The sequence below is a fragment of the Papaver somniferum genome, chromosome 11 (genome assembly GCF_003573695.1).
Source record: "Papaver somniferum cultivar HN1 chromosome 11, ASM357369v1, whole genome shotgun sequence".
Lineage (NCBI taxonomy): Eukaryota > Viridiplantae > Streptophyta > Magnoliopsida > Ranunculales > Papaveraceae > Papaver > Papaver somniferum.
In genome coordinates, this window is record NC_039368.1 from 11,314,066 (window position 1) to 11,386,154 (window position 72,089).

The following is a 72,089-nucleotide window of genomic DNA, read 5'->3' on the forward strand; positions in this document are numbered from 1 at the left end:
ATTTACACTTCCCATGCTGAATTAACTTAGCAAGGAGCCATGGGAAAGCCATAGACACTCCCTGCGGGGATACTAGGTATCACATATCAAAACACATACCCACTCAATCACACACAAATATGCTCACAAGAATTAAAGGCACATCATGCTCGTTGTTGAAAAGAATCTTAATTATTACAAGAAGGTTACAAGAGTTCCCACCTGATTTGATGACAGCCCATGCCTACCTCAAAATCTACCAATCCACTGGTTCGTCCGTTGAGTCAATCGTTGTTAATAAAGAGTAATTGTTGATCACACAAGCACTCTAAGAGATTAGACATAAGGTTCACACAACGCTCATAACATAATCTCATACAATTCTCTAGCCAAAGACTAAGTGAACTATTTAATGGTTTTAAGCCCATTTATGGTTTTACACATTTTCATTATCTAACTTTAGCATATCTAAAGGTTTACTAATTCAATTAGATTGGTTTTTATAGTCTATTTAATATGGCTTAAGAATATCTACAACTTTTTGGAAGGAACCAAAGTCTAATTCGGACCATAAGGGGTACAAACATCAAACTAAGAATACATTGCACTAAGCCCAGGTCCACTGAACTCAGCCCATTACACAAGGCCCAGTCCTCTCGGGTCAACTAACGGTCTCTAACAGTCAACGTCCATTAAGTCAAAATCCTGGGTCAATGGTCAAGGAAACCAACTCAGTCAAGGTTCACTAAGTCAGGACTGGTTAATGAGTCAACTCATGGTTAACCAGGTGTTCGTGAAAGCAGGATGATGACATCGTGAGACGAGCTTCGTGAAAGCGTGACCCTTTCATCCTGGTAAAGCAAGATGTGCATTAGTGTGTGCTTTTAGTGTCCCTGGTCATTGGCCTAGAGGCACTTGTAAGCCTAGTTCATTAGTATGCTTCCTTGACTATGATAAGTTATGGGAAAGAGTATATTACAGCATCCCTCATTCTAGAATTTCTAATGATCGCCGTCTTCTGCATGCTCGATCCTCTACTATTCTATGTTCTTTCCGAAAGCGTGTCAATCCCTATGTTGTGCGGAGCTGAGTATCTTCTATTCGCAGGGAGAATTTCCTCTGCAGGGGCCTTGTGCAGTAAACCCCCTCCGGTCGGTCGTCCGTCGTCGTAAAGTAGTCCCCGCGAAGCTTTCGGGAAGAGGAGGAGAATTATCAAACTACGCGAGCCTCCGGATGAAGCCAACAGAAATCCTATCCGAATACAAAAGATAAAAGGCAGTTCCATTAGGGTCGTATACCAGCCGCATGTTCTGGAACTTCCTGTTCCAATCGAAGCATATAGATCCGTAAATAGATTTGTATGTATAGCCACTTCAGTCGTGCTCGTCGTTTCTCGAATAGAAAAGAAGTATCTTTTTTCTGGGAACATGGTCAACCAGAAATTCTTCTGTTCGCTATTTTTCATCCACCGATGCAGAAATTGCTCCAGTTTTCCATTCTCATATGAGGCAAAGGAATTGACGGGGGCCTGCACAAGCGGTGGAGCATGTGGTTTAATTCGATACAACGCGCAAAACCTTACCAGCCCTTAACATATGAACTAGACCGTCATTAATGGGATGGTACTGACTCGGGTGTAACAAAGCCTCCCCCCTACTGACCTCAGGCGTTGAAATCGGGGTAGCGGGCCTCTGCGTCAACCCAAGTTGCATCTTCTGTTGGAAGGCCCACCCACTTGACAGGCCACCTAGTCACTGGTCTGTTCTTGCGTTTGAAAAGGCCTCTGTCCAGAATCTTCTCCGGAGTCCAAAGCATCAGACAGTCCTAATTTGTTCTTCAGGGAGAGGTTCTGAAAGAATGATTCCCCCGCATGAGATGAGGCCCATGTGAAGACGACTGACCGCCCGTTAGTCCTTATTCAGTTACTCGCGGCATGGTAGCACCTAAGCGACAGACGTAACGTTACCGGTGAATTCGATAATAGACGTCTGTTGGCATTCCAGCCTTCCTTCCCCTTTCAGGGAAAGAAAATCCAGTACCTCTTGGTCTTTGGCTGCTTCTGTATGAATATCCTCGAATCCAATCCTTTCAATCTCTCCAGCTGTAACATCTTCAGGTTCTGACTTAAGGTACAAGGAACTACTGAGTGTTATAGCCCCAAATCTCGAACAAGCTGCCAGTACTAATGAAACTCAGCCACAGGAGCAGTTCTCTTCACAAATGAGGAGTTTACTTATTGTTAGTTGTAGGCTTCTTTCTCTCTTTTATCACCAGATTCTTTTACAGGGAGTATTGGACCACGCCTACCTTACTTCGGGAGTAAACCCGATGAACATAGCTATAATCGAAGAAACAAGATTACAGTTGTTGGTCCGTGGCCGATATCAAGAAGGGCTCTTCAATCTTTTAAACAAATCGAGACCAAAATGGGAAAAAGAGAGACGAAGAGAAAGGAATAACCAATCGATGAAGGAACATGAAACCATTCTGTTTCAATAGAGGTACGGGAAACGGTTAGGGGTAATGAAGTAGGTGAAGTCGTTAAATTTTGCGAGTTGTTCCAACCACTGCTAGATGTAATTCCAAGAGCCGAACGAGAATGAATACCACACAAAAGAGTCAAGTCGTGTAAACCAGAAATGAATTAACAAATATGAAGCAAGACCTACTCCCTCCCATCCCAGGCCAATCACCAACATTGGCATAAAAAAAGTAGGAATGGATAAATAACACATAAATCGAGGGCTATGCAGATCCTCGGACATATATGAAATGGAATAAAGATGGACCAAGCTACTTATGAATGTAACCACAATTAACATTACGACGGTCAGGCTATCGAACACAGAGTCAGAAGTTAATTACGAGTCAGACCAATCTGCGAATCGAGCGAGTTCCGTGGCTCTCATTCTAATTCAGTGCTCTCCAAACTGTGCGGGAAGGTTGACCTTCACACGGCTCACAAATTTGATCTAGTCAGATAAGTCAGATGGTCCGAGTCAGATAAGTCAGCTACACCGACAGGGATGACTAATAGGCCACATGCCTACGCCAAACTTCTACTGCACAATCAAAATGCAATCACAAAACATGCCAAGACCAAAAGATCCATTTCTAACTGAAATAATCCTTTCACTTGAAATAACAATTCTATCATCTCATTACTTCTACAACAGCTCAATCATTTCTTGATTCATTTCCTTAAATTTCAACCACAGTCCCAACTGCATCAACACTGACAAATCTTTATTCTGAGCTGAATATACAAATCTAAGTCTTAATCCAATTCATAATCAATCTCCAACAGCCTTTGGCATCATTAACGCTGAACCTTAACGATTTCATCTTCAATAACAATTTCATCACTAGGCTTCCTCCCTGTATCTTTACAACATCCCAATTATAGTTCCAAACATATCTTCATTCTCTTCATAATCAGTTCAACTAAACCTAGCTTCACATATGCCATTAACACCTGCAACATTCATATCCTTATAGCTCCAATTTAAGCCTAATAACACCTTCATTCCTGCCATTCAATTATCTACACAACCACATGCCTATCATAATTCAACACCGACTGTCTTAGTCCATTATTGACCCTGCTCTAACTATAACATCTCCACTTACAGTACCAGTTCAGCATCCATTACATAACATTACCACCAGCACCGTTTCCTTACTCTCACCACAACCAACATAGCTTCATTTCCAAAAAAACATCGACTTCTACATCCCAGACATACCATCCCCAACTGTAATTCAATATCCAAACCTATTCTACAACAAAAGTTCCATTTCATTCATCATAACTTCAAACCACTCTTCAGCTGCACCTAACAAACTATATGCACCTCCACCAGTTCACTCCATGACTTCCCAAATACCACCACTTACAACTTCAGCTATATTCCCATTAGCCTCAATTCATCTCAGTTCAACACTTCTACCTACACCAGTCCAGTTAACTTCAACAGTAACTCAACAATCCTAGCCAATTATCTAAATCTCAGCTCAGTTCTTCTCCTTGTACTGTATAACATCACCCTAATCAAATACATCCACCAAGATGTCTATCTCATGACTCAACATCACCTCATCTTACATCTCAGATCATCTACAACTCTTCTAAACCAGCAACACCACTAACCCGCGACTGCAACTCTAGAATTCTCAGTCAATTCTTACTTCATCAATTCAAAACTCAAACCTCCAATTTATGAATACCAAGTCCATGAAGAATCTAAATCTAAACTTCAATTCAAACAAACCCAATTTCAATCACAAACACCATCTTGAAATAATAACATCTCTTCTTCGAATCTTCATTGTTCAATTCATCATCTTCATCAACAGCTCAATTCTCTAAACCCTAATTTCCAATTCCTAAAGAAACTTAAATTAGCTCCCATGCAATCGACTCCACCTCAAATTAAAGACAAACCCATTCTATAAACAATCAAATCAAAACCAAATCATAAAAAGAATCAATCAATTCGAAATCCTAAATTACTTACCCTTTTCTGCTTCTTCCAAAATTCAATCGATAGAAACTTCACCACCTTCTCTCTCAATTCAACAAACTAACAAGGTTTCAATGAAACTCTCACACAAAAGAACTCAAATCTCAGAAACTGAGATCGACAGAGAGACGGAGAAGAAGAACAGAGCAGAAGATGAAAGAAGAAGGAAAGAGAAGAAAGAAAAGATTATTTCATGTTTGGTCCTAAGCCCATAAGGTTATTTATAGTAGGGTCCAACCGGAATTTTTTTTTATCTGGAGGTCCAAAATTAATTGAAAACATTGAAATGACCATAATACCCTCTACTACCGAACGTGTGCGTGTCTACACCTTTATTATATTGAGTACATATCCGCTGCACTGCTTACAAATTTGAGTACACATAGCTTATATACTTATAAATTCGAGTACATATCTTCTGCACTGTTAACTATCAAAATCAACGGCAAGAATCTTCACTCTCTTAACTGGTTTTCCGTCCAAGTTTTACAAACCCAATCTTTGAATATTCGACCAATGTTTCCATGTTTATCTCAAGTTCTAAATCAAGCTTTATCTGGAGTTGCCCGTATGTAGCATTTAAGAATCCTTTATATTAACTTGTCTTCTCTTCACTGCCTTCTCTTGTCAGCAAAACGACTTCAAAATCAAACCAAACTCTCCAAAATTGAATACCCAATCTTTATTTCCTTCTCAGCTTCGAGATCCCAGTCCTGATCTCCCTTGATCTTCATTCCAATCAATGACAGACAACAACTCTTTCCAAACTGGTTTCTTGGTATTAATCTCTACTCTGTCTTGTTGTTCTGAGCTTCTGGATCACGCCTTTCCTCCTCAAACACGACCACAAGAACCGTGACTAGCTGCTGGTCGACTTTGTTGGACAACGGTGAACTCTTGGCAGCAACTCTTCGTATTTTGGTTGTAGACTGAGATGAAATGAGCGGAACTGGTCGAGTGTATTAGGACCTAGCTTTGTTGTTGCTGCGTATAAGACTGGCCCTTATCACAGTAGGTGGCTACCCCGATTAATAAGTGTGACTGCCTTGGCTTCAAATCCATTAGCACCTAGCGTAGACAAAATGATGAATTATGCCTCTTCTCCTCTTCTTTCATGTAACATGACTCCAAAATGCCTGCAAAATAAAACAAACGTAATATACAAAAATACAAGAGAAATAACTAAGAAAAGCATAAAAAATTGACATTCAAAAGATGTATTTAAGGCACTTATCACCCATTACCAATGAAAACTCTTAAGACGTGTAGGCGTTTAGCAAACCATACCAACTAACGAAGAGTAATAATCCTGTAAAATGTTTTCCAGTCTATAAATGATGTACTCAATTTCTTGACAGTACATCTGCACTCAATTTATTCGGTCCTTTCTTTTTCGAAGGCAACAAATAACTATTTCTTGACAGTACTTATACTCCCAATTTATTGACTGTATACCTACACTCAGTTCATGTTTTACATCTACAAAAATCATCCTTGAATAAACTCAATTCATACTGTATAATCCAAAAAAAAATCGTTCTCGAACCGACACATAAACTGCTTAATAAGCCAATTCCATTACCAACCCAAAAAAATCATATAACCAATGGATAATGCTAAGAAACAAAATTCTTCCTTTCACACCATGACAGTGATTGCGTTACAAAACACAACTAATTCTATCTAAACCTATGTGTAATGCTAAGAAAGGCAAGTCTTCGTTTCACAACTATCAGTACATATTGGATGCACTCATATTTTCAGTGTATTTTAAACATACTAACACAGATTTAATGTTAAGAAAAATATGTACAGGATCCTATAAATGTCCCCATAATGAACAATACTTCACTTAGTCCAACTTGGGTAATTATAGAGTGAATATACTTAAAAATTGAAACTAAAATCGTTATGGGTTGTGCAGCGGATAGATGACGGTGCTGGTATACTAAGAGAAAAAGGTATAACAAGGAGATAAACTGTTTATTAGTTTTTTTTTTGGTATTCCTCTATGCGAAAAAAGAAACTTAAGCAAGAGTCTTACGTAGTTGTGTTGATAAGGTGTACCAATCTCTGCTTGTAAAAATGACTTTATGCAACCATATCAACTAGCACGTCTTGTTGAGCCCCCTGCTAAGTGACCAACTGAGATGATCAAAAAATGTATAAAAACTCCAAGCGGATTACTTGGTTATGCTTAGTGCAGAATAATAGTTATGGAGCAAAAAACCAGCAGCTACTGTAATGTTCTATGAAGTGTAGACTGTGATTTTTACAGAGTGCAACATTTATACACTGATTTCTCGTCAGTGTAGCGTATATAAACTGAATTTTCAGCAGTGCAGCATATACGCACTGCCAAATTATACCAAATGAAGCTGCAAAAACCTTCTACAATACTTATCTGGGAATAATACAGTACATTCATTATGGACTCCATCAAACTCACTAAAAATGCATGAGAATGCAATACATGCATTACACACTCTCATCAAAACACACTAAAAATGCATGAGAATGCATTACATACATTATGCACACCCATTAAAACACACTTCATACTAAACAAGATTACATAAACAAGAATATCGAAACACTTACATGTTTGCATTATATCGTCCCAAGAACTTCACCGGAGTTTGATCCTTCAGAGAAAGGACGCAACCATCAAGAAATTCAGGAAATCCCATTATACGCCACGGCCACCACGATCCATTCCTACGCCTAACCCGAACTAAACTACCAACAGACAAACAGTGGCAAAACTTTGAATAAAATAAAATCAAATGAACTAAAAAATCAACTGCATGTAAAGAAAAAGTGACGAATCCATGAATATAGACGAATTAAAGCACATATTCAGTACTACACATACGTACTAATGGATCAACCCAAAAAAAAAACAGTTTGTATCAGTATTCCACATAATGATATAACTAAGAATAAAAACACTATGGATGAAACAACAACAAATGATATAACTAAGAATAAAACATAATCAAAAGCAGTTCGTATCAGTATGACACATATGTACTGCTGATTCATGAACTAAAAAACAAACCGCATGTAATGAATCTATCAAAAAAACATAATCGAGAGTCTTATTTTAGTATGAAAGATATGCACTTATGGATCAAACCACAACAAGTGATAAAACTAAGAATAAAACAAAATCAAAAGAAGTTCAAATTAGTATGCAACATATGTACTGCCGGATAATACCCGTGAAACAACAAACAAACATGATTTTGAGAAAATAAAGAAACGAAAATAACAAGATAATCAAATTGAAAGTTCAAATAAGCTAAAAAAAATCATAATCTAACCCAAAAAGATCGAATAATTACGATCAAGATGCATAAAAACAGTACGTCATATACGAACTGATGGTTAATAAACAACCAAAACTGAAACCAAACCTATAGATGCATAGTAAACACGGAAAAATAGTATGTCATACACGTACTGATGGTTAATACACAAAATCAAACTGAAACTAAACCAAAATCCAACAAAAACAAAACTAAAAATATCAGATTTAGTAACGAAATGAACATAAAACATGATTTTATAACTAGATCTGAACTATTTTCATCAAAAACCACCAGTACATCATATACGTACTGATGATTAATATACAAAATCAAACTAAAAACAAATCAAAGACTAACAAAATGAAAATAAAATATCAGATCTAATTAAGCACGAAGACCGGAAAACATAATCAAACATCAACTAATTAATGATTAAATCAACTTACCAGAAGCTCCATATAAACAGAATCGATCTTGGATTCGTGAATCGATCAAGACCTTATAAAAATATTCATCACCAGAACTTTTCATGATACACAAACGAGAGAGGATGAAGAAAATGAATTGGATTTCATCAAAATCCAGTAGCAGCAGTGAGAGGAAAGAGAAAAGAAAAAACAAATCTGGAAAAAATAATCAATCCCTTGTTTATATATTTATTGCACTAAAGGTTAATTTGGGTATTATAAATATGTACACCAATAGTCTCGCACGTGTCTAGGACCTGGAAATAAAATTTTGGGTCCAATTTTTTTCTTCTCTAAAACTATGGACCTCTAGTTACTGGGATTTAGTGGGTGGACCTGCCATTAACTAAGACTACCATAATAGTTCCTATTGGTAATTCCTACAAGATAAAATGATTCTCTTTGACACGTTTTGGTGGTGATAAGCCAACTAAAATTATAAAGGAACCCATTGAATTGATAAGGGCAGCCAAGTGGTTTACCTCATGCTAAACCGAAGATCTTTTCTTCATCCAGTAACCGATTGACACATTCGAGTAGTCCACTTTCGAGACCTGTCTAGTCATACTAGTTTCGTATCTAAATTATTTTTAGATTAAACTTTATTAATTAAAATCTATGTTAGCTAATCGAGTTATTAACGGTTAATTCGTCTCTTGACCGGTCTAACAGCGTTGACGAGCTTGAGAGTCGTTACACTTTAGATTGGTTTTGGTATCCCAACAACAAAGTTCATAACCCCTCTCTCTATTTTGCCATTCAAACGATTTCTTTTGAACCTAAACCTTCAATTAACCTTCAAATGCACAATTATGTCCAAACAAATCCAACAAACAATAATTTTGGATTCTTCTCACAGAAGCCATATTTACGAGAGGTTGATTGTCCGAGTTCGCTGCTTCTTCTTCTTTCTCTTGAGCAATCAAAGAAAGCCTTTGTTGTAATTTCTGTTGAGCAATCAAACTTGACTTCGATTGGGCATTTGGTTTCTTTCGTGGAGGCATTGTTATGATTCGGGTAGGTTAATCGACGAAGAAATTTTTGAATCGACGAAGAAAGGATGAAGAAAGATGAAGAATTTTTTTTTCAAAAACCTAAACCTAGAAGAGTGCCTGTACTGATTTGAGAATGGGGGATATATGAATTTGGTTTTTTGATTTTAAGTTAGTAGAAAGGGTATTATAGGTTTTTCATAATATTTTTTAATTAACCAATGGGTATTTTAGTATTTTCACCCCTTACTTGTTAGTGGGAGGTAATTTATATCCCTCAATTAGTTTCAATATCCCCAATCGCGGTGCGAGTTCAAAAAAATTTCCCACGTTTTCTTCACTTTCCTCTCTGAAGCTGTTATAAATTTACCATACGATTTTTTCTTCATCTCTTAACCCTAAACTTTCTTTCTCTGCTATTCGATCCAAACAAGTTCTTTCTAACCCCAAACCCTAATTCACCTTCAAATGCACAATTATGTCCAAAGAAATCCAAGAAACCCATTTGACACCAGAAATCGAAAACGATAAACTCTTGGATTTTAATCCTTCAGAAAACTCTCTGCAACTAAGCTGTGAAATAATTGATGAGGATAAGGAAGATGAATTTATTGTAGGAATTGATCAAGAAGAAGGAAAGAAGAAAGAAATGGTCATTTCTGAGGGTTTTCATGTTCATTCTGTCATCACTTCTAGTGATGAATCTTCTTCTGTACTAATGGTGGAAATAAACAACAAAGAAGATTTTTAAGAACCCATTTCTCAGTTACAAAATTTTGCCAAGAAGGATGAACAACCAGTGAGCAAAGGTAGAACTGAATTGGATGATTCATTCATTCAAGAAAAGATTTCTTCTAAAGAATCGGCAAAAGAGGGGGTAATTCTTTAACCCCATCCATGTCTCAATTTGAAAATGTTGTAGTTAAGACGATGAATTCAGAAATTAGTTACAAAATTTGTATAGAAAGTAAGCAAGATTAGGCCTTTCAAGTTCAAGATGTAATTACTGGTGATCAGCACCTCATTGTTGTAGTAGAGACACCGCAAGATGATTTTACCAAGTCTAATTCAATTTCTTCATCTCAAGAGTAATGGAAACTGCAAGATGAATCTTAGCTTATATAAAGACAACTCTCTTTATTGATGTTTAGAAAATCTCTCAAAACTAAACACAAGCTCTAATCTTGCTCATATGATCAACCACAACTTTGGTGATCATATATATATATATATATATATAACTATGAATTCCTTTTTCTAGTCCTATTACCTTATTACATGTCTTTCCTTTTCTTAGAACTAGATGACTTCTAATTCCCTTAAGATTACATCAATTTCCTTTTCTTATCCTAACCAACTTGTTAGAGATTATCTTAGGCTTAATGTTGAAGTTTAACCAACATTCTCCCCGTTAAGCTTCAACCTTACCCGTGACATATCTTTTACTCCAATCAGTTGTCTCATTTCTTCAAACTTGATCCGAGCTAATGCCTTTGTCAATATATCTGCTTTCTGCTCAGTTCCTGGTATGTGTTCAACGTTGATGATCTCCTTCTCGATACATTCTCGTATGAAATGATACCTTTTGTGAATGTGTTTCGTCTTCCCATGAAACACTGGATTTTTAGTGAGTGCAATTGCAGACTTATTATCAATCTTGATGAGAACTTTTTCAGGTTCTCTTCCTTTGATTTCACCCAATAGTTCTTGAAGACATATTGATTGTTTAGCTGCTTCTGTTGCGGCCATGAACTCAGCTTCACAGGATGAGAGGGCTACAAAGTCTTGCTTCTGTGAACACCATGTAATAGGTTCTTCTCCTAGATAAAATATATGACCAGTTGTAACTTTTCCATCATCTTGGTCAATATTATGACTGCTGTCACTATACCCAACAATTCCTTTTGATCCTCCTCGACCATACTTCAATCCACAGATGATTGTTCCTCTTAGATATCTCAATATCTGCTTTATTACATCACCATGAGACTTGCGTGGACTCTGCATATAACGGATTTCTACTCCCACTGAGAAAGCCAAATCTGGTCTTGTGTGTAATAAGTATCTTAGGCATCCAACATTTCTTCTATAACTCGTTGAATCAATCTCTGCTTCTTCTTGTGCCTTTGAAACTTTAAGTCCAAACTCCATTGGTATCTTAGTTGGATTACAAGTTTCAAGTCCTGCTTCTTTCAGAATTCTCCTTGCATAAGCTTCTTGTTTAATCTGAATCCCATCTATCCCTTGATGAACTTTTATGCCTAGATAATATGTGAGTTTCCCAAGATCAGACATCTCAAACTTAGATGACATATCTTTCTTGAACTCACAGATCACCTTGAGAGAATTGCCAATCACAAATAAATCATCTACATAGACTGCAATTACTAGTAGTGTCCCCTTTTCTTCTTTTCTGTATACAGATGTTTCTTTAGAGCACTTAACAAATCTGATTTCTATTAAGATTTGATCTAAATTTGTATTCCAGGCTCGAGGAGCTTGTCTTAGACCATATAGAGCTTTTGATAACTTATAAACCTTATGCTCTTGTCCTTTTACTTCAAAACCTTCTGGTTGTTCAACATACACATCTTCTCGCAATTCATCATGTAAGAACGCCGTCTTAACGTCTAAGTGGTGAAATTCCCATGAGTTTGATGCTGCCTCTGCAATTAATAAGTGTATTGTTTCAATTATAGCAACTGGTGCGAAAACTTCATCAAAGTTTATGCCTGATTCTTGAACGTATCCCTTAGCTACAAGTCTTGCCTTATATTTGTTAATAGTTCCATCAGCATTTCTTTTAACCTTGAAGATCCACTTGAGGCCAATCACTTTTACCCCACCTGGCTTATCAACTAGAAACCAAGTCTTCTTTCTGTTGATTGAAATAATTTCTTCTCTACATGCTTGTGTCCATTTAGTCGAGACCTTTGCTTCCTGAAAATTCCTTGGTTCATCATTAACATAAAGTAGCATAATCTCACATTCTTCTGCAGCTTGAAGAACATAATTCTCCAGATACTGTGGCTTTTGTATCTGTCTTGTTGATTTTCGCAGTGGAATGGGTTGAGTTATTTCATCGATCTCCTCTTCTTCTTCTTCTTCTTCTTCTTCTACTTCTTCGTTATTCTCAGTGTTTTCATTATTCTCTTCTTCTTCTTGATTAACATTATTTTTTCCATTGGTATTGATGATTATGGGTCCTTCGCCTTCATCAATTACTTGACCCCATCTCATGTGAAACATTCTTGGATCCCTACTTGGTTCATCATTAGTTTCTTTCCAGTTCCAGTTTGCTTTTTCATCGAATACCACATCTCGACTCACTATTACTCTTTTCGTTGTTGGATTGAATAATCTGTAAGCTTTGGATTCAGGCTCAATTCTTAGATGCACAAGAGTCTGAGATCGATCATCCAGTTTCTTAAGAGTTGCAGAATCATCTTGAGGCTCTGAGGCTCTGAATGTTGTTTCTTTTGGAAAACCTTGACGCGTTTGTTTCCCAACCAAACATGATTCACAGATCCTTGATTCATCGTTTATCTGTGGTATCCCTCGAACCATCTTGTTCTGAGACATAGTTTTTAAGATTCTGAAACCTATGTGTCCTAACCTTGCGTGCCACTTCCATGTCTGATCTTCCAGTCTCATATTCAGACACAATGGCCTTCCAATCATGAGACTTATCTTGTAGAGTCTATTATGTGAGCGTGAGACTCTAACTAAATGTCTTCCACTTGGGTCATGAACTGTTAGATAATCTTGTCGCATTCTAACATCATATCCCACTTCTGTAGCTTGTCCTAAACTTAGAATGTTGCTTTGTAAGTTTGGGATGAAGTAGATGTTTGTGACAAGCTTATGTTCTTCGGTCTTGCTCTGAAATAGAATTGATCCTTTCCCTTCAATTTCTATAGAAGATCCATCCCCAAACTTCACTTATCCTTTGATTTTCTCATTAAGTTCAGAGAAGTAATGTTTCTTACCAGTCATGTGATTGCTAGTTCCATTATCTAAATACCAGATTCCTTCTTCTCCATCCTTTGATTCGTAGTTCTTTGGTATTAGTTTCCCTTCGTTTAAGAATACAACTTCGTGCATGAAAAGAGTTGTATCTGCTTCCTTTGTTTCATTCTTGTTTGCTTCTTCCATCTTTTGTATTCTTTCAGGGCATACAGAGGAGAAGTGTCCTGGTTTATCACATCTGTAACAAATAATGTTTTATCTATCCTTCTTTTCTTTCCATTGGTTTTGATCATTCTGACTTGTTGTTCTATCTTGTGAGTTAAACCTTCCTCCCCTTCCTCGGCCTTTGTTTACTCTACTACCTCTTCCACGACCTCTTCCTCTTGTCGCAGAGTTTTGTTGGTAAGAGTTTGTGTACAAGAGTTTTCCTTGAGTTTCTCCATTGTTTTCTTCATCAAGGATTCTCTCTTCATATGCTTTCAATCTTCCAATTATATCTTCATAGCTAGTCTTCTTTAAATCTAAGACTTATTCGAGAGAATCTTGATATGAATATACTTGGATCTTGGTAAACTATTGAGAAACTTCTTTACCAGTTTATCTTCATCAATGGATTGTCCAAGTGACGCAGCTTTTGAGGCTATCTCTGATAGCTTTCCTGCAAAGCTATCAATAGTATTAGTGTCTTTCATCTTCACTCTTTCAAATTCAGACATTATGGTTTGCAGACGGGCTTCTTTAAAACGATCAGCTCCGAGATTACGTGCCTTTATTGCATCCCAAATTTTGTTTGAAGTTTCATGTTCACCAACTTGTAGAACAAGATATTCTGGTATTGCTTGAAAGAGTAATCCAATGGCAGTTTTTGTCTGGGTCCAATGTACCAGGATCAATTGTTTCCCAAACTTTGTAGATTTTCATCAGTACCTTCATTCTCATGGCCCATACTGTGTAATTTGTGGCGTTGAGGATTGGACATTGGATTGGAGGTGGTGTGAAATCTTTTGCACGTATGATGGTGCTCTCGTCTCTCATGGATCGGTGTAGACAAGCTCTGATACCAATTAATGGCAACTGCAAGATGAATCTTAGCTTATATAAAGACAACTCTCTTTATTGATGTTTAGAAAATCTCTCAAAACTAAACACAAGCTCTAATCTTGCTCATATGATCAACCACAACTTTGGTGATCATATATATACAGAACTATGAATTCCTTTTCCTAGTCCTATTACCTTATTACATGTCTTTCCTTTTCTTAGAACTAGATGACTTCTAATTCCCTTAGGATTACATCAATTGCCTTTTCTTATCCTAACCAACTTGTTAGAGATTATCTTAGGCTTAATGTTGAAGTTTAACCAACAAAGAGATGATTAGTTCTGATGTGATTAATTGGGGAAATGGGGAGAACCCTCATCCTTAGGTTATCGTAGTATTTAAGAAATGTCTATTAATGGAAATGGCTGTGCAAGGGAAGAAACGATAAGTTCCATTGCTTTGGGTAAGAAAAGGTCTGGAATTGGCTTTGAGAACATAAGGCAACAAATCGAGAAATGTTCCAGGAGAAAAATTACTGAAACAAACTTGAAGAATGATGTGTTGAGTATGTTTTTTGAAGCTAGATATGTCTTCTGTCATAAGAAATCGGACGGGATAAGCGTCACATATGGCGAGAGATATACACTGGGTTAGGTCCTGTTGTGGCCAAAGAAGTTAATCTTTTGGCAGAGGCTAGGCAGAATTGTAAGACTGTCATTCCTAACAAACAACAGCAGCAACATCATCACCATCCCCTGCAGCATCACCAACACCCACGACAACACCAGCAACATCACAGATACGCACAGCAGTTGCGGCAGCATCGCCAATACTCGCAGCATCACCATCACCACAACCATCATCAGCACCAACTAGCTGGTGTGCACAGAGAGAGTACCTCAATTCTAGGTATGTCTTTTGTTCTGCTCTTAGATTTTTATATATGATGTTTGAGTATAATCTACAATTCATGCTTATTGGATAATTTTTCTAATTTGTCTTTCCTTGCATGATGTTTACTTTTCGTGGTACCAAGCATATGAGCTTCTTTCTCTATTGAGTTAGAGCAGTTTAAATATCCGTAGAAATAGGTTAGATTAAGGGCATCGGCTGATAGTCCGACACGAACCGCTGCTCCTATCATTATATAATTATTACTTTAGCAAACTTTAGAATCACCTAACTCCTCCTTACAGAACTCTAATTCCATCTCTCGACATGGAGAATGAGGTCTTAGTATGTACACTGTGCCACTTTCATGTTACAACTTTTCGCAATGTCAGTTCTTTTTTGGCTTTATTTGCTTTCCGCGGGATTTCCAATTAGCTAATGATCCTCCGGGTTTCCAATTAAACTGCCTAATACTGAAGATTTATTTAGGCTACTAAGAGTTGATACAATATCCGGTTTTACGCAAAACTAACTAGGAATTACCAATAGGTACTATTATGGTAGTCTTAGTTAATGGCAGGTCCACCCACTAAAGCCCAGTAAACATAGGTCCATAATTAAAAAAAACATGAAACTGGACCTAATTTTTTAAGCCTAGGTCATGTACACGTGTGGGACACATGTGACGTATTATCATAATTCCCAAAACACCCCGCAAGTTTTTTTAAGCTAAGAAACACGTTCGTTTCTTTTTCATTCTCTCAATTTATGTTTTCAGAGAAGAGCTCTGCAAGTGAAGATTATTTGAGGTCCTTGTTCGATTCATGAGTTCGAGCTCTGCAAGTGTAATCGGTAGGTGGATTTTTTGTTCTTACGATATTAATCATCACAACGATTTTTTGTTCGAGCTCTGCAAGTTTTATTCGAAGTTTTTCCAGTTTTTTTTGTTCGATCCATGGTCTAATCGTTGTGGTGTTTGATTAAGATTTTGATCTCCATGTTTGATTTCTTGATTATTTACTAGATCTAGATGAATAATCACGTTTTTGGTTAATTTCGTTATTAGATTTGATGTAACTAGTTCCATGTTTGGTTTCTTGATTATTTACTAGATCTAGATGAATAATCACGTTTTTGGTTCATTTCGTTATTAGATTTGATCTAACTAGTTCCATTTTGTTGTTTTTAGATTTGTTTTTGTATGAAACAACAGTACGTATATCCTGTATTGACAGAAACCTAGCTTATTTTGAATGAAGAAGAAGAAGAAGAAGATGCATCGTTATGACTTACGACAAGAAGATTTGTTGTGTTTCCATGTATGTTTTCTTATCATCTTCTTTGATTATTTTTTTCGTTTTTCTTCTATTGATTGTATTATGAAAATGAAATCGATTTTCCTGACGTTTTTATGTTTTCAGGTTTTATACAGTTTGTTTTTGTGTATGAATTGACAGTACATATTTGTTGTACTAATATAAAATTCTTATGATTTACGAGGAGAATATTTGTTTTCTGTTTCCAGGTATGCTTTCTAATCATCTTGTTTGATTATTTTGTTCGGTTTTCTTCTTTTGATTTGTTTTTTTGATTGTATTCTGATAATCAAATCGATTTGATTGACGCTTTTATGGTTTTTAGGTTTGTTACAGTTGTTTTTCGTGTATGAATTGACAGTACATATATGCGTACTGATACAAAACTCTTCTAATTTTGTTTTATTTGAAGTTTTTCCAATTTTTTTGGTTCTATCCATGAGTATGTATGTATAATACTGATAGGAAGTGCTATTTGCTGTGTTTTTGCTCCTTTTTTAGTCTTACCCTTCAGTACTTATGTGAAATACTGTAATATGTCTTTCGATTCTCTTATTTTTCATAGATCTGTCACCTGTTGTTGTCATACTGTTGATTTGTAGTTCATGAATCTTCAGTACATATATCGCATACTGATAGGAAGTGCTCCTTGTTATGTTTAAGGAGAAGTGAAGAAGATGCAGGCATACAATGGAGCTGCAATAATGGGTGCTGCTGTACAACTAGAGCTGTACAACAACCCAATCTTTTTACTAAAGGTTCTTCAACTTTTTTTCCCAAGTTGGGTACTACTACTGCGGATAGATTACCTTCTCAAGTTAGGCAGACCCTGAAGTACGTTCAATAATTGATAGTGAGAAGAATCGTCAGTTTAACAGCTTAGAGCTCATTGCTTCAGAGAATTTTACATCTCGCGCAGTGATGGAAGTTGTGGGTTCTTGTCTCACAAACAAGTATTCAGAAGGGCTTTATGGTAAAAGGTAAAGATGGTGCTTAATGTTGTATTTTTTCCCTGTATTTGTATTGAAATGCATTTGATCATTTTATTCTGCAATGTAGGTACTATGGTGGCAATGAGTACATTGATGAGCTAGAGACACTTTGTCAACAAAGGGCCTTGGTTGCATTTCACTTAGACCCAAAGAAATGGGGAGTTAATGTCCAACCTCTGTCTGGTTCTCCTGCTAACTTTGAAGTTTACACTGCACTTCTCAACCCACATGACCGTATTATGGTAAGTTGAGGCCTCTTTCTCTTTCTCTCCAATTTTTTGAAATCAGTTTTGAACCCCTAAGGGATGTAATCAACTCTCCTTTCAAAATATGGGGTTGTATTAATTTGTTCATGTAACTGGCACAGGGTCTGGATCTTCCTCATGGAGGTCACTTGTCACATGGATTTATGACTCCTAAAAGACGGGTATCTGGGACTTCGATTTATTTTGAATCGATGCCCTACCGTCTTGATGAATCAACAGGTGCTGCTCTGCATTCTTATATTGTGTAATGACTATGTGGTCTATTGTTGTTCATTTATAATTCGTTGATAATTTGCATTCATTACCAAATTCACTTGCAGGCCTTATTGATTATGATATGCTTGAGAAAACTGCCACCCTCTTTCGACCAAAACTCATCATTATTGGTGCTAGTGCTTATCCTCGTGATTTCGATTATCCTCGAATGAGAAAGGTATACACATATCTTTTGATTGTCAACAGTTGTGATTCTTAGTGATCAGAGAATCAGACTAGTTAACCCATTACGCACACCTAATTCCCTTTCCTGCTATGTTTCTTGAAGATTGCAGATTCTGTTGGGGCTTTTCTCATGATGGATATGGCTCACATAAGTGGTCTCGTTGTTGCATCTGTATTTGCCGACCCATTTGAATACCGTGATGTTGTAACAACCACCACTCACAAGGTACACCTAGTCTCATTCATGAAGTCTGCAAGACTGCAACTACTGACACCAACACAAGCAGCATTTGTTTTTATTGGTTTAGGTTCAAGGGTCATGTTGTTTACTATGTCTTCTGTTTCAATTTGCAGTCATTACGAGGTCCCAGAGGTGGCATGATTTTCTTCAAGAAAGATCCTGTTCTTTGGGTTGATATGGAATCTGCGATTAACAATGCTGTTTTCCCAGGGTTACAGGTAACTAAAACTGTAGCGGTTATTTGTGATTTATCATTGGTTCAACATTATAACATTTTTTATGTTTGTTACAGTTGTTTTTCGTGTATGAATTGACAGTACATATATGGCGTACTGATACAAAACTCTTCTAATTTTGTTTTGTATGAAGTTTTTCCAATTTTTTTGGTTCGATCCATGAGTATGTATGTATGTATAATACTGATAGGAAGTGCTATTTGTTGTGTTTTTGCTCCATTTTTAGTCTTACCCTTCAGTACTTATGTGAAATACTGTAATATGTCTTTCGATTCTCTTATTTTTCATAGATCTGTCACCTGTTGTTGTCATACTGTTGATTTGTAGTTCATGAATCTTCAGTACATATATCGCATACTCATAGGAAGTGCTCCTTGTTATGTTTGATTCAGTACGTATATGAAATACTGAAATAGATGCTCTTTGTTACGTTTGATTCAGTACTGGAATTGGATATGGAGATGATCTGGAACTGCAGTTTAGAACTTATTGCAAGAAATGACAGATTTTGAATGATAGGAACATGAGTTGTTGTTGGTTCAGATTTGCAAGCTTGTGAAATCGGTGGTGGTCTTGATGAAGTTACAAATAGGTTGTGACGTGTGTTTGAAAGAAGGTGTGCTGCAAATGGATTTGGAGGAACATAGAAGGTTGGGTTGCTACATTGTATGATCCTACAATGTATGTGATGTAATACGTTTTCTAATTTATTTATCATTGATTCTTACATATTTGTACTCTACCTGGAAGCAGTGCAGCAAATATGTACTCGAATTTATAAGGATTCAGATATATAATCGGATTTGTAAGCAGTACGACAGATATGTACTCAGACAGATATGTACTCAAATTTGTAAGCAGTGTAGCAAATCTGTACTCGAATTTTTAAGCAGTGTACCAGATATGTACTCAAATTTGTAAGCAGTGTAGACACACACGTTTGGTAGTAATGGGCATTATGGACATTTCCATGTTTTAATTAATTTTGGACCTCCGGATAAAAAAAAATTCCGGTTGGACCCTACTATAAATAATTATATGGGCCTAGGACCAAACAAGAAATTTTCCTAAAACTAATGCATGATCTGAGGATACTATGTCAGCTCTTTAATGTCATGTGTGTGGCCATCATCTTCTATCTTTCTTCCTTGTTCCACATCACAACTGGATATTATGAAGAAAAAATGACTTGAGAAATGATTCTATACACTGAATTGTCTAGATAAATGCTATGAATTGGATAATCATCATTAGTTGTTCTTTTTTTATTTTTTTATTTTGATAAACTCAAATGGCTGCTTACTTGCCCAATGCTGCATTTAGAACATGCAAATGTGTTTTCCTTCCTGCGTAAAGGACTTTGATGACCTGAAACAACGTGTAATCTTTACTATGGATTGTGGGTCTCATTCACGGCATACAACTGTGAACTGTGTATTTAGTATCTCAGCTACTAAATTGAATGTAGGCTCATCCTACTGTTATTATTTGATGTTGAGATAGCAAGGTTCAAGTTAAAATGGTGTTATGTTTAAGGTCTCATTGTCTAGGCTATTTCTGGATTCTTTCTGCAGAGGGTCCTTCATAGTTTATATGTGTTTTGATATTTATGCAACCGAATAATGGGAGTCAAAGCAGCAGGGGAAAACAAAACCACGAAAATGGAAACTCATAAATCACTAAATTAGAAATTCTTTATTTTAGCTTTGCTTTAATTAGGAAATGATGTTTGTATTTTCCTTTCAAGTGAGAATAAAAAGGTTATTTGGACCGTAAATTCTGATAGCAAGAGGAACCACATGTTTTAATTGTGGATCACGGTTGTCACTTAAGGCATACAACTGTGTATTTAGGATCTCGTTTACTCCGGGTTGCACAAATACCACCACGTGTGTCCAATACGGCAAATCTAAACGGCGACACTGCGGTATCATAATAATGCAATTCCACAATGATGCAGCATTTAAGTTTTCTGCCATTTTGTTAGCTTACTTACCAGTTTTTGTTGCATGCCTTAAAATGATCTTCACTCCTAATCTTAGTACTGACTACCTAGTATGGTAGAGAATGGAGATTAATCTAGTTCTTCTTCTCAGAGATAATTATCTTTGTAAAATCCGGGGGCTACAGAAATTCATTCTTTTATGACCTCTTTAAAAGGTAGGCGACAGTTACTATACAATTAAAATATTAATTTTATTGGTACATAATATTGACTTTAATAGCACAGTCTTATTTTGGGTGTGTCCCGGTATGTGTGGCTGTGTCCATACGTGGATACACAATATGGGGACCCCCAAGAAATATTGGTGCAACCCAGCGTCTACTAGTTTAAGTATAGGCTCATCTTGCGGTAATTCTTTAATGTCAAGAGAGCAATGTTCAAGTTAAAGTGGTGTTACTTTTAAGGTCAAAAGTAGTCAACTTGTGGATTCTTTTCCGGGAAGGGTCTTTATTAGTTCAGTTTTCGATTACCATGTTTAACTAAATTCCAGAGCTATAGGTTCACCTGAGCCTTAGTATACATTATGATAGGTGCACTTCAAGAGGTCTGCTTAAACCCCTAAGACGCAAATAATCAAGCGGGGTGTCAAGTCATGCCATTGTTTCAGCATCTCATAATCCTGTTATTATTTGCCATCATAAACGCTTGAGCTCTCACCTGCTTTAGACTAAGTAATGCCATGTTATCATAATATGTTGCCTTCCAGGGAAGTTAGTTTTAATTGCTTGGGAGTCATTTATAATTTCTGTACGTTCTTTAAAGGAAGAATGAGTTTAAATGTTCAGTCCTCTCGCCTAATTTAGAATTCATGATGACATCTCAAAATGCATAAATGATTATGTATGAAACACACAGACCTTTTTTTATTTTTTATTACTCTTTTTTATATTTTCTACCGCTCTTTACTATAGCATCTAATTCTTCCCTCTGGATAGTTGTGTAGTTGCTTCTCCTCTTCTTAGTCTGTATCGGGTTATGTCAATTTGATGGGTTTTGTTTCTACTCACAGGTGCTGGCACTGCCTTAGAGAGACCAATCCACTTGCGAATCAACATGAAGAATGCCAGAACAAACTGCTATGTCTCTTATGTTCATTATATACCAAATTTAGAGCAGTATGAAAAACTATCTTTGCCAGTTTGCTGTATCATTATCGAAATTGTTTGATAATGCAATTCAACGAGTTATAAAGAAGCCAGCACCAGAAGAATAAGGGGAACCAGAGAATGTGAAAAGAAGCCTTTGTTTTTTGTTGTAGTTGGTGAAAGACGGAGAATATTTGAACACACCATTTGCTGCAATTAGGGATTCTTGTGCTTCTTACTTGAATTCGTTTCGGAATATTTCCTATGTTACCTTACCTTGGATGTCAGTCCTCATTTAGCTTTTGCTGTATAGTGTTACTAGCTCTGTTTGTTCAGTTATTCCCTTTTTTTTTTCTTTTCCTTTAGCTTAATCTTGTTGGCCTTGGTCTGTTTTGGCCTAACTCTTCTGTAAATCTTTCGGTTGTGAATGAAAATTCTTTGATTAAGCTAAAAGAAAATATTGATGATGGAATTTAAAGATGATAGCTTGAGTAAGTTCTCCAGTTCAGCAAAAGCATTTGAATGTCCATTACTTTAGATTGTTGCTTGCTTAGAGTCTTCTTGTTTTAATTATTGGTTTCTGTCAGAAGGGAAGTCAATTCTAAGTTATGATATTTGAATTTAAATCAAGGTGTGAAAGAGAGCACTAAGAAGAGTTCTATCCCCTTGTTCCAAGATCTGTAGAAGCAAGCAATAACATAATTGCTTTGACTCGGAAAAAGCAAAAAAACCAGAAGCAGAATAAAAGAACTTAAAACGCCGTTGCCGGGGATCGAACACGGGTCAACCGCGTGACAGGCGCGAATACTTATCATTATACTACAACGACCTGGTTGATGTGTTTGGCATTCATTTTATTTAAATTGTTATGTTATTATCGAAATCCATTGAAACGGCAGTTCGAGGAGCTTTAATGAAGCCATCACCAGAAGAATAAAGGGAAGAGAATAAAGGGAAGAGAATACGGAAGATATGTTATTTCTTACAGTTAAGCCACCACATACTGTTGACCTGTTGTTGCCTCAGGTATGTCTTAAGTAGCTTGATTTCTGTAGCGGGGTTTTAATGGTGCGGGTTTTATTCAGTTGGTTTTCCAAATACTGTTATTCTTGCTAGATACCGTACCTTGGATGGCAGTCCACTTTTAGCTTTTCCTGTATAGTGTTGGCTAGCTCTGTTTGTTCAGTTAATCCTTGGGGTTTTGTTTTTTTTTTTTCCCTTTTGATGAATCTTGTTGGACCATAGTCTGTTTTAGCATAACTCATTTGTAAATCTTTCAGTAGTTTATGAAAATTCTTTGATTAGGAGAAAATAAAAAAGGATATTTTCACACAAAATGTGCAGCTAACCGAACAAAAATCAGATCTTAAAAGACCTCCCACTATAACGTGTGAAGGCAGTATGATAAAATGGAGATCTGAATTATTTCGAAACAATGTTTGCAAACTACAAATGCTATGTATGATTATCCCAAACTAGAGGTCCCAAAAAATTGACGTCATCATCGTCCTTATTAATAGTAAATAATCCTTCAAAATTGACCATCAACATTATTAATATTAACAACAAGAATCATCCTAAAAACAGAGTTAAATGAAGAATTTTAAATTGTGTGCAACCTCCAATATTTTCTTGTACAATCATTACATGACAGACCTGTAGAGCTCATCTGTTTCACATTCCCGGCTAGACAGCTCCTTCCCTCACTGGACATACGTGAGACGAGACTCCTCGGGATGAGTAGTCAACCTTGTCTGCAGTCATTCAAGCAACAAAAGGTAAATTTAAAGAACCTAAGATGTGATTTGTTCTAAATTGTATATTCGGGATTTGAAAAATTCAGGATTAGTCTCCATAAAGATATGTTCAAGAAGTGCAACTATGTTTACATTAGGGAGGGCGTAATAAAATGATAAATGTCGTCAGATCGATATCCACAACTTGAAGTCAAAATTCGTTTACTTACCAATCATGCTTCTTTCCACCAGCCAGAATGCGTGAAATCTGAAGGCCTCTACTGAAAGCATGGTTGAAGAGCAGCCTTGTCTGGAACTCAGACACAAACGGGAACCAAGCGAGAACAGCTGTAGGCGCAAAGATAACGAGTCCCATCCCGTATTCGTATCCCCTGGCTAGAGACCTTGTGGAACTCCATAACCCTATTGCCTTCATCACTGGCTTACATGCTTGTGATATCTGATGCCACTCTCACCAAGAACACAAACAATTAATTAGTTCAACAGGTAAAGACTAACTTCATAGAGTAAATATACACGACTTTAATGCAACACAGAAATATTTTTTAAACTGTCCAATGCTATGTGAAGATAACATAATTAATATAACACCAGCAAGATGTATATAGCTCACAAAATTAATTTCTGCATTGTCATATCGTTGAACAGTAAAAACTGCAACTAGGTTTCTAAGAGAAAATAAAAAAATTGATGCAGATTTTTTTTTTTTTCTTTTCTTCCCTTCTCTGTATCTTAGTATTTTAGCTTTTTCTTTGTACTTTCTTTAGTTTTCCAGTAAGAAGTGAATAATGTTAAAAACTTAATTTGTGAAAACCCAATAAGTAAGGCCCAAATAATCATCTACATTAAGTAAAGCCCAATACTAGAATCTTCTAGGCCTTCTTTACATCAAGTATTATCTAGAGAATTCTTTTCTAGAGTTTTCTTATAATATCTAATTTGAAGAAGAGTCTAGATAGAACTATCTAGAAAAGTAAGGAGTTGGTCATGAAGCCTATAAATAGGCATAGGATGGATTCATTTGGGATCATCCAACAACAATCATCAAAACTCAAGTGAGTAACCAAGTAGTAGAGTGAGAGCTAGAGTTAGAGTAAGAGCCAAAGTGCCTCTTTGTAAACAACTAGTGGAAGCCAAAGTTGCTACACAAACCTCTTGTAACATTTTCATTTTCATATTAATCAAAGCCTCACTTTCCAATTAACCAACCTCTCTTTCAAAATCATTTCCATAAACCCATCACATTTCCGCATTGCGCCAACAAATTTGGTATCAGAGCAAACCTAACCCAGTAATCCTAAAACTCTACTCATGGCAATTAACCAAAATATTCAAGGTTTCAACTATGCCCAAAGTCTAATTCCAATTTTTGATGGTGAGAGTTACGATTATTGGAGTCTACAAATGAAGACACTATTCATTTCACAAGACCTATGGGATTTTATAGAAGAAGGTTATAAAGTACCAGAGTCGGCAGAAACTCTGTCGTCATGGACAGACGCAGAGAAAAAAGAGTATAAGGAAAATAAGAAGAAAGATGCTAAAGCATTACTGTTTCTACAACAGGGCGTAAGCAAAGCTATTTTTCCTCGAATTTCGGTGGCAAAAACTTCACAGGAGGCCTGGAATATTCTCAAAGTAGCATTCCAAGGATCAGAAAAGGTAATCTCCATTAAACTACAAAATTTATGGCGAGATTTTGATAATTTACTTATGAAAGAAAATGAAACTATCCAGAACTTCTTCTCAAGAGTTACTGGCATAGTAAATCAAATCAGTAGTTATGGAGATACCATTGAAAATAAAAGAGTGGTAGAAAAGATATTAAGAAGCTTACCATTCAAATTTGATCATATCGTCGCTGCCATCGAAGAATCAAAAAATTTATCGAATCTCTCGGTACATGAATTAATGGGTTCACTCGAGGCGCACGAGAAAAGAATAAATAGGTTCGCGGAGCAACCATTGGAGCAGGCATTTCAATCAAAAATAAATTTCAGTGAGAAGAAAAATACAGAAGCCAAAAAAGAAAGCTCTAGAGGGGGATCATCATCCAACTCGCAGTATGAGAAAGGGTCGACGTCAAATCAAGGACCCAGAAATTACTCCCGCGGACGTGGAAAAGGAAAAGGAGGTTATAGAAACAACAATCAAAGGTACGGAAAAAATAACTCCTCAAATCTCCGATGCAATGTTTGCAAAAATTTTGGACATGCAACTGAAGATTGCAAGTATAAGTGCACCAAGTGTGATAAATTAAATCACATGGAGAAAGATTGTTGGCTTAATGAAGCAAACTATTCCGAGAAAAACAATTCTCAGAATCAAGTATTCTATTCCTGCCTCACCTCGCAACAAGAATCGCAAGGTATATGGTACGTCGACAGCGGATGCAGCAGCCATATGACAGGAAACAAAGAATATTTCGTAAAATTGGAGGAACAAGAGATTCCGCCAGTCAAACTTGGAGATGGAAAGTTCCAGAATGTTGAAGGAAGAGGAGTCATATCCGTACGTACAAGGTCAGGTAAAACTCGATACATATCTGATGTTCTTTATGTTCCTGGCCTAGCTCAAAATTTATTAAGTGTTGGACAACTATAAAAAAGGGTACTCACTACATTTCGAAGACGGAGAATGCACAATTTACGATAAAATTAATAATCAATTGGTGGCAAAAGTAAAAATGTCAGGAAATTTTGTCTTTCCCCTATCTATGCCATCAATTGAAAATTGTGCAATGAGTACCAACCATATTGACGAAGGAAAGCTATGGCATTTGAGATACGGGCATCTCAACTACAGATCCTTAAAGGTTCTAAAATCAAAAGGCATGGTAATTGGTCTTCCCAATATCGACGGTGGAGATAAAGTATGTGAAGGTTGTATTCTAGGGAAGTTTCATAGACTTCCATTTACGAAGACATCGTGGAGAGCAAGAAGGCCCCTCGAATTGGTGCACGCTGATATATGCGGTCCGACAAGAACAACTTCACTCAACAACAGAAGATATTTTCTCTTATTCGTGGACGATTATACCAGGATGATGTGGGTGTACATTCTTGGCAAAAGTCCGAGGCATTCACTAAATTCCTAGAATTCAAGGCGCTGGCAGAGAAGCAAAGTGGCCATCAATTGAAAGTTTTCCGTACAGACCGTGGTGGAGAATTTACTTCAAAAGAGTTTATCAACTACTGCAAAGAAAATGGAATTAAAAAGGAGCTCACCGTCCGATACACTCCACAACAAAACGGCGTTGCGGAAAGGAAAAATCGTACGATCGTGGAAATGGCTCGCAGTATGCTAAAAGCAAGGAAGCTACCCAACACCTACTGGGCGGAAGCAGTCAACACAGTAGTGTACATCCTTAATCGCTCGCCAACAAAAGCGGTTCACAATAAAACTCCATACGAGGGATGGCATAAGAAAAAGCCTGAGGTAACTTCTTTCAGAATTTTTGGTTGTGTAGCATACTCACATATTCCATCCCAACATAGAGAAAAGTTCGATGAAAAAGGAGAAAAGCTTATATTCATCGGATATAGCGAGGAGTCTAAAGCCTATAGACTTCTAAATCCAGATACAAAGGAACTGGTAATATCAAGAGATGTTATCTTTGATGAATTCAAAGCTTGGGATTGGAATGATGAACCAGATAACCACGAGTCTCCACTACTCATCGAAGAAGAGCCATATCTGTCACACCAAGAAGAAAACACTCCACCAGCAAGCCCGAGATCTCCTAGTCCAACACAACAAAGTCCAAGCTCATCTGACTCAAGTGCCCCACCTAGAAAGGTGCGTTCCCTAAGAGATATTTATAATGTATCTAATTGTGCTTTTATAGCACTAGAACCTCAAAAATAGAGGAAGCGGCAAAAGAAGAAAAATGGAGAAACGCCATGGACGAAGAAATGCGAGTAATTGAGAAAAATAAGACATGGGAGCTCGTCAATCAGCCAGTTGATAAAGAAATAATTGGTCTGAAATGGGTCTACAAGACAAAATATAATGAAGATGGGTCAATTCAAAAGCACAAAGCAAGGCTAGTTGCAAAAGGATATTCCCAGCAACCAGGAATTGACTACAACGAGACATTCGCCCCAGTCGCTCGCATGGAAACAATTCGGATGGTGTTAGCTTTGGCAGCTCAACTCAAAATGAAAGTCTACCAATTAGACGTAAAGTCGGCGTTCCTAAACGGAGAACTAGAAGAAGAGTGTACGTTGAACAACCTCAAGGATATATCCGAAAAGGAAAAGAAAAAATGGTATATCGTCTCCGCAAAGCACTATACGGTCTTAAGCAAGCACCGCGTGCATGGAACAGCAAAATCGACAAGTATTTCCGAGATAATGGATTTGAGAAAAGTCCAAGTGAGCCATCACTCTACATCAGAAAACAAGGTACGGACTTCCTAATTGTCTGTCTCTATGTTGATGATTTAATTTATGCCAGTACAAAACAAGAGATGACAGAAAAATTTAAGAAGGAGATGATGAAAGAATATGAGATGACAGACTTAGGACTTATGCGATATTTTCTTGGGATTCAAGTAAAACAATCTCCAGAAGAAATATTCATTTCTCAAGAAAAATATGCGGAAGACTTACTGAAAAGGTTCAACATGATGGATTGCAAACCAATTGCAACTCCAATGGGTACCAATGAGAAATTGGTAAAAAATGATGGAGCGACAAAAGTTGATCCAACCTTATTCAGAAGTCTAGTCGGCTCACTGATCTACTTAACAAATACAAGGCCAGACATCGTCAATGCAACCAGTATTGTTTCTCGGTTTATGAGCGAGCCAAGCAAGTTACACTATGCCGCCGCAAAAGAATTCTTCGATATATCAAGGGAACAAAGATTTTGGCATCAAGTATACAAAGAAAAAGATAATGATTTAATTGGCTTCACAGATAGCGATTGGGCAGGTTCTATTGAAGACCGAAAGAGCACATCAGGCTATGTTTTCTGTATGGGAACAAAAGTTATCTCTTGGAGTTCTAAAAAGCAAAGCACGGTGGCATTATCGTCAGCCGAAGCAGAGTACATAGCATCAACAAGTGCAGCATGTGAAGCAGTGGCTAAGAAGAATAATGACCGACCTACAACAAAGGCAAAAGCAGCCGACGACTATCTACTGTGACAATATGTCTACAATTGCAATGACAAAAAATCCAGTCTTTCACGGACGGACGAAGCACATAGAGCTACGACATCACTTTATCAGAGAGCTGGTCGAAAACAAGGAAATTGAGCTCCAATTCTGTCCAACACAAGAGCAAAATGCCGACATCTTCACAAAAGCAGTCACAGTGGACAAATTCAATCACTTTAGAGAAAAACTTAACATCACAAATTAAGAGGGGGTGTTAAAAACTTAATTTGTGAAAACCCAATAAGTAAGGCCCAAATAATCATCTACATTAAGTAAAGCCCAATACTAGAATCTTCTAGGCCTTCTTTACATCAAGTATTATCTAGAGAATTCTTTTCTAGAGTTTTCTTATAATATCTAATTTGAAGAAGAGTCTAGATAGAACTATCTAGAAAAGTAAGGAGTTGGTCATGAAGCCTATAAATAGGCATAGGATGGATTCATTTGGGATCATCCAACAACAATCATCAAAACTCAAGTGAGTAACCAAGTAGTAGAGTGAGAGCTAGAGTTAGAGTAAGAGCCAAAGTGCCTCTTTGTAAACAACTAGTGGAAGCCAAAGTTGCTACACAAACCTCTTGTAACATTTTCATTTTCATATTAATCAAAGCCTCACTTTCCAATTAACCAACCTCTCTTTCAAAATCATTTCCATAAACCCATCACATTTCCGCATTGCGCCAACAAATAACCACTCTCCAAAATCAAGCACCAACAAAGTGTATCTGTTAAATCACAATATGACTTTCTTGCTTTCCCCATCAGTATCAGTGTGGAATTTGTTCAGTGAATAGGCAACTGTGCAAAGCTAATATTTCCATTTCTATTCAAGAAGAACGAATTCATTTAATTTATATGACAGAGATATAATGCTTCGCTGGCATCAAGATTTGAGTATGGTAAGAGGTCAAGCTACATGTCTTTGTTAAAAGCTGTGTATTCTGTAACTAGGCATGGGTGGAGGGGAGGGGAAGGCATTACCTGCAATAGGGCCCATCCTGTTGGCAAATAAGCGAGAAGGCTCGCGAAGATGTCACCAACTGTAAGATTCAGAAACTTAAAGAGGATGCTAGCCATCACTATAAATCCAACGAACATCAACGCCTTTAGCAGTCTGAACATCAGCTGAAAATCTGCGCTGAACTTTCTCCTACCCACAGACACTATCTGATTTGCGTGGCCCAGGACAGCAGAAAAACATGTACACAATCAGCACTCATAGAGGAAATTAATAGGTTATTGAGAAGATTTTTAAAATACGACTTCACCTTCAAGATGATCGTCACAGCCACGATAACCAGCCAAGAGAGACCAAATACCTGAAAAAGGAATACAAACATGGTGGGTTACTACTTTAAAGGCAGAATCCCATGGTCCTCAGCAATGCAAATAAATAGGCAAGAGACGAGTCGTCAGAAATAGTACTCACAATTATGCTTTTATTTCCGTTGCAGACATGTAGATGATACACGATCCCATACTGAAATAGAAAGAAACGAAGGGAAAGAACAACCTCCCAGAACCTGCCTAAGAACCCAGTGAAATAGAGGTGATCTTGTTCCTCATCCCACCACGATTCCCAGCTCTTGCTTGCTGGAACACCAATACCTCCTGGAGTATTTATCCACTTGGACCAATCATCCCAGTCCTCAACTATCTTTTGCCACTCAAACCCCGAAGGGTTAAAAAGAAACGGTCCGAACAACCAAGATACGACCAAGAACCAGATCGAAGCTGTGTAAAACATGTAACTGTGGCCATGGGACTCGGAAGTGGCAGAACCATATACCCCATACGCAACCAGCAGTAATACCAACTCCAACCCTTTCACGAAATGACTCCTCGAATACATCCTATAATTCTCAGCAAATTTCTCATGCCGAACGACAAAACCTCTTCCAGTGGCCCTGTACTTCGCACCACCATGCAGTATGGTACGTCCAAAATAATGGGTCTTTGTCCCAAGGGAAAATGTGAAGAACACAGCTGCAAGCTGAAGCTGCATGATGATGAAGTCACTCATGGCAGTTCTAAAACCCCTCTCAAGTCCAATCTCCATTACCATGGGCAACGCCATAAACAGGCCTATCTGAACAAGGGACTGTGATGCCATGGCAGCCTCTAGAGGATAATCATGCCTGACTTGAGCAAACTTCATTATCGACTGCTCTAGTCCACTCAATGACAAGTATAGCTTCCCGTACAAGAAAGCATAAACGACAATCACCACCATCTGCTCAATAGAGAAACATACTGGCATAAGAGACAGAAGGAATTTGCAAGTAAAGACGGTGGTCTTTTATATTTTGATCTTTTCTTCTGTGTATCTTTTTCCATTTTTTGTACTTACTATTTTGAAGGATTAAATGCAACATGATTTCCAAACATCTAAACCATGAATTACCACAAAAGGTACAAATTTACTAAGAAGTCCACAGATACAAATTTACTACAGTCAGATCTGGTTACTGCGACTTAATCATTATGCTCCTATATTTTACACTAGGGTGTAACAGTAAAAATTCAAGCTTGAGTAGAAAACTATGTGTTATGAGCTCATTTTACATTCATGACGACAAACTTATGATTATTAGGCAACTTCTAGAATTTAGTAGTTGGTGAATCTTTGACAGAATCAAAGAACAACTTCGGGTTTAAGAAACAGAATTCATTTGTGCTGCCTTCATATTTACTCCAGAAAATTATAGTGGGAAAACACCCAGATCCATCTGCCTAATTTCAATTAAAAGGTAAAGTTTCTTTAAAGAAGCATAAAAACGTCAAATCGCATTGGAGTTCTTGCTAAATTGCCTTGCAACACACTCCTATGTTGCGTGGTTATATAGTTTCCTTATGCTCAAGGCAACAGAAAGATCCAGTTGTAAAGACTAACTTGGGACATTCGATTCCAAATTAGTTTAACTTTATCTTTAAAATACTACTAAATTGGGTTATTTGTAATCAGGTTGAAAGTATTTTACCATTGAGCTGACATAAAACCCAACTGTTGTGTAATAACAGGACATCATGCGGAACACATCAAATCTGTGCCCCAACCGATAGATATCCCTGCTAAGAATCTGCTCTCCATTACCACATGCAACTTTGGCTTCGAAGAGTGAAATTTGATTAAACCCAACATCCCGTCCTTTCCCAACCTGAATGTACTCATGGTGGGTAACATTTCCACGTCTTAAAGTTGAGTTGTACCCTGATAAGGAAAATGGAACAGAATTAAAATCGAGTACAGGCACCTTCAAAAAAATAGTTTGAGTGCATCTGGAACAGAAGTAGTTCAGAGAGGCCTTCCTGATGAGAAGGACAGACATGTATTACCAGCAAAGATGTCTTCACTCAAATTGATACCACGAGAAGCCTTGCTGATGCCCCCTCGAGTAATATGGAAAATTCTGTCAAAAACGTCGGGATGCCCATAATGGAACCTAACCCTGTCAACCACAGAATAAGAATCTTCAAAACTGGGAACACAGAGAAAGAAGAGAAAAAGATCTACAAATGCCCTAACAAAGCAATAGATGAATATTACTCGTCACCCCAATCAGCTAGTTACACTAAGAACTCATCTACAGATTAAGCATGACCAAGGGAACAAACTCCACAAAGGATGACCGAGTAAAATACCAATACCAGAAGAGAGTACTGTGGAATAGATATTACCTATAATATTGCGTGTATGTGTTTGTGTAGGAACAGGAAAACGGTCTTAGGCACGGAAATTCAGAAAGACATCATGTTTAATTTTTCAGCATTAATTTGTATTTCTAGATCGCCACTGTTTCAAGCTACAGGGATGATATTATCCTACATTACTATGCTATAAAGTCTACACTGCCAAGTTCAACGTCCAAGACTCCAAGTACACACAAGTATTAGTAATTTGTGCAAATACCTACTGCGGAACCTGCTTCTATGTCGACGGGACAAAGGTTCAAACATTGGATATCCCACTAAAATAGGAAGTACAAATTGTTAAAAATACAAATTAATTTGTGATCATTATTCTAGAATAATCTTGAAGTTCCCTAGACTAGGTAAAGCCCAATACATTCTAGAGTTTTTGGGCCTCTAGAGTCTTCTTTTTAGTCACATGTAATCTAGAGAATTCTTTCTCTAGAATTCTCTTAAGGCATAGTAGATCATAGTCTCTAGAATTTTCATTTCTAGAGTTTTCTTCACTAGGCCTATAAATAGGCACTCCATGGTTTCATTTTGATCATCAAAAACTCAAGTGAGTAACCAAGTAGTAGAGTGAGAGCTAGAGTTAGATTAAGAGCCAAAGTGCCTCTTTGTAAACAACTAGTGGAAGCCAAAGTTGCTACACAAACCTCTTGTAACATTTTCATTTTCATATTAATCAAAGCCTCACTTTCCAATTAACCAACCTCTCTTTCAAAATCATTTCCATAAACCCATCACATTTCCGCATTGCGCCAACAAATTTGGTATCAGAGCAAACTTAACCCAGTAATCCTAAAACTCTACTCATGGCAATTAACCAAAATATTCAAGGTTTCAACTATGCCCAAAGTCTAATTCCAATTTTTGATGGTGAGAGTTACGATTATTGGAGTCTACAAATGAAGACACTATTCATTTCACAAGACCTATGGGATTTTATAGAAGAAGGTTATAAAGTACCAGAGTCGGCAGAAACTCTGTCGTCATGGACGGACGCAGAGAAAAAGGAGTATAAGGAAAACAAGAAGAAGGATGCTAAAGCACTACTATTTCTACAACAAGGGGTAAGCAAAACTATTTTTCCTCGAATTTCGGTGGCGAAAACTTCGAAGGAGGCCTGGAATATTCTCAAAGTAGCATTCCAAGGATCAGAAAAGGTAATCTCCATTAAACTACAAAACTTATGGCGAGATTTTGATAATCTACTTATGAAAGAAAATGAAACTATCCAGAATTTCTTTTCAAGAGTTACTGGTATAGTAAATCAAATTAGTAGTTATGGAGATACCATAGAAAATAAAAGAGTTGTAGAAAAGATTTTAAGGAGCTTACCGTTCAAATTCGATCACATCGTCGCTGCCATTGAAGAGTCCAAAAATTTATCGACTCTCTCGGTACACGAATTAATGGGTTCACTCGAGGCGCACGAGAAAAGGATAAATAGGTTCGCGGAGCAACCGTTGGAGCAGGCGTTTCAAACAAAAATAAATTTCAGTGAAAAGAAAAATACGGAAGCCAGAAAAGAAAGCTCCAGAGGGGGATCATCATCAACATCACCTCACGAGAAAGGGTCGACATCAAATCAAGGGCCCAAAAATTTCTACCGCGGACGTGGAAGAGGAAAAGGAGGTTACAGAAACAACAATCAAAGGTACGGAAAAAATTACTCCTCAAATCTCCGTTGCAATGTTTGCAAAAATTTTGGACATGCAACTGAAGATTGCAAGTATAAGTGCACCAAGTGTGATAAATTAAATCACATGGAAAAAGATTGTTGGCTTAACGAAGCTAACTATTCCGAGAAAAATGATTCTCAAAATCAAGTATTTTATTCCTGCCTCACCTCGCAACAAGAAGCGCAAGGTATATGGTATGTCGACAGCGGATGCAGCAGCCATATGACAGGAAACAAAGAATATTTCGTAAAATTGGAGGAGCAAGAGATTCCACCGGTCAAGCTCGGAGATGGAAAGTTCCAGAATGTTGAAGGAAGAGGAGTCATATCCGTACGTACAAGGTCAGGTAAAACTCGATACATATCTGATGTTCTTTATGTTCCTGGCCTAGCTCAAAATTTATTAAGTGTTGGACAACTTATAAGAAAGGGGTACTCACTACATTTCGAAGACGGAGAATGCACAATTTACGATAGAATTAATAATCAATTGGTGGCAAAAGTAAAAATGTCAGGAAATTTTGTCTTTCCCCTATCTATGCCATCAATTGAAAATTGTGCAATGAGTACCAACCATATTGACGAAGGAAAGCTATGGCATTTGAGATACGGGCATCTCAACTACAAATCCTTAAAGATTCTGAAATCAAAAGGCATGGTAATTGGTCTTCCCAATATCGACGTTGGAGATAAAATATGTGAAGGTTGTATTCTTGGGAAGTTTCACAGACTTCCATTTACCAAGACATCGTGGAGAGCAAGAAGGCCCCTCGAATTGGTGCACGCTGATATCTGCGGTCCGACAAGAACAACTTCACTCAACAACAGAAGATATTTTCTCTTATTCGTGGACGATTATACCAGGATGATGTGGGTGTACATTCTTGAGCAAAAGTCCGAGGCATTCACTAAATTCCTAGAATTCAAGGCGCTGGCAGAGAAGCAAAGTGGCCATCAATTGAAAGTTTTCCGTACAGACCGTGGTGGAGAATTTACTTCAAAAGAGTTTATCAACTACTGCAAAGAAAATGGAATTAAAAAGGAGCTCACCGTCCGATACACTCCACAACAAAACGGCGTCGCGGAAAGGAAAAATCGTACGATCGTGGAAATGGCGCGCAGTATGCTAAAAGCAAGGAAGCTACCCAACACCTACTGGGCGGAAGCAGTCAACACAGCAGTGTACATCCTTAATCGCTCGCCAACAAAAGCGGTTCACAATAAAACTCCATACGAGGGATGGCATAAGAAAAAGCCTGAGGTAACTTCTTTCAGAATTTTTGGTTGTGTAGCATACTCACATATTCCATCCCAACATAGAGAAAAGTTCGATGAAAAAGGAGAAAAGCTTATATTCATCGGATATAGCGAGGAGTCTAAAGCCTATAGACTTCTAAATCCAGATACAAAGGAACTGGTAATATCAAGAGATGTTATCTTTGATGAATTCAAAGCTTGGGATTGGAATGATGAACCAGATAACCACGAGTCTCCACTACTCATCGAAGAAGAGCCATATCTGTCACACCAAGAAGAAAACACTCCACCAGCAAGCCCGAGATCTCCTAGTCCAACACAACAAAGTCCAAGCTCATCTGACTCAAGTGCCCCACCTAGAAAGGTGCGTTCCCTAAGAGATATTTATAATGTATCTAATTGTGCTTTTATAGCACTAGAACCTCAAAAATATGAGGAAGCGGCAAAAGAAGAAAAATGGAGACATGCCATGGACGAAGAAATGCGAGTAATCGAGAAAAACAAGACATGGGAGCTTGTTAATCAGCCAAGTGACAAAGAGATCATTGGTCTGAAATGGGTTTACAAGACAAAATATAATGAAGATAGGTCAATTCAAAAGCACAAAGCAAGGCTAGTTGCAAAAGGATATTCCCAGCAACCAGGAATTGACTACAACGAGACATTCGCCCCAGTCGCTCGCATGGAAACAATTCGGATGGTGTTAGCTTTGGCAGCTCAACTCAAAATGAAAGTCTACCAATTAGACGTAAAGTCGGCGTTCCTAAACGGAGAACTTGAAGAAGAGGTGTACGTTGAACAACCTCAAGGATATATCCGAAAAGGAAAAGAAAAAATGGTATATCGTCTCCGCAAAGCACTATACGGTCTTAAGCAAGCACCGCGTGCATGGAACAGCAAAATCGACAAGTATTTCCGAGATAATGGATTTGAGAAAAGTCCAAGTGAGCCATCACTCTACATCAGAAAACAAGGTACGGACTTCCTAATTGTCTGTCTCTATGTTGATGATTTAATTTATGCCAGTACAAAACAAGAGATGACAGAAAAATTTAAGAAGGAGATGATGAAAGAATATGAGATGACAGACTTAGGACTTATGCGATATTTTCTTGGGATTCAAGTAAAACAATCTCCAGAAGAAATATTCATTTCTCAAGAAAAATATGCGGAAGACTTACTGAAAAGGTTCAACATGATGGATTGCAAACCAATTGCAACTCCAATGGGTACCAATGAGAAATTGGTAAAAAATGATGGAGCGACAAAAGTTGATCCAACCTTATTCAGAAGTCTAGTCGGCTCACTGATCTACTTAACAAATACAAGGCCAGACATCGTCAATGCAACCAGTATTGTTTCTCGGTTTATGAGCGAGCCAAGCAAGTTACACTATGCAGCCGCAAAGAGAATTCTTCGGTATATCAAGGGAACGAAGGATTTTGGCATCAAGTATACAAGAGAAAAAGATAATGATTTAATTGGCTTCACAGATAGCGATTGGGCAGGTTCTATTGAAGACCGAAAGAGCACATCAGGCTATGTTTTCTGTATGGGAACAAAAGTTATCTCTTGGAGTTCTAAAAAGCAAAGCACGGTGGCATTATCGTCAGCCGAAGCAGAGTACATAGCATCAACAAGTGCAGCATGTGAAGGTATGGCTAAGAAGAATAATGACCGACCTACAACAAAGGCAAATGCAGCCGACGACTATCTACTGTGACAATATGTCTACAATTGCAATGACAAAAAATCCAGTCTTCCACGGAAGGACGAAGCACATAGAGCTACGACACCACTTCATCAGAGAGCTTGTAGAAGACAAGGAAATCGAGCTCCAATTCTGTCCAACACAAGAACAAAATGCAGACATTTTCACGAAAACAGTCACGGTGGATAAGTTCAATCATTTCAGAGAAAAGCTCAACATCACAAATTAAGAGGGAGTGTTAAAAATACAAATTAATTTGTGATCATTATTCTAGAATAATCTTGAAGTTCCCTAGACTAGGTAAAGCCCAATACATTCTAGAGTTTTTGGGCCTCTAGAGTCTTCTTTTTAGTCACATGTAATCTAGAGAATTCTTTCTCTAGAATTCTCTTAAGGCATAGTAGATCATAGTCTCTAGAATTTTCATTTCTAGAGTTTTCTTCACTAGGCCTATAAATAGGCACTCCATGGTTTCATTTTGATCATCAAAAACTCAAGTGAGTAACCAAGTAGTAGAGTGAGAGCTAGAGTTAGATTAAGAGCCAAAGTGCCTCTTTGTAAACAACTAGTGGAAGCCAAAGTTGCTACACAAACCTCTTGTAACATTTTCATTTTCATATTAATCAAAGCCTCACTTTCCAATTAACCAACCTCTCTTTCAAAATCATTTCCATAAACCCATCACATTTCCGCATTGCGCCAACACAAATATGATAAAGGCTAAATCCCAATCCATCATTGGCATACATATACTTGGCACGATGAGAGATATGCAGCAATACCAGTAAGTGCACCACTCAGGTTGATGGCCATCAATCTAGTAAAAATTTCCTTCAGTCAAAAAATAAAGGAAAAAAAGAATGTACTTTGTAAACTCCACTCAAGCACGTGGCAGTTGAGACTAACAGTGCACCATAAGTAAGATTACAAATGAAACTTACTTTAATGGTCTTGCTAGAACTCTTTGACCAATAGTGACGAAACTTGTTTCCTGGTTGGACATAAACCATGCCAAAGAAGAAACACTGCATTCCATGTCAAATAAAGACGATTATAGATAACTCAAATTAAAGTTCTGAAGCAACTTCATGGCATATTATTAAGAAATAATCAACCTGCCAGTGAAGATGTGCTCACGAACACCTAGAATTGTAGACGGACGCACTCCATGGTCCTCATTGAATTCCTCCAAGAGATTGCGCATTTTAAAAGCCTCTTCTAAATAATTGTCCTAGAATAAACATCTACTCCATCAACTAGCTGCATAAAACACATTAACGCACAGCTACGGTAAGTTATTTGCGATATGACTTACCTGGTTCATATCAATGGTTTGAAGAGCCTCTCCTCTGGTAAAAATAATAGCGTGATTCTGATTTTCAGGCTTTCCTTCTCCTATTTTTGCTGGCCCCGGCAGTTTGATCCGGTAAATTTCCTTTTTTTTTTTTTAAAAACATGAAAAACTGAATAGAGCTGTACTAGGAGTAATCTTGTAGAACAGGAGATATGAAAAGCCATGTTTTGTAATGCCATCTCTACCAAAAATGTAATGTACAAACTAGATAACGACAACACTTTGAGAAGGTACTACATAACCCTATATATCAGTAAATTCCAAAACAAAAGAAACCTAGAACCTTCAGCATCAAAATTGGGTCAAGACTGATCCTGAACAAAAAGCTGGACCAATCATTTCTGTCCTAGAGATTGGAAATTCGGAGAAAACTTAAAACCAGGAATTAGTCTCAGGCAACGAGTTAAGATCTCCTCTGTAATTATATGTAACTAGGGTGGTACTTATTCGCGTGAGACCATGAATGTAATGAGATACCAAGCACAATATATGGTGTACCAAACACTATAACTTGTATTCGCATGAAAAATTAACAAAAGAGCATGATATATGATACCAAACACTACTACTTAATCACCATTAGATAAAACGACCTCTTCATCACTGGTTGAAGACTCTAAGGTGGAGTACTGGAGTTCACTATTGCTGACTAGGCATCTGAACTTGATTCATTGTTCAAGTAAATGGGAATCACTTAAAGAAATTTGTAGCTTTAAAAAGGTGACATGATAATGCTAGACATCATGGATACATTTGATTCTTTGTTCAGTTTCCCAAGCCAGTGCAAGAGAATATGACACTCAAGGATAATTACCTGGTCACGGTTATCAACAGCTTTGATTAACACAGAATAATAGACCTTCTGTAGAATGCCACCTTCACTTACTTCAACTTCATCAATATATGCTACACGTAGAGATGGGTTACTGCATGAGAAAGCACCAAATATTAGCTTAAGAAAAAGAGAGCCCTTTCAAGTTTCAATATAAGTAGGCAACAACAAAGAGAGAGGAAGTCTATTGACTTATTGATGGTGGAAGATACTTAACCATCAGATTCAGAATGTCTGTTGCATGGCGATCTCCATTTCGCTTCTGACTCCCATAATTCTGACAAGTAGCAACATACGTAAACTTCATGTCAGCAATAGCTTCTAGTTGAGCAAAGAGGGACCTCTGGCTCCTTTTCTCTTCCTCTGATGGAATTGAGACTGCCTTGTAGCCTTCCAAAATTTCTGCAGTTCAAATACATCAATTTATTTGGCACTTTTAACTTTATCAAACATAAATTTGTAGAAGATGTGGTCGTTTGCTTACCACTTTCATCAGCCATGTCAAGGAAGGCTTGAAGCTTCAAAGCCCGTCGGTAGTACATCATGCCTCTAACTGAAACACCAATATAGTTCATAAGAAAAGATTCAGAAGGTGGGTACTATAAGGAATTAAAAGAAGAAGAAAAATAAGGGTGTTTAGCTACCAGTTCTGAACAGTGTTTGTCCTCTCAGAGATACCCAGTGTCGAAGATGCAAGATGTTCTCTTCATTTTCCCACACTTCGCTCGATTTTTTACATTTGAGCCTTTCCATGAAGTTGTTCCATTCATCTGAAGAATCAAGTGACAGCCAAGAGAACATTAGTGATACCAATCACGAACACTAAAAATGCTAACAGTATCAAGGTGAGTCGCACTGTCAATGTTATCTGATTACACTTCATACCTGGGAAGATTTTTTGCAAGTAAAAGATAATGGATACACCATCTTCATTCTCCAACTCAAGGTCGCGTTTAGAGTACACAGTCTCCTCGCTATAATAAGGAGTCATAACACTGACACCATAAATTCAAAATAGGAATAAACATGAGAATATTATTAGAGAAGTCGGCAACCCCTCATAAATGTTGTTTGAAAAGAATACATCCTTCCCGATTAGCTATAAGCTTACAAACATAACTAAGTTAGCGAAGAACTAGGTTGCTAACTATCTACCAAGGAACAACAAAATAAAATGTAGAAATTCTATAAATTTCTATCTGCACCAATGAAATAATGATTGTAAGAAAACCAACAGTTGATATACCCCTTGTATAAAGCCTATAATGTGATGTGCTATACCGAAAAGGAAATGTGACTACAGAAATATGTCTGAAGCTAACTGTGTCAATAGAAATACAATTCAAACCTAGGAAAAGTGACTACAGAAATATTACTGAAGCTAATTGTGTCAATAGCAATACAATTCAAACCTGAATGAGAGCATTTTACGAACTGGGGGAGCTCGTGGCATCTCCATAAACAAAGAATTTGTAAAGAACGCAATCCTTCTACGTGCTTCAAGGTTAGTTGGAACATTAAGTGCAGATTCTTTTACTGTCAAAAGGAGTTCGAGACGCTTTATCTGAAACAAAGTGATCAAAGCTATGTAATTTTATTACGATGACACTGATGGTAGAAAAGAGAGTGAGATAGATCATCTGTACCTGCTCTTGCCATTGTGCCGTTGCTACTGGAGGGAAAGCAATAGCGGGTATTGGGTCAATAGCAGCGAAAAGATGATCTCTGTAAGTGTAACCAAGTTCAGCCAATTCACTGTAAAATAATTCAGAGAAAGCAACCTAAAAGTTAGCTTTTTAAAACATACCATCTCTAATTATCAACCAAATGAAGGAAAGAAACACAATTCACCTACAGAATCTCAGTAACCATCATATCACGGGTAACTACTTCTAACATGTCCTGTAGTAATAATACCACAACATTTCGTTTTGATTGATCACCCTCTTTCTGAAACAAACAAAAGAAAAAAACAACAGCATGCAAATGTATAAACTCACAGAAGTGGAAAACAAACTAGGAAAGATATACCAAATTACTAATATGTTTTGAAAATGACTCACCAAAATCTCCAGAAGCTTAACAAATGTCTTGCAGAGAGCGGGTAAATGATTCATTCTGAAATTTGCAAGTAATGTATTCTTCTCTATGTTACTTTCAATTTCATTTATGATAGTACCTACGATCCTGTTAAATAGAAATGGTGTGAGAGACTTTAATACCAAACACTGAAACAAACGTGTACAATCAAATAACTGATTGCTATACTCCTGAGAGAAATCTTTATATCACTAGTCCTCAAGTATATTGAAACTAAAGTTGTTCTACTACTCTTGGTTTCTAGATCTCTGTTCCGTCGCTCCTACTTCCGCAAAAATACACTAAGATATAACTAAACACAAGTTACATCCATCTATAGTCTGCTAATACACGAGATTAACAAATAATGTCAATAATAAACCTGGCTGTCTGAAGAGTACAATTTCAGGATGAAACTGAAAATAACAGAAAAATCTTATGCATATGATGGTCTTCACACTCGGGAGCATACCCCCGTATCAAAGAACTACATCCATTGGAGGGATAACACGCCACTTTTCCTTGATGACCATTAAAACAATCCAGCTTGACGGATTCACATGGATATGTTCTTTGAGGAATGATTTTCATCAAAATGACAAGGAAACTTCCTCTTCATATATTGACCCATAAAGCATCTCCAACCGGGCCTCATCCAGGAACAAGAGGACCGTAATAAGAAGGGTTACACGTAGAATAAGCTTACCAGAAACATCTGACAGCGGTGAATTACCTCAAACCAGCCGACGACAGTACAAAGTGAACAATATAGATCTCGTTGATCTCGTTTTTATACTAGTACTTAATTATGGTAACAATTCATAAAGAAAAACACCCAGAAGAGTCTCAAAGGGGTGAGGGAAACAAAAGTTACCTTTTTTCATTCGCCCCAACAACCAGGAGATCCAGGATGAGTTTAATAAGCTCGTATCCTTCAATCACAGCACATTTCATATATTCATCAGCACATATACGGTTCCAGAGATCAGAGTCTCTGGATTGGAATTCAGATGCAAACTCCAATGCTATTGGAATCTGCAACAAAATTAATTACCAGCAGTAAATACATGCAGCTGGATGAAATCAAATAAAACCAATAGGCAAGAGAAACAACCTTTCCAGCAAGCAAGAAGGGAGGCCACTGCATTACTTTTAAGCTGGGGAAAGATGTATAAGGAACTAGCAACATATCCATCTCCCTGGACCCATAGCAAAACCCAGATCAGTCTAAGTTGATACTAAAACCAAAGAGTTGAATATGTACACATAGAAACTTTTGACATGGTTAGGATTCTTTCCTATCATTTATGAGGTCCTCTTCCCTGAAACTGCCAATAACTTCATTCCACAACTGAGCAAATTTTGCTGCTTCAGTTCTCCTACTTGCTGGAACCTAAACAAGTAGGTTGGCCACATAAACAAAGATATGGACATTATTCACCATAATATATTCTGAATAATTAGTTTGAAAACAAGAAATACAACCTCGGCAAATTTCTTTGACAAAGAGAAACCCCTTTTCCGACTCATGTCTGAGGGTACCAAATTTGCATTGAAAGCTCCAGGTAAAGATTGGAAACGCGATCTTAGCATGCCGAGCGTTCTTATCTATGACAAGGAAAATGAAAAGCAGGTTAATTAAAAATATAATCGGAACGCGTATATCGAGCTATTAAGATAAGATCTTTCCAACTAAAGTACAATGAAACACTAATTCCTTTAGAAACTAGCAAACCATGTAAAATGATGAGGATGTATGTCTCCCATATTATGGTATCCATTCCTTAGTGTTCTAGTATTCTAACAACGTGTGAATCGATCTTCCTTTTTAATTTATTTTTATTTCAAACAATAATTGTGTCATTTATTTATGTCAGAACCTATTACCTCACCGAGACGATCAAAAGCTCCAACAAACCCACCATACAAAGTTGAGAATATGGCATACCAAATCTGAGTATCCATGAAATAAACCTACATAGAACACGCTAGTATATGAGATGATCTATCTTAGAAAAAAGGAGTATTCATTCACCACAAACTGAATCAAAATAAATTATTGAAAATTAAAATCTTGGGTAAGCAAAACTTGGAGCAGACAATATATTAACGTAATACCAAGTTTTGCATTAGCCCAAGATTTTAATTTTCAATAATTTATTTAGAAGAACGTACAGGTGATTTCATAGGTCAAAGGGGAGCAGATTTATTCTTTTAAGCAATCCCGAGCAAAAGGTGCTGTATAAATCTCTTTCAAAGATGCCGACTGATTTGCATGATTCTCCATTGATGTAACATAGCAACGTGCTGGAATAAATAAGAGTCTAACTGTTGCACCTTCTATTAACTAATTTTTTATCAGAGTTCCTCCCCTAGTGTGCCCTTCATTAAACTAACTACAGCCATATGAGAAGAGCTTACCCTAACATGCTTGACGGTATTTTACTGCTTTATTGTTGTATACTTGTGGGTGAAAATTTAGTGACTCAGAAATAGGAATTGGAAGAGAAAAAAAAGACGGTCATATCTCTGCAACCTAGAAACGTAAACAATTGTTTGAATCCTGTGTACATTCTTACTTTGAAGGAAGCGCAAGAAAGACGCTGTGATGAATATAGTAGAAACATGATACAAGATATCCTTTTCAAATATATCTGATGGTGAATTTCCACGCCATGCAACTATTATCATAGCCTGCAACCGAAAGTTAAAAGGCAGGTAAGCTAATAGTGTATCCTTGCCAGACATCTACCAGCACCAGTAAGTACATACCATGATTCCCTAAGAATTACGACCAATTTAAGTTTAGTGATTCTTATGCTAAGAGAAAGGCAACATCGTCCAGCTTACGAGCAGTACCACCCAAATACCAAAAATACCTGAAGTGCCAACAAATACAAGGTCCACATCCGATCGAAACTTCTGAATATGTGCCAGAATGTTCTTGTTTCAACAAAATAAGATTTTCCTGTGCTTTCAGATTCTTGTTGAGTTGCTTGTTTCCCCTAGCAATCAGTTTTATAGAGGTCAGAAGATTCATCAGGTGCAGATGTACCAAAAAGAAAAAGAATTTTCTGTCTCTGACTGATCCAAGAGGCTAAATAAAAATTTGATCAAGTCAAAGGTGCCTATAACTATAAAGAAAGATTGTACATACCTTATCCCGCGTTGATTTGAAGAAATCACTGTCATCACGCATGGGCCAGTCCAAAGAGAAGCAATCAGCTGACCTGAAAATATGTTACAGACACAATTGTTAAACTAGTTAAAGGAAACATATGTTTAGTCTCACTCTTGATCCATCAAATTCTACACAGACCAGAAATACTCATTCAGATCATCGTAGTTACACCAGGCTGAATGAGGTGCTTTTCCGTTTTTGCTTTTCTGGGATTCCTGGATAATGAACGTTATTAGTTCATCATACAAATGGCAGCCAGATGGTCAAAATTGACATATTTCATAGAATGCTACCTTATCAATTACACGATATATTGGTTTTATAACCTTTCTGAGGAATGCTTCATCCTCCCCGGCATACGAAGGCTTGATATTTTCTCCAGTTACAATGCTGATAATTCCGGCTAATAGACCATCAAGTTCATTTGCCATCCGGAGATGCATTCAAATTTTGCAACTTAATACGTATATCCAGGCAAACATAACTTGCACGGGAAAGGGAACCACATAATGCTGCACTCACATTGTGAAAGATATAGCACAGGCATTCTGGCATGAAACGAACATTAGCTCCTTCACCCCAAATAAGAAGATAAAGACCCATGTAGAGTATTTTCCTCTGCTGCATCTCTTGCCGTCCTTCAGGGAGCCTGCAAGAATCGAAGGTCAAATTCTATATGTGAAAGAGGTTGGCAATAAACACAATTTACTAAATCATACCGCAAACTGTGCTTTATTCCCAAGAATTTGCACCATGTTTTGTAGTTTTTAAACAACTTGTTCATTACTGCATCTATTGCTCGCCCATCCAGCTGCACAAAAACGGTAAGGACAAAAATGAATTATTGATTTGGTGTTGATGAATAATGGGGGATGATGTTCAGAGTTCTGCTAACGAAAGTCCAAGTGGTTTGATACATAAATAAGTTGAAATTGAACAACAGGTAAACTATAACCTCTAGAAGTTACAACAGCTTTTACATAGGGTGGAACTTCGTTCTACCTTCTTAACTTTGCAATTCACATAGAGAAGTTCAAAACAACAACAATTCACGAATCAACCTCGGTAACAGATTCTCTAAAGAGTGTATGACCACGACATACATAAACACAGATATTACAGCAGATGGAAACCATTATGCAACTGTATAGCGCATGGAACTTAAATTATTACTGTAGCATGCATCATCAGACTAGGATAAAATGCCATCTTTGAGTAGTGACAAATGCATGAAAAATTAAATCTATGTTGGGAGAGAATACAAAGTCTTATAAGAAGGGACCTTGTTAAGGGGTTCAGGCCTGGGCTCTAGTCTTATGTGAACATCCGCAAGAATTAATAGTAGATGCTCCCTTTGGTTCTTAACGCTTTCTTTCTGCGAACACACTGATTAATACAAAAGTCTCATTCATGTTAATAAAAATTTGATCATATGCATGCAGATCTTTTTACCTGAAATCCAAACATAGCCCTTAGCCAGTCCAAAAGGTCCAACTCTCCTACTTCTTGTCTACGCTGCTCAAATGAAGAAGGCCATCTCAATCCACGGGTATACCCAAGAGCATCTACAGATGCCTTAACCTGGGATAAAGTGAATTTAAAACAACCAAAATAAAGTACAGAACAATATGAACTGCCAACAGGTAAAGGAACCCAATGAACCTTGTACGTTGTACCTCATCAAGATGCATGATACCCTGAGATGCACCAGCTGCACCCAATGGTAGAATGTTATATGGTGTATAGAATCCCTTCTTTTCGTGGACATCTTTAGCAGCAGCAATGAGCTACTCAAAGAGGAACACCCCAAAGATGTTAAGAATTGAAAATATTTAAGAAATGCAGAAAAATAACTAAAGAAAGTGTTAACAAATTTCAAAAAAGAAAAACACCAAAAAAAGGACTAACCTCAGGAGAAACGGTCTTCGAAACACCACACAGCACTTCATAAAGCACTCCAGCTGTCTGGTATGTCTTGCCAAGTTTGTCTCTGTCGGAAAATTGTCAATTAAAAAGTCATCCACTTCAGAGAAGAAATAGGCAGGCAAATCCATCTAATATATACTGAACTAAGTATCCATAGTTCTGCAAAAATCAGTGAGTTGGATAACTGATGATTAACCAAGTGTTAGATGTCAGTGAAGGCTAACTATGTTCATTTTCCGAAGGGAGTCATAACTCACTTTTACAACAAATAAGTTTCTGTTGGGTGAGTCAAAATTAAGTCACCCAAAGTCTCAAACCTCTAGTTCTTGGGAAATCACTCCAACAGGCATACTACTTTACTGGATTTTTCACCATGCTGAAAAAAAAACTGCAGTCATGGTCTATCATCAGACTGGATCGAGGCAATGCACGTGGATTGACAAAGTTACTTAGATAGAATATGTTAGTTTTAGGTGCTGTTGCCAAACCAATAGAATGATATATGGGTTTTTATGGTAAAACCTGTTAGATGTGCTGAAGCCTGAAGGTTTTCCTTTTGATCATGAGATAGATTAGGGAAAGTACCTTAGGTTTCCTTTTAAGGCTGCCATCATCAGACGACTCACACCAATTAACAGAAATAGGACACACTTTACATAAATTACCTATCAGCTTGCTCCCCCTTATCTAGGGCTCTAACATAGTGCTCATAGTATTGCCGGTAAAAGCTCTCAATTTCCCGTCCATCGGTCTTTTTAACCCTGTAGACGAGAGTTGATGCATTATCCTGCTCAATCAACCAGATAAACTGTAAATAAAACTGTGAACGCTATGCCTATATTTAATTAAATTGATAAGAAACTAATTAGTCAAATATTTACATGACTATATCTTATACAATAGCAAAACAATCCAAGCAAAAATATCATATCTTATACAATAGCAAAACAATCCAAGCAAAAATATCATATCTTGTACAATAGCAAAAGCAAAAATATCAAATGATGACTAGCTTGTTCATAACATGGAATATATTGTCCGAAGAAATTTATGTTGCTCACTCATAGTCTTAATCTGGATCTAAGAATTGCAAATTAAGATAAACAAGCAAATGTTGAGAAGCTATGTGACAACTATATGTTGGAGCTCATTTGGAGGGGGTGTCAACTGTACTGAACCAGTCTTTCAGCTTTCAAATATTATTGACAATATGCAGAGCAGTTAACAGAACAAAATAAGAGTGAAGAAAGATTGTTTGTTCCAACAATAAAAGTAAATAACCCAATAATAGACATTTTACAGAGGTCCTCAACCATGAAGTACACGGTTGTGGAAATATCTATTGTGGGATAGACTGTGTTGCTAGATATTCCTTTTTCCGTTCAAAACTGAAACTGACAGGACATACAGCATAAAAGATAGCAGGGAGAAATCTCTTACTTGTTCTAATCGCTGGGAGAGACCTGTCTTGAACTGTCGTACACCTCTACCAATGGATTTTGGATCTAATCTATGAGCTTTCTCAAACGCGTATAATCGACCTTGTAAGTAGAGTTCAAAAACACGCAGTTCTTCAGTAAATAAACTTTAGTCTACATAATAAAAGAGACAAAAAACCACAATGGACTAACTCTGGAAAATTCGTAAGTTCAGTATAGTGATGACACTTACAAATAAAAGCAACACGAGGGTGTTCAGGTTCGACCTCACTTGCAACACGGAGTATAGGGACAATGCTACCAAGCGAAGATGGCACAACTTCGTTATCAAAGACTTCCAACGAGAAATTTGTTGTGGCAGTACTTGTTGACGGCCTACTGGTCGAACCTCGTAGACCTGATGATGTTGATGCTTCGGGATCGTGCTGCCCTGATGCCATTATGGTAATAATGCTCTCAGTTGATCAGATTTCCGATGCCAACCACAAAGCAAACCTAAACCCAACGAAAATTTAGTTAGTGTACAAACATTACGACAACTTCAGGAATCAGGCATTTACTAAAACAAATTCGTTTCAGTTGTTTCTCCTGTTTAGATTAAGCAATCTAATCCATGCACTCATAGTAGCATTTGATAATAATATAATATGTAAGAAACTCAACAACTAAAAATACCTATAAGCAGTAGCATTTGATAATAACATAATTTGGAAGAAACTCAACAACTAACAATACCTATAAAGTGAACAAAAGATATTACAAACAAACTAGTTCAAGAACCAATTTCACAGTAAAAGAAATTGGATCTAGCTAACAATACACACATGCAATGAGATTTGGATTTAACAACAAACTACATCACAGTGAAATAAAGCTTTCAAGTGATGGTGATCTTACTAATTTCAGCAATTCTTAACAATAAATGATGCTGACTAGCTTTCTTCTTCAAGAAACACGTTCTTCAAATCTACAATTCGAATTTAATAGACAGTATCAAATCTCAAACTAAAACTTACATTTCCATTACCATTACCATAATCTAAACTTAACTCTAGAAATTCCTTAACATCAAGGAAAATCAACCTAGTAAATAAATCTCTCAATAAACACTAAAATCAGATGAAATTCGATCTTCATCACTTATTAAAGAAAGTAAAATCAGATTTAAGTTCGATCTAAGTCCAATTACAAAAAAAAAAAAAAAAAACCTGGAAAAAAACAGTAAAATCATCTCAAGAACACTAAAATCACCTCAAGAACTGATAATACTTTACTGAAAAGTAAGACTTACACGTTCTATATCGTCTTCGTCTACTAAAACTCTCATCAAGCGACTGATAATGCGAGGAAAACCGAAAACCTAGAGCTACAGAGAAGAATTTCAGTGAATTTTGAGAGGGAAAGAGAAAGAGGGGGAGAAAATGGGAAGACTGGAAAATGAGAAAGAAAAAGAAGCTTCCAGTGTAAGAGCAAGGCGTATTTATAGACGAGGGGCGGAAATCGTGAACCATTTTTCCCGGATAATGCGGATATCGGAGGAGGAGGGGAAGAACAAGGGAGAGCGCGCTTCTGTTATTCTTTTGCGTTTTTCTCGGTTTTCTATGCTTTTTCTTTGTGGGTCCCACGTCATAAGAATAAATAATTATTTTTACTTTTTTTTTTGTTAATAATGTTCAATAATTAAATTTAAAAAATTGGTGCTACAGAATGGGACAGCGGCAAAGATTTGCGTGGGATAAAGGGGACCAATGGAGCCAACACATGTTGTTGACCAGTTGCTGCCTCAGGTACGCCTAATGGTGCGGATTTTTACTTCTCCAAATACTCTGTTACTCACCGTCCTTTGGATGGCATTCCACTTTTAACTTTTGATGTATGAGTCATGTGATGAGGTTTTCCTCGTGATAGCTACCAGAAGGTTTAGTTTTATCGTGTATTAATTTAGCAGCTAGATTAATAGTTCACGTTAGTTAGAATAATCTTCTAAGTCTTATGGTAGTGCAAATCTAACATATTAGTCGTTGAATAAAGCAGCGTTGGGCGCTGAACAGTACAACGTAGTGGGAAATGCTGAATAAAACTCTGTTTGATTTAGTCAACTAGGTGGATCGCGTTGCACCAAACACTGCCCAACGCCGAACCAACAGTTTTAAAAAAATATGTTTGATATTCTTGCTGCGATATCAGTTTTGCAGTTCAACAATTAACCTTTTCTTAACAATAAGGTTTTGCAAACATTGACATCATAACTCTTTTTCTCGCACTTTTTTTGTTGATGACCTCACGCTTGTAGTGACAATTACCACTATAATGACCATGTTGAGTTTTGCAACACATCTCTGAAATAGACCCACATGTCTGAACCCTGAAATAGATGAACCAGAAGAATCAACACATCTCACGAGCCCATCCTCTTCCCATCAAATAGGATGAGCTCATTGCAGGATATAAGTACACGTAGACCTCAGAGGTACATCACAAACGCACGCCGTGAATCAAAATTTAGGGGTGAGCAAAATATCCCTACCGACGAATTTTACCCGGCCCAACCCAGAATTTAGCGAGTGGACGCCTGATCCGTGGTTTGGTGGATTGGACGTGGGTCTATATCAAAAACCGATCGTTTTCATGGATTGAACACGGATACAACATCATTAATCTATTGGACACCCGCCCCGCATGATACTCTAGGTTATAAGTCATATTTTCATCACTCATTCGTGGCTAAACCCTGGTTATCCCTGAAATAGAGAACAAAATACCATAAAAAGTAGATCCTCATTTTCCACGAAGAATATATCTTTGTTACTGATTATGGTCAATGTTATAAAAGTATATATGTTTAAGAATTCTGTCTTTGATTTGTTCGTTTGCTTGCACCGAAATGTTAGACCCAATAGAAAAAACTCAAAATAAGTGCCTCTAATAGAATTGATGCAAAAAAAAAAAAAAAAAAAAAAAAAAAAAAAAAAGAACTAATATAGGAGTTGTTGGTTCCAATAGAGGAACTTTAGCAACAATGATAATGTCATGTTAGTTGGTTAGCGGGTGTCCTAATGACATTTAAAATTTCTAAATTACCCTCTAATCTTTAAATGGAATAAATTACCCTCATATTTCCCTTTAAAAAGTTGAGTTGCCCTCCAAAATTTTTAAAACTAATCTATAAAAGAATTAAACTAAAAGAAAAGAAATTTGAAACCTGTTTTCTTTCTTTGATCTTTTTTTCTCCTAATCGAGCAGTAACCGTTAGGGATGTACATGGTAATGGTTATCCGTTAAAACCGAACCAAACTAATTGGCAGAAAACCGAACCGTGTCATTTACTAATGGTGGGTTTGATTTTAAAAAGATAAAAAAAAACGAGAGTAATGGTTTCTCTTTTGGTTTGATATAAAAACCAAACTGAATACCAACTGTAAAACCAATTAGCTTTAATGTAATTAACATTAACTATTAGATCTACCTTAGATTTAACTATATGTAAGTTTCAACAGCACAATATCCTGCACATATTCAAAAAAATAAATGTTGTTGTTGAAATTTATATAACAAAATATTTACTCCCTAAAGGAAAGCTAGATATATATTCAATTCTAACATCTTTGTTATTCCTCTTTTGTAGCATGAAATACTACACGACATGATGATATGTTTCTCCCCCTTAGTCTATGCTTTATTCTTTCGTTAGATGTAACAATTTCAGCACATATGTACTTTCCTAATTATTAAAAATCACTTGTTTACGGATTTCTCCCCCTTTTTGTCAAAAAAATGACAAAGAAACGAATAAACATAATAGAAAACCGAAAGAATCTTACAAATCCATGAGAACTTGTACAACCTATAAGAGTTAAGCAAGAAGGTTTCACATACCATTTTAGATAACCAATACTAAAACCGAAACTACCTAAGTAATATTGTTTTAGTATGTCATCAAGGAAACAATTACCAGAAGCAATTTTCCCCTAGTCCGATTAGTCAACTATGATCAACTTAGTTACAAAACTGAACCGATTATGTAGAATTGCTTTATTCGGTAAGACTCAAAAGTAATCATAATTAACTCAATATCTCTTATCAGGTTTCAATTATTCTTAAAACAAGCGTACCTTCTTTTAGACAAGACAAAAACTAGGTTAGTTAACTAGTTTTTCTCATCAAGGAATCGACCAGACTTGAATAATCGAATCCTAAATTTTCTTAAACTAAGATCAGAATTAACTTAGTTACTCTTATCAGGAATCAAAAGGACTAACACAAGTAATCCCTTTTTCGTTAAACAAAAACAAAAATCAGAATTGACAAAGTTTTTTTTTAACCGGAAACAATTGAAACACAACAATACATACAAAATAATGGAAATATAACAATTGCACCGTATTTCGTTAAGCAAAAGCAAAGAATCGACAATTAAATCAGTTGTTCTTAACAGGAAAACGATTAACTAACACAAAAAATGTACCTTGCACTTTGACATGATAAACTAAGATCAGAATTAACTTAGTTTTCATATCATGAAATATTGTAAGCATAATTATTTGCTCGATTTCCACAACCACTCTCCCCACAAAGATTTATCATTAAGCACTAGTTCAATTTAGAACTCCCCCCCTGTAAGTTGTTGTTCCCTTGCAAAAACAAAAGAACAACAACCAAAAAAACCTTTACCAAAGAAAGGTTGAAACCGGATTCTATATAATACGTGCCAATCGTAAAAGCCTCAAACTGAAACTCATATTTTAAGTTAAATACACAACTTACGTAAACATAAATCGATAATAACATCATTGTGACTTTCACACATGAGTTTTAAAAAATATCTCTTCAAGGTCATTTGATATAGCCTACCTATAAAGGATAGAACTTAATCTCGCTGAATCAAAAAGTCACACAAATCATAAGAAATCACCACAGATATGAGATCGGAAATTAGTGTTAGTGCGAAATAACATCTCATTTTCGAAAGCAAAGCATAAAATATGTTCATTCACATAATTTATTCAATCAAAACCATCAAAAAGAATGATATAAAAGATTTAAATAAAATATCAATCATTCTTATTATCATTGATAGTTTTGGATAGACTTTACGCAAATATTGAAATAAATCAACAACCGATTAGTCTATTCTAAGCTTCGTGTGTCTTGATGATGTCATGATCGAACTCAAGATTCAAATTCACACGAAAATAATGTTAAATCATCAAGAAATGGAATTTCACCAATTTCTCCATTTGTTATCAAATAACCTTCTTTCAGACACACAAAGTATATAGCAATTGAGAAGGAGAAAATCAAGGAATTAACATATTTCGTGGAAATAAAATATATTCGAATTGATCATGAAAATTATTTACAATTTTTGAACCGAAACGGCCCAAGATCATGCTTCCCCACAAAATTAAACATTGGGAAAAACGCGAGGATCGATGCATTTTTCCAACATAATTAGTGTGAGTTGGGGTGATAATTAATCTCACCATAGGTAACAGAAACAAGTAAGGATGATCGATGAACACATTGGATTGTGTACTTAACTTTTTTTGTTCCTTTCCCTTGATTTTTCAAGAATCTGCAACTTCTTTTTTAGATCTGGTAAATTCATTAATATCAAGCTCCATCTTTTGCATGCCCTTGTGAAGTTTCTTGATGAATTTTTTATTCCGTTTGGAATCCTAATAGAAGTTGTCAGTGTGGCCATTTCTTCCAAAAAAAGGAATAAATCATAAGGTATAAAGATTGTGGAGTATTCCTTGACCTTAAAAACTTCTGACAAAGCTGGTTTAGCAGGAACAAACTTATTGTTACTCGTACATGGATTTTCAGTATACCCGATATCACATATATTCCCCAAACACTTTTGTCCAAAAAGCATATCCGGAACTTTGCTCGAACTTCCTGAGAGACGTTGTAGATCACCTTTTAAGATATCAATCTCTTTATCTTTCAGAATGCTTATGTCAAAAAAATTTACCTATTCTATTTTTGCCTCTTGAGTTTTATCCAACAATTTTTTTCTCAAGTCATCAAGTTCCCTTTTTAACTTCTGATTATCTTTAGGATGATCTCAAGATTTGCTAAACAATCTTTTTGGAGTTGATTAGACTCACTAAAATGATCAATGTTAGTCTAGGAAAAAAGTGCATCACAATTTGATGTTCCTTCATAGGTTTTATCCTCGGGAATATCATCCAGGGTAGGTGAAAAAGCGGGGGTCTAACAACACCACCCAATATTTGGCTTAGAAATCTGTATGGACTAACTCCGAAATACTTTCTAGAGAATCAACTAGACAGTCAGACTCAATCTAAGTAAAGTTATATCAAGGAGTTAATATCTCTCTGTTGTTTTGATTTACTCGAGCTAATAGAAATCAGCGAGTCTTTAATCAAACACAAGGAATAACTTGGATGGTACTAAAGACCAATATCCAAGGATCAACCAATGACAATCAACAACCAAAGGTAAGATTACTCTAATTGATGATCTAACACACAACCTGTATTTTTTCAATTATAAAGATAAAACAATATGATGCGGAAATTGAAATAACACAAACACCAGAAATTTTGTTAACGAGGAAACCGCAAATGCAGAAAAACCCCGGGACCTAGTCCAAATTGAACACACACTGCCTACTCCAAGCTAACTTCGGACTGGACTGTAGTTGAAACCCAATTAGTCTCCCACTGATCCAAGGTACAGTTGTAGTCCCTACGCCTCTGATCCCAGCAGGATACTGTGCACTTGATTCCCTTAGCTGATCTCACCCACAACCAAGAGTTGCTACGACCCAAAATCGCAGGCTTTGACAATAAACAAATATGTCTCACACATACAAGTGTATCAAAGGATCAATCTGTCGACCATAGAAAACCCCTAAAGTTTTTGTTCCGTCTTTTGATAATAATCAAGGTGAACAAGAACCAATTGATAATTCGGTCTTATATTCCCGAAGAACAGCCTAGATAAATCAATCACCTCACAACAATCTTAATCGTATAGTAGCGAAACAAGATGTAGCGGAATCACAAACAATGAGACGAATATGTTTATGATTACTTTTTATATCTTGCCTATCGGAGATATTAATCTCAAGCCAATCAATCTGATTGTACTCGTACGATAGTAGATGCAAGATCAGATCACACAGGTACGATAAAAATAGTATCGGTCTGGCTTCACAATCCCAATGAAGTCTTTAAGTCGTTAACCTGGTTTTAGAAGATAAAAACCAAAGTTTAAAGGAGAAACGACTCTAGCACGCAAACTAGTATCACACATGAGGTGTGGGGATTAGTTTTGCAGAGTTGCTAGATGTCCCCTTATATAGTCTTTCAAATCAGGGTTTCGCCTTGGTCACAAAGCAAACAATATCCACCGTTACATGAAAACTTGATTTAGATTCAAGCTAATATTTCTCAACCGTTATATCGAAAATTTAGCTTGTTATACACAAATGAAATGCACGCTTCTTGGTTTGTTAACCGTACCCAAACGTGTACATTGTTGGTTCAACAATAGTTAACCAAAAGGTTATCCATATGAGCATTTCATACCAACCATATTCTTCTTCACCATAACTAGTTAAAATGACTAGTTAGAGAGTTGTTAAATTGCATGGAAATCTTATGTACTACACAAGACACAATTGAAGCAAAAATGATTTGATTCACTTGAATCGGTTCATGAACTTTATAGGCACGGTTTGCAATTTGCATTCCCTAGTCTTTATAAGTTTAAATTCAGAAATCATCTTCAGATATATAACCTTCTTAAGTTCGCACACTAGGTTCGCGGACTTGAGCAACCGAGCAGAGTTTACAAACTCCAGCAGAAAATCTCGGCAAAGACTTTCCACCGGTTCGCGGACTGGTACTGACGCAACTAGTTTGTCAACTCCAGTAGAATTTCTCAGGATGAGAAGTTCGGCAGTTCGCGGGCTGAGTTCGCGGACTTGGCAACAAGCCATTCTTATGATTTCTCTTGATCAACAAAGTTCGCAAACTTATGTTCAAGGGATAGGACTTATGCACATATGTGTTTCCACAACAATACTTATGTCCATCATTAGTTATGTAATCTAAACTCTCATTCCAACCATTGAAACATTCTTAGAGGATGTTATATAGTTGTTACACTATTTCTCGTCAAAGCAATTTTCAAAGTGATTGAAACATATCATGACTTTCGTCACTAGTTAAAGATAAACATGGTCGAAGCGAAACGCTTAGCAACACATATTTTGAGATATAGATAGGCGAGGTATACTCGGCTCGAAATACCAAATGTGTATAATCTAAGTCTATATATAGAATACGACTTTTTGTCTCAAGATGTAGGAGATATAGTAGATAGACTTTTGAGTTACAGATAAGTTCAAATCTTCACATACCTTTTTGTCGAGAAGTTCCACCAGTTCCTTGAGTAGTTCTTTTTCTTGTATGATGAATCGCCATGAAGTCCTTGATCTCAACTACACTTTCTATCCTAGTCCGAGACTTAGCTATAGTAGACTAGAAATCAAGACTTATAGTTTTGATCACTAACATTGACAAACTTGCTTGAGATAGCAATGCATGCGAGTTAGACCGGGCAATGCTCTAACAATCTCCCCCTTTGTCTATTTTTGTGACAAAACTATCAATACATATGGAATACAAAAACAAAAAAAAAAAACTTTAGTAGCTCCTATTCCACATGTCTAATCTTCAACATTCCTCGAAATCTTCGTCGCTTCCAAGTACTCCAATGATCCCAAAGGTTGTAAGTTTAGCATCACCGTTGTTGAATATCCATATCTATAACAATGAGAAAGCATCGGTCTCGATCGTTGTTATACGGTGTCATGGTATTATTACACATTGTCAAAGTCCAATTGTATCATAACTTCAACAATAATACTATAGTGATATGTATCACTCCCCCTTAGTCAATACTCCATCTCACATGGAAACCACTCCCCCTTACACAATGATCCGAAAACCATATGTATTTGTAGTGTGAACTACATATTAATTCTCCCCCTTTTTTCAATAAATTGGCAAAGATACAAGAACGGGATCATAATGAAATTTCCCTAAGAGACATTTCATGATTAAAATAAAAAATACATACCATCAAATTTAGATGCAATCATATAGCCGAAGCTAATAGCATTCATCAAGGAGTTTAAAGATACAAGATAACCCCTTTAAAATTCCACATCCTCACACCCCTCAATATATGACCATTAAGCACAAGTTCAATATCCGAAAAGGGAACAACAAGAGCGACCTTAATTTCAAAAAGAAAAGAAGGATTTTTATTGAACATCAAAAACCATGAGAATGATCTTCTATATCCGAAAACTCAATCAAATTAATCACAAGAGTGATCAACTTAATTGATTATGCTTTACATATGAGAACTTACGGAGCATAGAAAATACTCAACTAGATTAATTACAAGAGAAACTCATAATTAATCTAATTGGAATACACAACCAAACTAATTACAAAAGTAATCAATTTAATTGTCATTTGTTTTGCTCGACATAAAAAGATTTATGGAGCAATAAGTAAATAACCAAACAAGATGATTAATTTAGTTCAAGAATGCTCAACATAAAGTACCTTACGGAACAATCAAATTGGTTGTATCGTGCTCAACATAAGACACATTACAGAGCCTCACAGTATTACAAAAAAATATGGATCAGTGAAGATCAATACTGTGGAGTACACAAGGATTCGTTCTATCTTCCATCACTATTTGCATAACGATTTTTAATAGACATAATCCTTGAACACAAAAGATTTTAACCAATCTTCCATCAAAGAATTGACAATATAGGCTTAACTTTTGTATATGTCAAAAGTCTATTCATCCTTAAATCAATACATGGATACCGATCATGAACGACTTTACTTTTGACAAAATATGGGACAACATAGTTCACAGACGTAAACACCAATATCCCATAACAAATTACAATATAACAGATCATAAAGATTAAATACTGCAAACCATCATCCTCCAAATATTTTTAGAATTTAATACCAATAAACCTAAAAAAGAAAAAGAAGATGAAAATAATAGCTAAGTATAGTCACAATCATTGTTGTTCGAGCACTAGTTATTCTTCCAACTAAACCAAAAAGAAGACATACTAGGCAACAAACAAACTTCTATGATGCATTTCACTTACTTTGAAAATTTTTCTCATATTCCCTATAATCATCAAGCTCATCTTCGATTAGATCAATCTTGGATTCAAGATCATCCACCTTTTATTCAAGTCTCTTGGAGGAAGCTTCGAGTTCACTTTCAGGGCACGTACTTGATCCAAGACAAGATTCATGGTTAAAGAGAGCTTATCAAATTGTGAGACTGAAGGATTCTCATCAGACGATGAGAGACGCTTGTCATAACACATCTCGTTATCGGAAGAATCAAAACGAATCTTCTTAGAGGGAAACAAAACAGTTCATACATCACTTTATTTGCTTGAAAGACTAGAGGAGGACATGATAGAAAAGATAAATGAAATGATCATCTAGAAGAGGAGAAACTTCATTTTAAAAGAATGAAGATGAATAATTTCCTAAAACGACCTTTTACCAAACCCTGACATAAATAGGTTATCACCAGAAAAAGTCTTTTAAAAAGTCAGAAACCGTACATGAACAATAACGGTACAATAAAAGCCGAATATAGAGAATTAACAGACACATTCCAACACAACCCTCTCGAAAATCACGATTCTTGCCTAAGAGGGATAGACGAAAGAATCATGAATAACAAGATTACAAATCATAATCAATCCAATCCAATATAGGACTGGGATATGTCTCGTGAGGGGAGGAACTATTCGTTAATCCAAGTTTTTGCTTATTCCTTAGAAAAGAAGAGTTATGCACATCATTATTTTCCCTTTTAATCACAGTTTTGAAGAACTTGATTGTTGATTTGCGCAAATCCTGCACCGTTCTAGAAATCACTTTTTGAGGGGAAAAGGATTTCACCGGAGATTTTTTCTTCTTCTTCTGCACACAGCGTTTAGCAGAGCAGGATTGCTTTTGATCATTCGTTCTAAGATGACCCTGATTTTTACACAAGGAAACCGAGAGTTTCGGTAGCATCTTGTGTTTTTCTGTATCACCCTTGTTGTCAAGATGACTGGAGAGTGATACATAATCGGGTGACATTGGCTGACGTGGATTACGAGACACAGTCGGAGTTATTCGACATGTCGTATAAGAATCACGATTGTGATTTTAAGCAAAGAGATTAAGAGAACAATCACATATTTCATCCTCAGGACAATACTCAAGAGTATTCATCTATGCTTTAGTTATCTTATTCACCTTAGTATATGGACCATTGGAAGTATGCACACTTTTACAGCACACGAGACCAATTTCGCTAGTACAGTTTTTCTGAACTCTCTTATCCCCCTTTTTGATTGATTGAACCTCTTTTTGAGACTTTCTTTTACTTCGTCTAAGAATTTTCTTAAGCTGTTGTATAAACCGAGACAACGTATAAATAAAGAAATTCTCATTTTTCTTATCAATCAATTTAGGACGGTGAGATTTTCCATCAGGAGTAGTAACATGATTGCTAGACACGTGATGTTTATCTTTTGATTTAAGTTCGCGATCGAAAATTTTAAGCTTCCCAACAAGCGTATTTCGCGAAAGAGTATCAAGGTTATTTCCTTCAACGATGGCATGTTTTTTAGATTCGTATTTAGATGGCAACGATCTGAGAATCTTCATCGCAATTTCCATTTCAGGAATAGTCCTATCCAATGCACATGATGCATTAACAATTTCAGACATTTTGTGATAAAATTCATCAAATGACTCTTCTTCTGCCATATGAAGGTTTTCCCATTCGGAGTTAAGGTTTTGAAGCCTAACTTCCTTTTCGCTAGTGTTACCTTCAAATACAGTTTCTAAAGTATCCCAAGCATCTTTAGACGTGAAGCATGAAGCCACATGGTGTCGAAGATCCGGGGTGATAGCATGCATGATGGCATTCAAACCGTCGGATTTTTTCTTTGCAGCAAGTGACTCATCAGCATTATATGTACCGATGTTTTTAGGCATGGTAGCATTTTCAACTATAACAACGGGAACCTCATAGACATAACAACATAAACCCATGATTGGAAATCACGCGATTGAAGAAAAGTATGCATAACAATTTTCCACCATAGGTAGTTGGAGCCATTTAAGACTGGTGGTACGTTTAATGAGATAACACAACTGTCCATAGAGTCAGAACGCTACAAACACAGACTTGTAAGGTCTTGAACGTGTTTGCCTACCCTGGTACCAATTGAAAAGGCGGGGGTCTAACAACACCACCCAATATTTCGCTTAGAAATCTTTATGGACTAACTCCGAAATACTTTCTATAGAATCAACTAGACAGTCAGACTCAATCTAGGTAAAGGTATCTCAAGAAGTTAATATCTCTCTCTTGTTTTGATTTACTCGAGCTAATAGAAATCAGCGAGTCTTTAATCAAACACAAGGAATAACTTGGATAGTACCAAAGACCAATATCCAAGGATCAATCAATGACAATCAACAACCAAAGGTTGGATTACTCTAATTGATGATCTAACGCACAACCTGTATTATTTCAATTATAAAGATAAAACAATATAATGCGGAAACTGAAATAACACAGACACCAAAAAATTTGTTAACGAGGAAACCGCAAATGCAGAAAAACCCCGGGACCTAGTCCAGATTGAACACACACTGTATTAAGCTACTACAGATACTAGCCTACTCCAAGCTAACTTCGGACTGGACTGTAGTTGAACCCCAATCAGTCTCCCACTGATCCAAGGTACAGTTGTACTCCCTATGCCTCTGATCCCAGCAAGATATTGCGCACTTGATTCCCTTAGTTGATCTCACTCACAACTAAGATTTGCTACGACCCAAAATCGCAGGCTTTGACATAAATAAATTTGTCTCACACAGACAAGTCTATCAAAGGATCAATCTGTCTCCCACAGAAAAACCCTAAAGTTTTTATTCCGTCTTTTGATAATAATCAAGGTAAATAGGAACCAATTGATAATCCGGTCTTATATTCCCGAAGAACATCTTAGATAAATCAATCACCTCACAACAATCTTAATCGTATGGTAGCGAAACAAGATGTTGCGGAATCACAAACAATGAGACGAAGATGTTTGTGATTACTTTTTATAACTTGCCTATCAGAGATATTAATCTCAAGCCAATCAATCTGATTGTACTCGTACGATAGAAGATGCAAGATCAGATCACACAACTACGATAAAAGTAGTATCGGTCTGGCTTCACAATCCCAATGAAGTCTTTAATTCGTTAACCTGGTTTTAGAAGAAGAAAACCAAAAGTTAAAGGAGAAACGACTCTGGCATGCAAACTAGTATCACGCGTGAGGTGTGGGGATTAGTTTTGCAGAGTTGTTAGATGTCCCCTTATATAGTCTTTCAAATCAGGGTTTCTCCTTGGTCACAAAGCAAACAATATCCACCGTTAGATGAAAACCTTATTTAGATTCAAGCTAATATTTCTCAACCGTTAGATCGAAAACTTAGATTGTTATACACAAATGAAATGCACGCTTCTAGGTTTGTTGACCGTACCCAAACGTGTACACTGTTGGTTCAACAATAATTAACTAAAAGGTTAGCCATATGAGCATTTCATACCAACCATATTCTTATTCACCATAACTAGTTCAAATGACTCAAATGAACTAGTTAGAGAGTTGTTCAATTGCAAGGAAATCTTATGTACTACACAAGAAACAATTGAAGCAAATATGACTTGATTCACTTGAATCGGTTCATTAATTTTATAGCCACGGTTTGCAATTTGCATTCATTAGTCTTTATAAGTTTAAGTTCAGAAATCATCTTCAGATATATAACCTTCTTAAGTTCGCAAACTAGGTTCGCGGACTTAAGAAACTGGGCAGAGTTTACAAACTCCAGCAGAAAATCTCGGCAAAGACTTTCTGCCGGTTCACGGACTGGTACTCACGCAACTAGTTTGTCAACTCCAGCATAATTTCTCGGGATGAGAAGTTCGGCAGTTCACGGACTGAGTTCGCGGACTTGGAAACAAGCCATTCTTCCGGTTTATCTTGACCAACAAAGTTCGCAAACTTTGGTTTAAGGGATAGGACTTATGCACATATGTGTTTCCACAATAATACTTATGTCCATCATTGGTTATGTAATCTAAACTCTCATTCCAACCAATTGAAACATTCTTAGAGGACGTTATATAATTGTTACATCATTTATCGTCAAAGCAATTTTCAAAGTTATTGAAACACATCATAACTTTCGTCATACGTAAAGATAAACATGGTCGAAGCGAAACTCTTACCAACACATATTTCGAGATATAGATAGGCGAGGTATACTCGGCTCCAAATGTGTATAATCTAAGTCTATATATAGCATATGACTTTTTGTCTCAAGAAGTAGGAGATATAGTAGATAGACTTTTGAGTGACGGATAAGTTCAAGTCTTCACATACCATTTTGTCGAGAAGTTCCACCGGTTCCTTGAGTAGTTCTTCTTCTTGTATGATGAATCGCTATGAAGTCCTTGAGCTCAACTACTCTTTTTATCCTAGTCCGAGACTTAGATATAGTAGACTAGAAATCAAGACTTATAGTTTTGATCACTAACATTGACAAACATGCTTGAGATAGCAACGCATGCGAGTTCGACCGAGAAATGCTCTAACAGTAGGGTCAAATGCTTTGTTTCCTTTATGAGTTCGTACTGCAACCGTTTTTCGTCAAATGTCCAAAACCACGATACTTAAAACATTGGATTTCTTCATCATCTTTTAACACATCTTCTTTTTGGTTATGTAAAAGAGATTGTTTGGATGATGATTTGTCAAGGGCCTGTTTATCTCTCATTATAAGATCCTAACTCGTTGTGTTAGAAGTACAATTATTGAATCAAGCTCATCTTTATCAAGTGCCTTTTCTTCCTTACAACATTCTTCAACCCAATTTATACTTAGTTCTTTTGAAGGTTGTTTAATATTATTAGTGGCTACGTTCATGTTCTCAGTAGAACCTCATTATCAAAGATCTTTAACTTTCCTATAAGAGAGCTCTGGGAAAGTGTAGAAAGATCATTGACTTTCATTATGGCATGTTTCTTAAACTCCTATCTGGATGGTAACGATATGAGAATCTTACATATTATTTTCTTTTTAGATATAGTCTTTCTAAGCGAGAAAGAAGTATTGACAATATCATACAGTTTAGCATAAAATTCCTCAAAGGTATCATTATCCATTCTAAGGTATTCCCATTCGGAAGAGAAAAATTGAATCTATCTTATTTTTCAGAAATGTTACCTTTCAGAACAGTCTCAAGAGTATCCCAAGCTTCCTTGGAAGTTTCATAAGAGGAGACATGATATTGAAGGTCTTGACTCACTGCATGTACTATGGCATTCAAACCATCAGAATTCAGCTTAGCAAGAGCTTTTTCTTTACTAGTATAAAACACCAAGCATTTAAATTCAGTTTCCGAATATGTATTAAAATCGCGAGATTGAAGAAAATATTTCATACCATATTTCCACCAGAGATAGTTAGTACCTTCACATCTTGGTGGCACATTAACTGAATTATTTATTTGATTCAAGTCTTATAGGTTGGATCGCACCAAACACAGATTGTTAGATCTTTGCGTGTTTGCATGCTCTGATACCAATTGAAATGATGATTGTACCCAAGTACACCACAATCTTTTCATTTAACCTATAAGTCTGATATCTTGAGTGACCATTTATAGACAAAGTCGAGACAATACAACTTCAAGATATTCACTTGATAATAGTTAAGGTTCAAAACCGATTTACTATCGGATCAATATCAAGTGATTAGGATTAACTTACAAGTGTATTTACTTTTAATTATAATAAAGATAATTATAATTTTGCAATGTAATAGTAAATCACACAACAAGATTTTGTTAACGAGGAAACTACAAATAAAAAAAAAATCCCGGGACCTAGTCCAGTTTTGAATACTATTAGAGCACTGCTAGGTCGAACTCGCAAGCATTGCTATCTCAAGCTTGTTTGTCAAGTTTAGTTGCCAAAACTATAATTCTTGATTTCTAGTCTACTTATAGCTAAGTCTCGGATTAAGATAGTAAGTGTAGTTGAGCCTTAGACTCCACGGCGTTCATCGATTGAAGACGAAGAACTACTCAAGAGAACTTGTGGAACTTCATCAACAAATGGTATGTAGAGACTTGAACTTATCTATCACTCAAAAGTCTATCTATTATATCTCCTATTTTGAGACAAAATTCGTATTTCTATATAGACTTCGATTATACACATTTGTTATTTCGAGCCGAGTTTATCACTGTTAGAGCACTGCTCGGTCGAACTCGCATGCGTTGCTATATCAAGCATGTTTGTCAATGTTAGTGATCAAAACTATAAGTCTTGATTTCTAGTCTACTTCTAGATGTCTCGGACTGGGACATAGATTGTGTATTTGAGCCTTAGACTTCACGGCCTTCCTCATTTGAAGACGAAGAACTACTAAGGAGAGCTTGTGGAACTTCATCAACAAAAGGTATGCGGAGACTGAAACTCATCGATCTATCACTTGGAAAGTCTATTTCTACTCTACATATCTCCTATATTGAGACATAAGTCGTGTTACGATATAGTTTTCTATTATACACATTTGAGATTTCGAGTTGAGTTTAAATCACTTACATATTTCTCGGAATATGTGTTGAAAAGATTTCGCTTCGACTAAGTTCATCTTATATTCTTGACGCAAGTCAAAAGATAATCATGTGAATCTTGCCGAGTAACATCTTACATGTTTTGGAATGTTTCGTTATGATTATTTCAATAACTTGAAAATTGCTTTGATGCTAATAGTGTGTGAAATCGGCTATTGTCATCCTCTAAGAAAGTTTCAATGATTGAAATAAGAGTTTAGAACACTTAACTATTATTGGATATGACATGTTGTGTACTCTTGCACATATGTAATCCATGTCCGGGAACCACAGTATGCGTACCTGTTCGCTTGAGAAATTCGGGAACCTAAGTATGTGTACCCATTCGCGTATTGGCGAAACCCAATCTTGGTCTAGGTATTTCAAGTATGCGTACCCGTTTGCATACTTGAAGGTTAAAGTTATAAAATCGGTTGTGTCCATGAACTTAAACATTTATAATAAGGAATGCATCTTTGCAAACCGTGGCTATAATGTTCATGAATTGATTCGAGTGAATCAAACTAATTTTACTTCAGTTGTGTTCTTGTATACTTCTATGAGAATATAGTAATTAACTAGTTTCATTTGAGTCATTTGAATTAGTTATGGTTAAGATGAATAAGGTTGATATGAGAGTGATCATATGGCTAACTTTGGTTAACTATTGTTGAGCCAACATGGTGTACACGTTTAGGTACGGTTACATAAACCTAAATGAGGGTACATTTCATTTGTGTGTAACAAGCTAAGTTCGATCTAACGGTTGAAAGATACTAGCTTGGTTGAATCAAGTTTTTCATCTAACGGTGAATATTTAATGCTTTGTTACCAATGTAACTTAGATTGCAAACCCTGATTTGAAATCTAAGTTACCCACACTTCTGAGTGTTACTAGTGGCATAGCTAGAGTTGATTCTCCTTTAACCTTAGGTTTCTCACGAGACCCTGTAGGTTAACGACTTCAAGACTTCATTGGGATTGTGAAGCCAGACCCAACTATATTTTCTTTAGTTACGTGTTCTGATCTTTCCCGATTCTATCGTATAAGTACTATCTTCTCTAAGATTTGCTCGAGACTCAATCTCCGATAGGCAAGATAAAAAGTAATCACAAACACCTTCGTCTCATCATTTGAGATTCCACAATATCTAGTTTCGCTTTCATACGATTTAGATTATTGTGAGGTGATTGATAATACTAGGCTGTTCTTTGGGAATATAAGACCGGTTTATCAATTGGTTCATGTTCACCTTGAATTATCAAAAGACGGAACAAAACTCATAAGTATTTTTGTGAGAAACAAATTTATCTATTCCAATAGTCTTTTCTGTGTGAGACAAATTTGTTTATCAAGTCTTCGACTTTGGGTCGTAGCAACTCTTGGTTGTGGGTGAGATCAGCTAAGGGAATCAAGTGTGTATTATCCTGCTGGGATCAGAGACGTAAGGAACACAACTGTACCTTGAATCAGTGTGAGATTGATTATGGTGCAACTACAGTCTAGTCCGAAGTTCATTGGTAGTAGGCTAGTGTCTGTAGCGTCTTAATACAGTGTGGTGTTCAAACTAGACTAGGTCCAGGGGTTTTTCTGCATTTGTGGTTTTCCTCGTTAACAAAATTCTAGTGTCTGTGCTATTTATTTTCCGCATTATATTTTGTTATATAATTTAAATATCACAGGTTGTGCATTGAATCGATCAATTGGGAAATCCAACCTTTGGTTGTTGGTTGAAATTGATTGATCCTTGAACATTGGTATTTGGTACCGTTCAAGTTACTAATCTTATATTCAATCGGGCTCGCAAATTCTATTTGCTGATTGCAGATTAAATTGAGAGATAGAGATATAAACTCCTTGATATACTTTTCGAAAGGTTGAGTCCGACTGTCTAGTTGATTCTCTTTAAAGTATATTAGAGTAAGTCCTCTCAGATTGTCAAACGAATTGTTGGGTGTGGTTGTTGTACCCCCACATTTTCAATCTCGCTTATCTATTTCCCGAAATATGTGTTGGTAAGCTTTCATTTTGGCCAAGTTCATCTTTACTCGTGAAAAAATTCATGTTAATTATTTCAATTTCAATAATTTGAAAATCTCTTTGATGAAAAAAGTTAGTGAATAACAACTATATAACATCCTATAAGAAAGTTTCAATGATTGAAATGAGAGTAACCATGTTTGGGTATAAACATAGTGTGTTCTCACATTTGTGTAAAAGTCCAAAACCGGGAACCTAAAGTATGCGTACCCGTACGCGTACCGGCGGTTGTTGGAAATCTGGGAAAGTATGCGTACCCGTACGCATACTGACGGAAGTTTCACGTCTGTGAATTTCTGCTGGAGTTTGGAAGTGTGAATTAGTATGGGCACCCGTATGCATATTGGCGTAACCAAACTCGGTCGGCTACATAGGTATGCGTACCCGTTTGCATACTTAAGTAGGTTACTTTCTAAAATTGATTTATTCATGAACTAAAACATTTATATAATAAGGAATGCAATCTTTGCAAACCGTGGCTATAATGTTCATGAATTGATTCGAGTGAATCAAAATTGATTTTGGTTCAATTGTGTCTTGTATACTTCTATGAGATCTAAGCAATTGAACAACTCTCAAACTAGTTCATTTGAGTCATTTGAACTGGTTATGGTGAAGATGAATAAGGTTGATATAAAAGTGCTCATATGGCTAACCATTAGTTAACTATTGTTGAACCAAATAAGTGTACACGTTTAGGTACGGTTACTCAAACCTAAATGAAGTTACATTTCATTTGTGTATAACAAGCTATGTTCTATCTAACGGTTGAAAGATATTAGATTGAATCTAATCAGGTTTTGATCTTACGGTGAATATTGAATGCTTTGTTACCAAGGTAAATTAGATTGCAAACCCTGATTTGAGTTTTATATAAAGGAGAACTCTAGCAACTGGGAAATATAATACACACACCTCTTGTGTGATACTAGTTGTAATTATCTAGAGTCGATTCTCCTTTAACCTTAGGTTTTTCACGAAATCCTGTAGGTTAACTACTTGAAGACTTCATTGGGATTGTGAAGCCAGACACAACTATTTTCTCTGTAGTTGTGTGATCTGATCTTGTTGTTTCTATCGTGATTGAGTACAATCGTAAGATTGGATTGAGATTTATATCTCTGATACGCAAGATAGAAAAGCAGTCACAAACATCTTCGTCTCATTGTTTGTGATTCCACAATATCTTGTTTTGTTAATCGATTAAGATTATTGTGAGGTGATTGATATTTCTAGGATGTTCTTCGGTAATATAAGTCTGGTATATCAATTTATTCCTGTTCACCTTGATTTATCAAAAGACAGACCAAAAACTCGTAGGTATATCTGTGGGAGGCAGATTTATCTATTCCTATAGATTTTTTTGTGTGATACAGATTTGTTTATCAAGTCTTCTACTTTGGGTCGTAGCAACTCTTAGTTGTGGGTGAGATCATCTAAGGGAATCAAGTGTGTAGTATCTTGCTAGGATAAGAGACGTAAGGATCATGAGTGTACCTTGAATCAGTGTGAGATTGATTATGGTTCAACCACATTCCAGACCGAAGTTAGCTTTGTAGTAGGCTAGTGTTTGTAGCGCCTTAATACAGTGTGGTGTTCAAATCTGGACTAGGTCCCGGGGTTTTTCTGCATTTTCGGTTTCCTCGTTAACAAAACTTCTGGTGTCTGTGTTATTTATTTTTCGCGTTATATTTTGTATAATTGAAATATCACAAGTTGTGCATTGAATCAATCAATTGGTAAATCCAACCTTTGGTTGTTGATTGAAATTGATTGATCCTTGAACATCGGTCTTTGGTACCGTTCAATTTATCTCTCTTATATTCAATCGGGATCGCAAATTATTATTAATTTGTTTGATTGCGGATTGAATTGAGAGATTGAGATATAACTCTTTGATATACTTTTCTTAAGATTGAGTCTAACTATCTAGTTGATTCTATTGTAAGTATATTGGAGTTAGTCCATACAGACTCCTAAGCGAAATATTGGGTGAGGTTGTTAGACCCTGCCTTTTCAATTGGTGTCAGAGCAGGAAAACACGTTTAAGACCTCATAAGTCTGTGTTTGTAGCGATCTGACTCTATTGACAGAAGTTCTATCTCTGATAAACGCATCACCAGAGACAAAATTTTTGTTTCTATAATGTCTATTAAAGAGAGAGATTTGTCAATCTCAAATATAGACGAACCTGGTGTTCTAATGAAATAGACTGAAAATGACATGTGTTACCCCGATTACCCTTCAAATGAGTCTGACTCCGTTGATGAAAGAGAAGTAGATGAGGAGAGTAAACTTATTCTAAATATTATTAGAATTTAGGCTGAAAGAATCAATCGGTTGAAAAATAATGTCCATGTTCTTCTCGATATAGTGACATATTGTGACTCTAAAGAAAAATCTCCTTGAAAGGAAAGCGCTGAAGTTTGGTCATCACGTATCTTACTCGAGGCGGATCTCAAAAAGGATGCTTTGGAAATTGAACATCTCTTGAGTAAACTCTCTATTGGAAGAGTTCCAGTTCCAGAAGTAAAATCCTATTGGAAAAGATGTGCTTATAGCCCCCTCTAATCAAGGATGTTCCACATCACATGGAAGGAGGAAATCTCCAAACGATGATGTTAAGTCTGTGATGTCTAATCACCCTTGTAGTCAGAAAATATGTCTTTTTTGTGATTCAAAAGGGCATGTTAAGCAAAAGAGAAACTCTAGGTTGAATAACAATTCCATTGTTTGACTTGAACACACCGTAGATTTAATCCTCAAAGGTGTAACTGACATTCTATGTCTAAACCAATTGGTTTCAGTACTCACCCTGTGTATTCTACCAGGAAAGTCAGTTCGATGTGTTCCTCAAATGCTCAAAAGCATAACATACTCCTTAACAAAAATCGTCCAAGAAGAGCTCAAGAATTCTCTTCTATCCAAAAAGGAGATAATGTTGTTTTTTATGTTGAAAAGTATCATGAGAAGGGAGTAAAAATGATGATATGAAAAACAACTTAAATGTGATAGTTGATGGATATAAAGAGATTGTCAATAGGCTGTCAACTCTCTCTTGTCAAAATTCTTCTGGTAAGAACTCAAACTATGTTTCGTATTTTGATGACAGTAAGTTTTATGATAATTTTCACTTCTAAAGGGATTCTTTCCTAGATTCAAAAGGAAAAAGAAACTCAACCGTAAACATGGTTCATATAATGAGCTTAAGGCTCATACTTGTGCTAATTAATCACAAGGGTTCAGAGCTTACTCATAAAAATATTGTTGAGTAAGATGTGTTAATAATCAGGTATACTTTTGGCAAAATTGTTTTCTGTTTAGTTGAGCTATTTTCTTATCGTACATAGCTAAACTATTGTCCACATAAAACTTTGCTTAAGTATTGGTTGTGTCTGAAGTTGTTCTTCGTTTCTTTCTTTTTGTCTTCTTCAAAGAAGTGTTCATTGCAACTAAGTTGCTGCTACTTTTGTGCTCTAAATTGTTTCTCTATGAAAATATAAAATTTATTGAGCCAAATTTTTTGTGAAAATATTCACGTAATTTTTTTTTTGTCGTGCCGTAAAAGTACGATCTTTGTATGTGTTTTTGTTTCTTCTTGGGTTAAGTTGTATTCGTACGGGCACATGTGATACTGTCACGAATCAATTTTAGAAACCCTAAAAGTTACCTTCCCTAAGAAAGCATTTAAATACCAAACCTATTGAGTCTCGTACGCATACTCTGGGTTATTTTGTGTTTTGTCAAGAATGTCTTCATCTTCTTGCTCTGGTGATTTTGCAAGAGGTATTCTTGATAAAGTTATTGGTTTCGAGTCCAAAGGGAGGACGAAAAGAACCCTAGTGGAAGATGATTGTCCTGATGCCTCATGTTATTATGCCTATACACATCAGGTCATTGAGTATGAGGATATGGTTTCTGCTGAAGTTGTTCATGATTTTCTTAAATACTTTGAGGATGCAAAATTGCAACTCGTTGATACTTTGAAGAGTCTTGATGTGTTAAGAACTGAGTTGAAAAAGGTTACTTCTGACCTTGGTTTCATAAAGACACATGTTAAAGAACTTCTCAATGAGGATATCTTCTTTGAAGAAGCAGTGGATGATGCCAATCACAAGCTCAAAGATCTCAAGGCTCGTAAGGATTTCGAAACGACTATTTGACTTCAGTTCGTGTTCGGTTTTGGTGGTTTAGGAGTCGATCTTCGTTTCTTAGCTTGTCGATTTCTTTTTGTCTAGGAAACTTCTTATGAGAATTTATTCTTGTGTTTTTAAGAAGGATAACTAGGGTTTGGAATAGCCATTATTCTGAGTACACATAGCTACTTCCAATGATTTTCATCTTGCAATGTTTTTAGATTTATTTATTTAAATTCTAAAGTTTATTTGGAAGATGATTTTGCAGTATTAATATTTATGATTTTATATATTGCAATTTGTTACGGGATATGTGTGTTTGTGTCCGTGAACTTTGATTGTCCCATACGTGGTCAAAAGTTAAGTGTTTCATATGTAGGTATGCAAGTATTGATAAAAGATTGAATGAACTTTTGACAAACAAAAGTTAAGCCTATTATGTCATTATGCAAACATTAATGGAAGATAGGATGAGCTTTTGTTTACAAAAATTAAAACTCTATTATATGTCATTTTGCAAATAGTGATGAAAAATAAAATGAATCCTTGTTTATTCCGCAGTATTGATCTTCCTTGATCCAGATCTTTAAGTAATTACTGTGCGGCTCCGTAAGTTCTCTTATGTGAGCATTTTCGATTAAATTAATCATGGGTTCTCTTGTGGTTAATTTAATTGAGATTTTTGGATACAAATTCATATTCTTATGTGATTTGTTAATGTCCAAAGAAATCCTTCTTTTCTTGTAAAAGTAAGGTCGCTCTTGTTGTTCTTTCGGGAATGACATTTAATGGGGTATAGTTCTTAATTGAACTTGTGCTTAATTTCCAAATCTTTATGAGGAGTGCGGCCGTGGAATATCATAGGGGTTATCTTGTATCTTTATAAACTCCTTGATGAATGCATTTAGTTTCGGTTATATGATCGCATCTAAAAAAGTTGATATGTGTTTTTCTTTTGGTCATGAAGTATCTCTATGGAAATTTCATTAGGATCCCACTAATTTTTGTACCTTTGCCAATTTTATTAACAAGAATATGGAGAATTAATGTGTAGTTCACACTACAAATACATATGGTTTTCGGATCATTATGTAAGGGGGAGTGGTTTTCATGTGAGATGAAGTATTGACTAAGGGATAGTGATATATATCACCATAGTATTGTTGTCGAAGTTGTGATACAATTGAACTTTGATGTTGTGTAATAATACTATGACAATGATTGAGAGCTATTGTTTTCTCATTGTCATAGCTAAGGATCTTCAACAACGACGATGCTGAATTGGATATC

The 72,089-nt window shown here is 36.4% G+C and overlaps 1 protein-coding gene and 1 long non-coding RNA gene across 2 annotated transcripts; both read right to left on the reverse strand.

Annotated features, from left to right (window-relative positions):
- Positions 1 to 6,503: 6,503 nt before the first annotated feature.
- Positions 6,504 to 7,267, reverse strand: LOC113321212. Its single transcript, XR_003346546.1, has 2 exons — positions 7,104 to 7,267; positions 6,504 to 6,632 (listed from the first exon to the last, which is right to left on the reverse strand). It is a non-coding gene; the product is annotated as an uncharacterized LOC113321212 (long non-coding RNA).
- Positions 7,268 to 23,254: 15,987 nt separating this feature from the next.
- LOC113324086 (callose synthase 5-like) lies at positions 23,255 to 49,354 on the reverse strand. Its single transcript, XM_026572425.1, has 39 exons — positions 49,125 to 49,354; positions 48,066 to 48,328; positions 47,835 to 47,935; positions 47,060 to 47,181; positions 46,377 to 46,458; positions 46,145 to 46,255; positions 45,921 to 46,049; positions 45,751 to 45,843; positions 45,188 to 45,279; positions 44,991 to 45,117; positions 44,762 to 44,899; positions 44,607 to 44,683; positions 44,445 to 44,517; positions 44,167 to 44,292; positions 43,859 to 43,981; positions 43,175 to 43,261; positions 42,773 to 42,895; positions 42,586 to 42,680; positions 42,402 to 42,486; positions 42,162 to 42,322; positions 41,272 to 41,395; positions 41,064 to 41,158; positions 40,855 to 40,963; positions 40,621 to 40,772; positions 40,094 to 40,203; positions 39,853 to 39,978; positions 39,693 to 39,761; positions 39,421 to 39,610; positions 39,191 to 39,302; positions 38,338 to 38,457; positions 38,138 to 38,253; positions 37,964 to 38,047; positions 32,017 to 32,129; positions 31,662 to 31,891; positions 30,110 to 30,913; positions 29,949 to 29,999; positions 29,662 to 29,847; positions 23,726 to 23,955; positions 23,255 to 23,513 (listed from the first exon to the last, which is right to left on the reverse strand). Coding segments are annotated over exons 2-39 (5,175 nt in total). The 5' UTR covers positions 48,274 to 48,328; positions 49,125 to 49,354; the 3' UTR covers positions 23,255 to 23,512.
- Between the last annotated feature and the right edge of the window lie 22,735 nt (positions 49,355 to 72,089).

What these genes read in the sequence shown, in the direction of transcription:
- LOC113324086 (XM_026572425.1), bottom strand. Translation starts at nt 48,273, where the DNA reads ATGGCATCAGGGCAGCACGATCCCGAAGCATCAACATCATCAGGTCTA. An exon ending in CTGTTGATAACCGTGACCAG is followed by an intron (nt 38,458 to 39,190) that starts GTAATTATCCTT and finishes AAAAAAAAAAAG; the next exon opens with GAAATTTACCGGATCAAACT. An exon ending in CAGGATGGGCCCTATTGCAG is followed by an intron (nt 23,956 to 29,661) that starts GTAATGCCTTCC and finishes GAGTGGCATCAG; the next exon opens with ATATCACAAGCATGTAAGCC.